Source organism: Oncorhynchus keta, chromosome 7 (assembly GCF_023373465.1).
Source record: "Oncorhynchus keta strain PuntledgeMale-10-30-2019 chromosome 7, Oket_V2, whole genome shotgun sequence".
Classification (NCBI taxonomy): domain Eukaryota; kingdom Metazoa; phylum Chordata; class Actinopteri; order Salmoniformes; family Salmonidae; genus Oncorhynchus; species Oncorhynchus keta.
Genome location: NC_068427.1, coordinates 22506916 through 22566101, shown reverse-complemented (window position 1 = coordinate 22566101; position 59186 = coordinate 22506916). Strand labels below are relative to the sequence as shown.

Here is a 59186-nt window from a genome sequence, read left to right as displayed (position 1 = left end):
AGCCACTCAGGTTGCAGCTAGTTAGCTGTGATGATCCGGTGTACTGGTTCAGAGCTTGCAGTAGGAATCCGGTGATGTGGTAGAGAAAAAGCAGTCCGATATGCTCTGGGTTGATATCGCGCTGTGCAGACTGGCAGGTATTGACCAAGCAGAAGCTGGCTGGTGTCCGTGTTCATGGTGAAGACCGCTAGCAGTGGCTAACTGCCTACTAGCTAGTATCTAGTTAGCTGGCTAGCGTCTGATGGGGATCCCGGTTCTAAAGTATAAAAATAGTAGATCCATACCACATTGGGTGAGGCGGATTGCAGGAAAGTATATTCAGTCCGTAGATGGAAAGAGTGACTGAAATATATATGAAATATATACGGATAAAACGAGGAAGAATACTTTTTACACGGGACAAGACAAAACACACGTGTGACTGCTGCGCCATCTTGGAATAAGCCGCTTTATTGGCAAGGGAAACATATGTTTACATTGCCAAAGCAAGTGAAATAAATAATAAACAAAAGTGAAATAAATAATAAAAAATGAACATCTCTCTAGCTCTCTATTTCCTCTCACACGCAAAAGAGATAAGAAACAAAACAAAAAATGCACTCAAAAAGGTTTCAAAAGTATAAAGATGTTTCAAATGTTCTATTATCAGCTATGCACATTGTATTTATCAATGTGCAAATAGTTGTAATACGAATAGTAGGGGAAGATAAGTAAACAGATTTTGGTTGTATTTACAGTGTTGTTTGTGCTCCACTGGCAACAGGTCACATTGCAGTATTTCGCCTAGCAGATATGGGAGTTTATCAATGTTTGATTTGTCTTCAAATTCTTTGTGAGTCTGTATGATCTGCGGGAAATATGTGTATAATATATGACGAATACGGTCATATGTTTGCAGGAGGTAAGAAAGTGCAGCTCAGTTTCCATCTAATTTTGTGAGCACATAGCCAGTCTTCTGTTGAGAGCCAGGTCTGCCTATGGCGGCCTCTCTCAATAGCAAGGCTATGCTCATTGAGTCTGTACATAGTCAAGGATTTCCTTAATTTTGGGTCAGTCACAGTGGTCATGCATTCTGCTACCGCATATTCTCTGTTTAGGGCCAGACAGCATTCCAGTTTGCTGTGTTTTTGGTTGATTCTTTTCAGTGTGTCAAATTGTTCGTTTTTTATTTTCTCATAATTTGGTTGAGTCTAATTGTGTTGCTGTCCTGGGGCTCTGTGGGGTCTGTTTGTATTAGTAAACAGAGCCCCAGGACCAGCTGGTTGAGGGGACTCTTCTCTAGGTCAATCTCTCCGTAGGTGAAGGCTTTGTGGTAGAATGTGTGTACATCGCTTCTTTTTAGATGGTTGTAGAATTTAACAGCTCTTTTGTGGATTTTGATCATTAGTATAGTCCTAATTCTGCTCTGCATGCCTTGTTTGGGGTTTTCTGTTGTACATTAAGGTTATTTTTTGCAGAATTCTGCATACAGTCTGAAATGGGTGTTTGTTCCATTTTGTGAATTGTATAGAAATCCCTTTTTCTTGCCTTGTCTCTTAGATCGTTAACAGCCTTGTGGAAGTGATGTTGATTTTTAGGCAGAGGTAGTCATAATTCTTTGTGTTCTTTAGGGTAGCGCTGTCTTTCTATCATTTGTTGCCCTGGCAACTGGACCTTTTAAAGAACAACCTTATTTGTGTCTTACTGAGACACAGCTCCATGTCTGGTGAGTATGCAGACCATGGAATAATTGGGACATGTTCAGCTTCCAGGAATTGTTTACAGATCCTTGTGACATGGGGCCATGCATTATCATGTTGAAACATGAGGTGATAGTGGCGGATGACTGGCACGACAATGGGCCTCAGGATCTCGTTACGGTATCTCTGGGCATTCATATTGCCATCGATAAAATGCAATTATGTTTGTTATTCGTAGCTTATGCCTGTCCATACCATAACTCCACCGATACCATGGGGCACTCTGTTCACAATTTTGACATCAGCAAACCGCTCACCCACACAACGCCATACAAGCTGTCTGCCATCTGCCTGGTACAGTTGAAACCTGGATTCATCCGTAAAGAGCACATTTCTCCAGAGTGCCAGTGGCCATCGAAGGTGAGCATTTGCCCACTGAAATCGGTTACGATGCCGAATTGCAGTCAAGTCAATACCCTAGTGAGAACGACGAGCATGCAGATGAGCTTCCCTGAGACGGTTTTTGACAGTTTGTGCAGAAATTATTTCGTTGTGCAAACCCATAGTTTCATCAGCTATCAGGGTGGCTGGTCTCAGATGATCCCGCAGGTGAAGAAGCTGGATGTGGATGTCCTGGGATGGTGTGGTTACACGTGGTCTGCGGTTGTGCAGCCGGATGGACGTACTCCAACGACGTTGGAGGCGGCAAAATATGAGATAAATAAGCTTTTTGAGCATATGGAACATTTCTGAGATCTTTTATTTCAGCTCATGAAACATGGGACCAATACTTTACATGTTGTGTTTATATTTTTGTTTAGTATATATATATATATATATATGTGTGTGTGTGTGTGTGTATGTATGTTTGTATGTATGTTGAAGAGTTTGAGGCTCATGTTGCATCCCTGACTCACCCCACGGCTCCGAGGAAAGAAATATGTGTTTATTGTTCATTTTAACTGCAAACCTGTTGCTTGTATACATTCATTTTATAATATAATATATTTCCTCCCCAACAATTTGAATAGCAGTCCCTCATGCCAAATTGAGTTAAACGTTTTTGGGAAATCAACAAAGCATGAGAAGACTTTGATTATGTTTTGGTTTGCAGGGTGTATGCAGTGAGGGGAAAACGTATTTGATCCCCTGCTGATTTCATTAAAATGCAAATCAATTTATAACATTTTTTCACATGCATTTTTCTGAATTTTTGTTGTTGTTATTCTGTCTCTCACTCTTCAAATAAACCTACCATTAAAATTATAGACTGATCATTTCTTTGTTAGTGGGCAAAATCAGCAGGGGATCAAATACTTTTTTCCCTCACTGTATGTGGTTTGTTTTCTGATATTTTAGTAAGAAGCCAATTTGACATTATTTTCACTGAGAAAATGTTGGAGTCTGCTGTTGAAGATACTGCATAAGATTTTTCAGAGGTTACCTTTGACACAGATAACACAGTAATTATTGAGGTCAAATTTGTCTCCACTTCTGTGGATTTGGATGATCAGACCTTGGTTCCAAATATTGGGGAAGATGCCAGAGCTGAGGTTAAAGTTGAAGAGTTTAAGAATAGCCAATTGGAATTTGTGGTCTGTATATTTTATTATTTTGTTTTGTATACGATCAACACCGTAGGCCTTTTTGGGGAGGAGTGTTTGTACTGTATTTCATCCTGTAGCTCATCCAATGTAATCAGAGAATCCAGTGGGTTCTGGTAGTCTTTAATAGCTGATTCTATGTTTTGCAAATTATAATGTATTTGCTCTTGGTTCATTGTAATATGGCCAAAAATGTTGGATAAGTAGTTTGTCCATACATCTCCATTTTGGTTAGATAGCTCTTTGCGTTGTTTGTTTAGTGGGTTCCAATTTTCCCAGCAGGGATTTGATTATGTGGATTCTTTAATCACATTGAGATGTTTTCTGACATGCTGTTCCTTCTTTTTTCTTAGTTTATTTCTGTACTGTTTTAGTGTTTAGAAACGTTTATGGTCATATGCACATCCGATTTGAGTGTTTTCCCATAGTGAAGGCATAGGTTCTAGTAGTATGGGTCTCTGTGATTTTGGTTGGATAGGTTTCATTCTTAGGTTTTCTGCTAGAATCCCCCCTCCTCTCTCTCAGGCAGGTGGTGGAAAATGTCAATGTCAAACACATTATATTAAAAAAAAAACATTTCTGAGATGATGGACTCACAGCAAACTGACCAAAGCCATTGTTGGTGCCAAAAATGCTCTCTGGTTCTGATCTACAGTAAACAGTGTGAGTGGTGGCCTGCCTGCCTGTCTGTCAGCCTGCCTGTAAGTCATAGCCGGACTCTCTGTGTTGACCTAAACGTGTTTGAAATCTCCAAGACAACAGACTTCTCTACCTCCCCTCAGCAGGTGAGTTCTATCTGGTGTAAAGGGTCTGTCTGTCAGCAAATTAATCAATTTAGGAAAACTCCCAAAGAGGACAGCCTCACAGGAGTGGAGTCATCATGGGCAAACAGTCTAGCCTGCATCCGAGTGACACTGGGACACTTTGTGTATCTGCTGCCGTGCCTGTCTGTGACGTATGGGATGGCTACCGGGAGTGCTCCAGCCATAACACTAAGCACACCGCACCAGAGGGTTTTTCAAGTCCACACAGTAGCACTGTAAGAGGAACCATAATCCTTACTCAAAGAATGGCTTAGCTAGCCAAGGTAAATGTCTGTGTGTGAAACTATAGTTGCTATGGAGCATGTCTGTAAACCTCAGGTCTCAGAGAGGTGCCTGTGGCTTGTCACATCCATGACTCCACTAGAACCGTGTGGGACTAATACACATTCTCAACGGACCGTAGCCTTCCGTATTTCCGGCACCTGCACTTGTTTGTATGGATGAGGGGTGGAGTTTTAGCTATAGGAACTGTTTGTGTCTTGTTTTGCTTCTTGGCTGAATTAGTTGGTTCTACTTAGTTTTCTCTGGGGAAGTGGAAGGCATAGATGCACCTTTGAGAACAAGCCGATGCATGGCAGACTAGTAGAAGGAGTAGGTTCCCTATACTGAAGGCACAGAAAGAGCCTTCTTCAATCCAAACTGGTCACCCAGTTTATGAGAGGGATACGTAGTGTTGTTGTTTTTAGGTCAAACTGATATTGAACTAATTTTGATCGAAAGGTAACAACTTTTAGTGGTGATGCCTATTATATTTAAGATGTTTAAAAAAAACTGATCGTTAAAAACACATTTTTAAACAGCTAATTTCACTACATTCTAAACATGGCACAGACAGTTCCACTCTAGTTTCTCATTCTCCTGTCTCCATATAGATTTATTTGAAAGGAAATACTTTTTTTCTGCTGCTGAATTCACTGAAAGAAACCTCTGGCTAACAGGTGTGACAACTTTCATACGTGAGTGTTAAGACTGGGGGGGAAGAGTTCGCTTGATAGACACTGTATCCTAAACGTAAATTCATACTGTTGTAACTTTGGAGCAAGGATGATATTTTGAAGATAAATGCTTGTTATGTTGCCTTGGAAAGTGTGAAATACTGACCTGTGCCACAACTGACAACTGTGCGTGTGTGTCTTTGTGTACTTCGTGGGAGACCTAGTAATAAAACCACACACACACACCCACACTCACACACCGTACATTCACTTGGCCCCCATGAAGGCATCTTCTGCCTGTAACGATCCCGTAGAAGTTGAACTCTGACTCCAGTACAGTTAGTGCTTATTTGTTCTTCCTTTGAGTTCAATCGTCCCTAGAATGGTCTTCTCTTTCCACCGTTAAATACTACTACGCTAACAAACTCTTACATCTCAGCTATACCATAAACTGCCAGAGCACCAGTTTCAATGAATTAAAGCAAAACGTTGCTTCTGAGTGAAAAAGCCTGACATTGCAGTAGTTTAGTATAGTATGATTTATGCAGTCTCTAATGTCTCTCTATGGGTTAACGCCATGCCTATCAATATGACTATGGGGAGATTTTGAGTATGACAGCATATTTGTGGGTTTGCCAGTTTATACAGTAGGATAATGCTTTCTCTATGCCACATCTACTCCCGCCTCTACCCTCCTGCATTCGACATCACCGGTTTACTAACCACCGGTCCTGGCAACCATCATCACGCGTACCTGGAATCAATCATTACGCGCACCTGTGCTTCATCATGAGCCACACCTGGGCTCCATTACCTCACTCATTACCTCCCCTTTATCTGGCACTCCCTTAGGTTCATTCCCCAGGCAGTATTGTTTCTGTGGTTCATGTCACAAAGCTACTCCTATGTTGTAGTGTTCCATTCTTTGTTCTATTAAACTTACCACCTGCTTCTCGACTCCCAGCGTTGACAAACAGGGATACCTACTTTGTCAACACCACGACGAGTTGGCGCAACTGGGGACGGCTATGGAAGAGGTTCTTCGGAGCGTTCAACATCTCGAACATACACGAGAGGCGTTGACTTCAACTAGCGGGGGATACTACCAGTCGACCCAGCGAGCCAGCACACCAGTCCATTCAAGAACCCGCGCAGGTCAGCGATGCCCATTTGTCCCTCCTGGATAAATATGACGACACTCCACCTAAATGCCTTGGCTTCCTACTACAGTGCTCCCTCTACTTTGCACACCAGATGGGAGCCCCAACCACTGAGAGGTCCATGGTTGCCATGGTTATTTCTCTGCTGACTGGACGGGCATTGGAATGGGCACTAGCCATCTGGGAGAGAGGAGAGGAGGAGCTGGATTCGTATGAGGGGTTCATGGCTCTGTTCAGAGGTATCTTCGATCAACCACCGGATGGCAGAGAGGAGGGTGAGCACCTACTCCAACTATGGCAGGAGGACCAGACTGCTTCCGAGTACCCGCTCACCTTCCGGACAGTAGCAGCATCCAGCGGACGGAATAAGCCGGTGCTTCGTATGCTATTCAGAAGAGGACTGCTCAAGGAGGTCCAGACGGAACTGGGCTGTCGAAAGGACAACCTCTCCTTGGGCGCATTCATCGTGATGGCCATCCGTCTGGATGACCTACTTCATCGCTACTCTCCCTCCCTCGGTGAACATTTTGGATCGGAGCCTGAACCCATGGAGGTAGGGGTTACGTCTCCCAGCGGTGGAGCGACTCAGATGATGACATCTGGGGCTCTGTCTCTATTGTGGTCAAGGAGGGCACCAGCTCCAGCAGTGTCCGGTATGTCCCAACTCGGTATCCACGAGAGCAGATGGACTTTCACATGATCTTCCACCTCCTGGGCCAGATCCCACGATACCCTTTGTGGTGGAGGTGGACGCTTCAGTGGTGGGCGTGGGGGCAGTTATGTTTCAACAACAAGGTAATCCACAAAAAATAATCTGTGTGCGTATTACTCTAAGGAACTGTGGAGACACTGGCTGGAGGGCGCCAAGTGGAGACACTGGCTGGAGGACGCCAGGACACATTCGTCATCCTCACTGACCATCGGAACATACGGACAGCGAGGAGGCTGAATCCGGGGCAAGCAAGGTGGGCCCTTTGACTTCACACTGACGTATCGCCAAGTTTCAAAGAACACTAAAGCCTGTCCTGTCTCCTCAATTTGGGAGAGATTTCTGAATGCACCCATAATCCCTTCCTCTCGAGTCGTAGACCCTGTGGTCTGGGAAGTAGATGTGGTCATTCGCCAGGCTCTGGAGACGGAGCCCGCACCCACTACCTGTCTTCCTGAGCGCATCAACGCTCCCACGGGGATAGGGGATCGGCTGCTAACCTGGGCACACACAGCTGTCATCGCTGGACATCAAGGTATTTCTCATACTACGCAATCTGTCTCCGAGGAGTATTGGTAGCCTACCTTGGTGGAGAGGATTTAACAGGAGCAGGGGCGGTTCCTGAGGAGTCACTGCCAGGACAGGGAGGGAGAGTGGGCCCGATTCCTTCCATGGACGGAGTACGCCCAGAATTTGTTACATCACTCCTCCACCGGGCTGACTCCTTTCCAGCCGTCCACTCTCAGAAGGAGCAGGCGGACCACCACTGCATTGAGGCTCCCGTGTTCCATCCTGGGGATCGTGTCTGGCTCCCTACCAGGAACCTCCCACTGAGCATCCGGTTAGTGGGGCCATTCAAGGTTCTCCAGAGGGTCACCGAGGTGACGTATAGGTTACAGCTTCCCAGTGACTACCGTATATCACCTTTTTTTTCTCCCTGCTCAGGCCGGTGTTTCCTAGTCCCCAGGCTGAAGCTGTCCCCCAGGACATCGAGGGAGGTCCCGCCTATGCCGTCAAATCCCTACTCGACTCCCGACGTCGTGGGGGTTGGCTCCAGTACCTGGTGGACTGGGAGGGGTACAGCCCAGAGGAGTGGCGTTGGGTTCCAGTGCAGGACATTCTGGATCCCAACATCATCTGTGATTTTCATCTGCACCACTCGGATCAGCCCGCTCCTTGTCCTCGGGACCTTCCCTCTGGCCGTTGTTGTACTGTGTACCCCAGTTCGGGAGTACCTGGCTCAGTCCATTAAGAGAGTCCTGGCTCGCAAGTGGTCTCTAGAAGAAATTCTGTTAACTCCATCTTATTCTGCACATTTTCTGTCTGTGGTAGGCATACAATTTAGACAACTTATTTTTCAACAAGAGACAGAATAGGTAAAATACTCCCACGTTTTATACCCTGTCCTTCTGCGACAAAATCCCAAATCTCAATTTTACACTTTAAATCAGGGATGGGCAACTCCAGTCCTCGAGGGCCTGATTGGTGTCACACTTCTTCTCCATCCCTAGCAAACACAGCTGATTAATCACATGTCATTCTAAACTGAAGATCATGATTAGGTCATTATTGGGTTGGGGATAAACTGTGACAGCAATCAGGCCCTCGAGGACTGGATTTGCCCACCCCTGCTTTAAATGCTTCTGCTGTTGATGGTAGAAATGAAACCTTTTACGAAGTATTTAGGTAATGTATGCATTCAGCTTGTGGGGTTTACATGGGAATTCATGCAGGATGGAAAGGAAAATACACAGCACCTGGAGCAGGAATGTGAGAGAGGATCCTAGACAGACAGTTACACACCCAGCATCAGGGTTCAGAGGGTACACAGTTATACAACTACATACTACACAACTTCATTACAACTAAATAACTGCATCACAACCACACAACTTCCTCATAACTACACATCTACACCACAACTGATACATACCTGCATCAAGCTCTACAGTTCAGAGTACACAGTTACACAATTACATATTACTCACTACACAATTACATCACCACTATACCAATACACAACTACACAACTTCATCACAATTACAAGTGCACCACCAGATATGCAACCAGCCCCAGGGTTCAGAAGCTAAACAGTTAAACATCTACATCAAAATTACACAGCTACATAACGACATAACAACTGATACAGAGACTTAGCCCCAGGGTTCAGAGGGTTCAGAGGGTACACACATAACTGACAAGCAGGAACACATACACTTCATAAGTTGAGTGACATATACAAAAATGATTGGCAGGTGGGCACACATACAGTGGATATGTGAAAGGGACATGTGTCAGCGCTGACACAGATGGAGCAAACAGAACAGAGTTACATTCCTCCTCAACCAGCCCGGGGCAAACATGCCACCCAGGGGAGGGGTCAGAGGTCACACAAGAAGTACCCGACCAGAGCCTTGCGGTTGGCTGACATTTACAAGACAAACGCTTCATACTGTAATGAGAGACAGAGAGGGTGAGAGAAAGGGGGAAAGAGAGAGTGTTGGGGGGATCCATCTTTGATACTGTAGATGGATCTTTGCTCTTCCTACTGTTACAAACCAATGGCATGTCAAAGTATCTCAGGGACTCAGTATGTCCCACATCCATAATACTGCTTTATTACACACAGAAGGTCTGGAGTACACACACAGACTGTTAGATTACACACCAAATGTCTGGGTTATACTGTATTACTACTGTTGGATTACACACATAATGTCTGAAGCTCACCATTACTGACAGGGACCAATGTGTGTGTGTAAGTCACAATGTGTGTGTAAGACTGCTGAGATCAAACACCGTGTCTGGAGAGACAGAAACACCACAGCGTCCACCCACCAGAGAATAAATATCACCACAAATCAGAGAGAGAGAGAGAGAGAGAGAGAGAGAGAGAGAATCAGCAAACACAGACATCTGACAGTAGCATCTGTCCATCCATACTGTCACCTATGATGTCATTCTGTCTTTGATCTTTTAGAGGGAAAGTTCATCAACAACAAACTCCACCATAATAGGAGCTTCCATCAAATTAAGAACATTTGTGATACCAAAAATAATGAACCATAACGTGTGTGTGTGTGTGTGTGTGTGTGTGTGTGTGTGTGTGTGTGTGTGTGTGTGTGTGTGTGTGTGTGTGTGTGTGTGTGTGTGTGTGTGTGTGTGTGTGTGTGTGTGTGCGCGAGTGCGTGGGCGTGCGCATCTGTCTGCGTGTGTGGCCTAGACAAGTTTGGGAAGATGGTCTCATCTGTTGTCACCTTTCCTTACCACCTCTCCTCTATTTGTTGGTGTCTCACTAAGGTATTTATAAAACCTTCTAGGTAACAAGCATACACTCTTTCCTCCAAAATAAATATATCCTCCATATATATTAGCCAAAGCACATATAAACATACATACACAAACATATGGATTTCTTAACCACGGCGTAAAATGTTACACTGGAGCCTGTGTGTACATACGTGGGTGTGTTCTTCATATTACACACGTCACAATATGCTATATGAGTAGAGATCAGATTTTATACAGACCTGGTGAGAAAATAAAGCTTCCTCCTGAACAGGTCTGACCAAAACAGAAAATGAATATTGTGGGCTAATTTCATAGCTATGGACAGCAGTTTTTCTGATCATGTGACTCGGACCAGACCATGAGTTATAACTAGGGCATTTATTTTTATGACACGCTCTTTGCGAGAGGGACGGAATCTAATTAGATTAGTCCTCAATTCACAGCTCCAACACTTAATTCAGTATAAGTGGAGTTTGCCGTGAGTTAGCCTGCCCCGGAGTAGGTTAGTTCTGAAGGATTTGTTGCCATAGAAATTGACCTGGCTAAAAGGTGAACCACTTTCGTGTTACCGGTTATCCCGAGGTGAACTCCGGGTTGACCGGAGTTAGCTGTCTAACTCCTCTATGTAGATCGGTAGTACACCATTCTGGGCATTGCACTGGGATTATCTTTTCTGCCTCCTCACTACTTTACCACAACAGTCTCTCTAACAATTCAAAATCACATATCAATTGAGGTGGAATTGAGTCCATCTCTAACTAACTTAAATGAATAAATGGTATGCCATATCCGCACTCACATACCAAAAATGGTGCCGAGGGATATGGCTGCCGTGTTTCAAGCTCTTAGGAAACTTTGCAGTATTTCTTTTTTTTTCTGTGTTATTTCTTACATTATTAGCCCAAGATTGTTTTGGTGTGATTACATACAGGGAGAACTTTTGGATAACAGAGCGGTGGTAACTCACCAGCATTATCAGCATTACGACCAGGAATACAAATTTCCCGAACCAGATATTCTGTTCGTAACTCCAGGGCAATTGAACTGATCCCAGAGGCTGTTCCAAAGCTCCGCCGGCGGAAAAGAGGTACTCGGAGCGGACTTTTAGTCCGACTTAGGAGGCACGCAGACCACCCACCACTTCCGAGTATATTACTCGCTAATGTTCAGTCTCTGGATAATAAAGTTGACGATCTCAGGGCAAGGATTTCCTTCCAGAGAGACATCAGGGATTGTAACGTACTCTGTTTCACGGAAACATGGCCCTCTCAGGATATACTGTCTGAGTCCGCTCAGCCAGTTGGGTTCTCAGTTTATCGCGCAGACAGGAATAAATATCTCTCTGGGAAGAAGAAGTGCAGGTGTATGTTTCATGATTAACTACTCATGGTGTGATTGTGATAACATACAAGAACTCAAGTCCTTTTGTTCACCTGACCTAGAATACCTCACAATCAAATGCCGACTGTATTACCTCCCAAGAGAATTCTCTTCGGTTATAGTCACAGACGTGTATATTCAGCCTCAAGCCGATACCACAACGGCCCTCAAAGAACTTCACTGGACTTTATGCAAACTGGAAACCACATATCCTGAGGCCGCATTTATTGTAGCTGGGGATTTTAACAAAGCAAATTTGAGGAAAACGTTACCGAAGTTCTATCAACACAATGACTGCAGTACTCGTGCTGCTAAAACACTCAACCTCTAATTTCCAGGATGCCTACAAGGCCCTCCCCCGCCCTCCCTTTGGAAAATCTGATCACGACTCCATTTTGCTCCTATCTTCCTATAGGCAGAAACTAAAACAAGAAGTACCCGTCCTAAGGACTATTCAACACTGGTCTGACCAATCAGAATTCACACTTCAAGAATATTTTGATCAAGTGGACTGGGATATGTTCCAGGTAGCCTCTAAGAACAACATAGACGAATACACTGATACGGTGACTGAGTTTATCAGGAAGTGTATAGGAGATGTTGTACACACTGTGACTATTAAAACCGACCCTAACCAGAAACTGTGGATAGATGGCAACATTCACGCAAAACTGAAGGCGCGAACCATCGTAATTCACTAAGGCAAGGTGACAGGGAATATGTCCAAATACAAACAGTGTAGTTATTCCCTACGTTTAGCAATCAAATAGGCAAAACGTCACTATAGAGACAAAGTTGTGTCGCAATTCAACAGCTCACACACGAGACGTATGTGGCAGGCTCTACAGACAATCACGGACTACAAAGAGAAAACCAGCCATGTCAGGGACACGGACGTCTTGCTTCCGGACAAGCTAAACACCTTCTTTGCCCGCTTTGAGGTTAACACAGTGCCACCGATGCGGCCGGCTACCAAGGACTGTGAGCTCTCCTTCTCGGTGGCTGACGTGAGTAAGCCATTTAAGCGTGTTAACCCTCGCAAGGCTGATGGCCCAGATGGCATCCCGTAGAGCATGCGCAGACCAGCTGGCTGGAGTGTTTATGGACATATTCAATCTCTCCCTATCCCAGTCTGTTGTCTCGACATGCTTCAAGATGTCCACCATTGTTCCTGTACCCAAGAAAGCAAAGGTAACTGAACTATATGACTATCGCCCCGTAGGACTCACTTCTGCCATCATGAAGTGCTTTGAGAAATGAGTCAAGGATCATATCACCTCTATCTTACCTGACACCCTAGACCCACTTCAATTTGCGTACCGCCCCAATTGATCCACAGACGATGCAATCGCCATCTCATTGCCCTATCCCATCTGGACAAGAGAAATACACATGTACCCATGTCAGAGAAGCAAACTCGGTCTCAACCTTTAAGTCTTTACTGAAGACTCATCTCTTCAGTGGGTCATATGATTGAGTGTAGTCTGGCCCAGGAGTGGGAGGGTGGACGGAAAGGCTCTGGAGCAACGAACCGCCCTTGCTGTCTCTGCCTGGCCGGTTCCCCTCTTTCCACTGGGATTTTCTGCCTCTAACCCTATTACAGGGGCTGAGTCACTGGCTTACTGGGGCTCGCTCATGCCGTCCCTGCAGGGGGTGCGTCACCTGAGTGGGTTGATTCACTGTTGTGGTCATCCTGTCTGGGTTGGCGCCCCCCTCCCCCCCACTTGGGCTGTGCCGTGGCGGAGATCTTTGTGGGCTATACTCAGCCTTGTCTCAGGATGGTAAGTTGGTGGTTGAAGATATCCCTCTAGTGGTGTGGGGGCTGTGCTTTGGCAAAGTGGGTGGGGTTATATCCTTCCTGTTTGGCCCTGTCCGGGGGTGTCCTCGGATGGGGCCACAGTGTCTCCTGTCCCCTCCTGTCTCAGCCTCCAGTATTTATGCTGCAGTAGTTTGTTGTCGGGGGGCTAGGGTCAGTTTGTTATATCTGGAGTACTTCTCCTGTCCTAATTCGGTGTCCTGTGTGAATCTAAGTGTGCGTTCTCTAATTCTCTCCTTCTTTCTTTCTCTCTCTCGGAGGACCTGAGCCCTAGGACCATGCCCCAGGACTACCTGACATGATGACTCCTTGCTGTCCCCAGTCCACCTGGCCATGCTGCTGCTCCAGTTTCAACTGTTCTGCCTTACTATTATTCAACCATGCTGGTCATTTATGAACATTTGAACATCTTGTCCATGTTCTGTTATAATCTCCACCCGGCACAGCCAGAAGAGGACGGGCCACCCCACATATGCTCTCTCTAATTCTCTCTTTCTTTCTTTCTCTCTCTCGGAGGACCTGAGCCCTAGGACTGTGCCCCAGGACTACCTGACATGATGACTCCTTGCTGTCTCCGGTCCACTTGACTGTGCTGCTGCTCCAGTTTCAACTGTTCTGCCTTGTTATTATTCGACCATGCTGGTCATTTATGAACATTTGAACATCTTGGCCATGTTCTGTTATAATCTCCACCCGGCACAGCCAGAAGAGGACTGGCCCCCCCACATAGCCTGGTTCCTCTCTAGGTTTCTTCCTAGGTTTTGGCCTTTCTCGGGAGTTTTTCCTAGCCACCGTGCTTCTACACCTGCATTGCTTGCTGTTTGGGGTGTTAGGCTGGATTTCTGTACAGCACTTTGAGATATCAGCTGATGTACGAAGGGCTATATAAATACATTTGATTTGATTTGATTTGATGTGAGAAGGCTGTTCTATGACTAAAGCTCAGCATTTAACACCATAGTACCCTCCAAGCTCATGATTAAGCTCGAGGCCTTGGTCTGAACCACGCCCTGTGCAACTGGGTCCGGGACTTACTGACGGGCCACCCCCAAGTGGTGAGGGTAGGAACCAACACCTCCACTTTGCTGAACCTCAACACGGAGGCCCCACCAGGATGTGTGCTCAGCCCCCTACTGTACTCCCTGTTCACCCATGATGCCAACAATGATGAGACAGCATACAGGGAGGAGGTGAGGGCCCTGGGAGTGTTATGCCAGGACAATAACCTCTCACCCAACGTCAACAAAACAAAGGAGCTGATCTTGGAAACAGCAGAGGGAGCACACCCCTATCCACATCGACAAGTCCGGAGTGGAGAAGGTGGAAAGCTTCAAGTTCCCCGGCGTACACATCACAGACAAACAGAAATGGTCCACCCACACAGACATTGGGGTGAAGAAGGTGCAACAGCACCTATTCAAGCTCAGGAGGCTGATGAAATTTGGATTGTCATCTAAAACCCTCACAAACTTTTACAGGTGCACAATTGAGAGCATCTTGTCAGGCAGTATCACCGCCTGGTGCGTCAACTGCACCGCCCGCAACCACAGGGCTCTCCAGAGGGTGGTGTGGTCTGCCCAACACATCACCGGGGGCAAACTACCTGCCCTCCAGGACACCTACAGCACCCGATGTCACAGGAAGGCCAAAAATAACATCAAGGAGAACAACCACCCGAGCCACTGCCTGTTCACCCTGCTTTCATCCAGAGGGCGAGGTCAGTACAGGTGCATCAAAGCTAGGACCGAGAGACTGAAAAACAGCTTCTGTGTCAAGGCCATCAGACCGTTAAATAGCCATTACTAGCACATTAGCTGCTGCCCTATATACATAGAGTTGAAATCACTGGCCACTTCAATAATTGGAACACAAGTCACTTTATTAATGCTACATATTTTGCATTACCCATTTCAGATGTACACTACTGTTCAAAAGTTTGGGATCACTTAGAAATGTCCTTGTTTTTGAAAGAAAAGCACATTTTGAGCCTGTAATCGAACCCAAAAATGCTGATGCTCCAGATACTCAACTAGTCTAGAGAAGGCCAGTTTTATTGCTTCTTTAATCAGATAAACAGTTTTCAGCTGTGCTAACATAATTGCAAAGGGGTTATCTAATGATCAATTAGACTTTTAAAATTATAAAATTGGATTAGCTAACACAACGTGCCATTGAAACACAGGAGTGATGGTTGCTGATAATGGGCTTCTGTACGCCTATGTAGATATTCCATAAAAATCTGCCATTTCCAGCTACAATAGTTATGTACAACATTAACAATGTCTACGCTGTATTTCTGATCAATTTCATGCAATTTTAATGGACAGAAAATGTGCTTTTCTTTCAAAAACAAGGACATTTCTAAGTGACCCCAAACTCTTGAACGGTAGTGTATACTGTATACTGTATTATATCCTACTCTACTGTATCTTAGTCTATGCCGCTTTGACAAATATTTATATATTCTTAATTCCATTCCTTAACTTTAGATTGTGTGTATAGTTAGATATTACTGCACAGCTAGAAACACAAGCATTTCGCTACACCTGCGATAACATCTGCTAAACACGTGTATGTGACGAATAAATTTGATTTGATTTCAGGTGATTCACACTACTGTCCACCACTTCACCTCAATTTGGACCCCTCCCATCCCATCCTGCCCATCACCTTTATACCAGCCCCCCGATGTGTTCATTTAGGCTGAAGTTGCTACAAAAAGCAGTGTCATTTAATGGAACACATATAAGGACAGATACACATGTTTAGGCGGTGTGGTATCGAGCAGAACCTGAGAAGAAGGGCGGAACCAAACCTACGTTATTTTGTTGTTGTGTTTATTTTGTTGCCTTGTAAAGTTGTGTTGTCTGACTAGAACCTCCCTGTCTCTGTGTTAATATCTGCACACTCAACCCAACACCCCACGGATACCACATATGGTGGAGAATGCGGGCATCTCAGTAGCTTTGGGTGCCGTGGGGTTGAGCCCCCAGAGCCTGTAGGAATTTCTGACCACGGTGGAAACCCACCAGAACACCCATGACCTGCTGAAAGGGGCCCGGGCAGAGGGAGTAGATATGGGGAGGGGGAAGAAAAGCACAGAAAGAGGCGAGGCGCTGCTATGAATGCGGCTAGCCGGGACACATTGCATGGAGCTTCCCCAGCCGGGAGGAGTCCATACCCTCTGCATCCCCCAGCTCTGGGTTAAATTAGATTGTGAGTTATGTCACCTCCTGTTGGGCGCACACTGAGATGGCCCCTCCAGTGATTCCTGTAGGATTCGATGGCGTCAACACCAGTGCTCTGCTGGACTCTGGCAGCATGGTGACACTGGCCCAACCGCAGTGACTCACATGAGAGGGGAAAGACGAACCGGGGGACGAGGAGATGACAGTGCCCTGTGTACACGGGGACACAATGAGGTACCCAACCGTGCCGGTGTGGATAACCACCTCAAGGGGGGAGTGCCAGATGCATGTGGGGGCTGTTCATAACCTGCCCATGCTCATTTTCCTCGGTAGAGATTGCACTCTCTTCCAGGCACTGTGGAAGGACCTGGGGAGGAGCGCATGCGAGGTAGGAAGGAGAGGAAAAAGGACAGTCGCCTGTGCAACCCTGTGGAAAGAGGTGTCTACTGGGCCCGAGTTTAACCAGGAGGAGGGAGACGACCCTGCGCCGGAAAGCGAGCCATTGTCCGAGGAGGACCTCAGGCTCTCCTTTATGGAGAAGGAGGAACCAGACGGACTTCCCGACACGGGAATACTCATGGGCCAGTTCGGGATGGTCCAGTTAGAAGACACCAACCACCACAATGCAAGGGGCCAGGTGAACGCGCTGGATGGCTTGCTATTATCTGGGATAAGTGAGTGGAGCTACCCCCACTTCGACATCAAGCATAATTTATTGTATCAGATAGTAAAGTACAATGGTGAGACGAAAGACTTGTTACTCATACCCACCCAGAATGTTAGGACTGTCTTGCAGCTCGCCGACACCCACCTGCTTGGGGCACACCCGGGGATGGAGATAACCAAGGAGCAGATCTGGAATCGTTCCACTGGTACTGAGTCAAGCCCACCGTGGAGGACTACTGCCGTACCTGCCCAGAGCTCCGAGGGTACATTATATAAACCCTTTGGTTCCCTTGCCCATTATAGGGGTGACGTTTGAGTGAGTTGCAATGGATCTGGTGGGTCCGTTGGTGAAGACCATGAGGGGACACCAATACATCCTGGTCATCGTGGATTACGCCACCCGGTATCCTGAGGCGATCCTGTTACGCACAGTGACAGGTGAAAGGTATCGCATGGGAGCTCTTCCATTTATTCAGCCGGGTGGGTATTCCAGGGGAAATCCTGATGGACCATGGCACTGCATTCATTTCTTGTGTAATGAAAGATGTCTGCAATCTGTTACGAATCAAACAAGTGAGGACCAGTGTGTACCATCCACAAACGGACGGGCTAGTCAAACACTTCAATAAGACCCTAAAGCAGATGCTGAAGAAGGTAATCGAGAAAGATGGGAGGAACTGGGACCACCTGCTGCCCCACCTGATGTTCTCGGTGCATGAGGTACCCCAAGCGTCCACTGGTTTCTCCCCGTTTGAGCTCTGGCATGGCCGTCGGCCCCGTGGACTGCTGGACCTAGCCAAGGAGGTCTGGGAGGAGCAACCAACCCCCTTTTGCAGCGTAGTGGAACATGTGGAGGAGATGAGGGACAGGATAACTGTGATTTGGCCAGTTGTGAGGGAGCACATGGCCTAGGTGCAACCGGGGGGCCCATCCACCAGAGTTCCACCAGGGTGAAAAGGTATTGGTGCTGATCCCCACAACGGAGAGCAAATTTCTGGCTACGTGGCATGGGCCCTACGACATTGTTGAGCGGGTAGGCAACGTCAATTATAAGGTCCGCCAACCGTAGCGGAGAAAACCCCTCCAGCTTTGCCATGTGAACTTACTGAAGAAGTGGCATGCACGAGAACATCTCATGGAACATCATATCCACACTCGTCTGGGAGAAAAAGTGTGTAAACGACCATACCGGATACCAGAAGCCGAACTTCTGCAATGACCTCCTGGGCTTGAACGAGGTCAGTAAATTCGATGCCCACCACATGTGGAGTAACTGATCGACCACTTGGGGAAGGCAAGATACATCAGCACCCCGAACCTGACGAAGGGGTATTGTCAGGTGCAGCTGGCAGCGGCCTCCCAGGAGAAGACAGCCTTCTCCATTAGTGTTTGACACAGGGGTAGGGGCCGTCTTGTCCCAAGAGCAGGAAGGCGAGGAGCACACCATCATGTATGTCAGCAGGAAGCTCCTCCGGAGGGAGAAGAAGTACTGGATTGTCGAGAAGGAGTGTCTCGCCGCGTCACCCGCTGGTTCCTGTCCTTACAGCAATTCTGTAAGGACAGGAAGCTGTGTTTTCTGACTAGAACTTCCCTGTCTCTGTGTTAATCTCTGCACGCTCAACCCAACACCCCATGGTTTACCACAACGGACAGACGGTGCAGTAGACCGCAGGACATGGGACCCGTAGCTTCATACGCTTCACACACAGAAAGAACAAATATTCCTAGAGTTCCTTCCATGACCATGTACATACTGTACAGAAAAACCTTGTCTGTCTAATGTTAGTGTTTCTGTCTCAACATGTATGTCTACACAAAGTCCATGTGTGAATGTGTTATGCATGCAGTGTTCCCCCTCAGTGTCTATGTATAGTGTGTGTGTGTATATGTGTGAGTGAATGGTCTCTTTGTCCTGTTGTTTAGCTGTGTGTGTTCCCCTGTGCAGGTGGGAGGCCAGCTGAGGTAGAATGGTACCCCTCATTTAAAGTCCCAGATTTGGAGATCTGCTGCTTGTTTTTCAGTCCCCAGGAAAGAAAAGGCTGCATCTCCTAAGGTTCCGGGCCACATGGGGGCTCCAAAGAAACAAACAAACATTTGTCAGTGTGTGTGTATGTGTGTCCTCCATGTGCAGTGTTTATTTGTGTGTCTCCTTCTTGTGCCGTTTGATTGTCTTTCATGTGCAATGTGTGTGTCTGTGTTTTAAGGTTCCCCATGTGGCCATATGCAGTGTGTGTGTGTGTGTGTGTGTGTGTGTGTGTGTGTGTGTGTGTGTGTGTGTGTGTGTGTGTGTGTGTGTGTGTGTGTGTGTGTGTGTGTGTGTGTGTGTGTGTGTGTGTGTGTGTGTGTGTGTGTGTGTGTGTGTGTGTGTGTGTGTGTGTGTGTGTGTGTGTGTGTGTGTGTGTGTGTGTGTGTGTCTGTGAGCCCCAAACATCCCAGCAGAGCACGGTACGTTATGGACGAGGTGGTTAACGGGCGAAGAGCATCAGACCACGGTCACGGTCCACTATTAGAAGCTGGGTGGCTTCACTAAGACTGACTCAGCATGGAGCAGACGTTTATTTATGGAACAAAAATGTTACATACATGTAGCTGGAGATGGCTCTAACCCCACCCCCAAAACCCCCACCATAACCTCTATAACCCCAATGAGTCACTGTGACGATGGTCTGGAAGACTTGCGTGAGCACGCACACCCTTCTATGGACCCATGATAAAAGCTTCACCATTCACCTGCAAACCTATCAAAGTAATGCCCCTACTGTTCCTGCCTCCACTGTGCTTTTTCCTTCTATGATTTTTTCAAGCTCTCTCTTTAAACCAAACCCTGTTAGAATTGGAGGAATCGCTGAATGTGCTGAAGGAAAAAAGTTTGTTATTCAATAGTCAATCTGGACCAGACATCTGTAGCTTTATAAAGTGCATTCTGCAAAGTATTCAGACCGCTTGATTTTTTGCATTTTTTGTTACATTACAGCCTTATTCTAAATAGTGTTTTCCACACCAATCTACAAACAATACCCCATAATGACAAAGCAAACACAGATTTTTAGAAATGTTTACAACAGTATTACAAAATGAAACATCATATTTGCATAAGAATTCAGATCCTTTAATCAGTACTTTGTTGAAGCACCTTTGGCAACGATTACGGCCTTGAGTCTTCTTGGGTATGATGCTGCAAGCTTGGCACACATGTATTTGGGGAGTTTCTCCCATTGCAGATCCTGTCAAGCTCTGTCAGGTTGGATGGGGAAATTCGCTGCACAGCTATTTTCAGGCTCTGGCTTGGTCACTCAAGGACATTCAGAGACTTGTCCCGAAGCTACTACTGCGTTGTCTTGGCTATCTGCTTAGGGTAGTTGTCCTGTTGGAAGGTGAACCTTCACCCCAGTCTGACGTCCTGAGCGCTCTGGAGCAGGTTTTCGTCAAGGATCTCTGTGTACTTTGTTCCGTTCATCTTTCCCTCGATCCTGACTAGTCTCTCAGTCCCTGTTGCTGAAAAACATCCCCACAGCATGATGCTGCCACCACCATGCTTCACTGGGATGGTGCCAGGTTTCCTCCAGATGTGACGCTTGGCATTCAGGGCAAAGAGTTAATCTTGGTTTCATCAGACCAAAAAATCTTACTTTAATGTGCCTTTTTGGCTAACTTTAAGCGGGCTGTCATGTGCCTTTTACTGAGGATAGGCTTCCGTCTGGCCACTCTACCATAAAGGACTGATTGGTGGAGTGCTGCATAGATGTTTGTCCTTCTGGAAGGTTCTCCCTTCTCCACAGAGGAACTCTATAATCGGGTTCTTGGTCACCTTCCTGCCCTTCTCCCCTGGTTGATCAGTTTGGCTGGGAAGACAGCTATAGGAAGAGTCTCGGTGGTTCCAAAATTCTTCCATTTAAGAATGATGGAGGCCACTGTGTTCTTGAACCTTCAATGCTGCAGACATTTTGTGGTACCCTTCCCCAGATCTGTGCCTCGACACAATCCTGGCTTGAAGCTCTACGGACAATTCTTTTGACCTCATGGCTTGGTTTTTGCTCTGAAATGCACTGTGAACTGTGGGACCTTATATAGACAGATGTGTGCCTTTCCAAATCATGTCCAATCAATTGAATTTACCACAGGTGGACTCCAATCAAGTTGTAGAAACATCTCAAGGATGATTAATGTAAACAGGATGCAACTGAGATCCATTTCAAAGTGTCATAGCAAAGGGTCGGAATACTTATGGTATTATTTTTTTTTCATGTATACACATTTGCAAAATTTCTAAAAACCTGTTTGATTGATGAGGAAAATGTTTTATTTAATCAATTTCAGAATAAGGTTGTAACGTAACAAAATGTGAAAAAAGTCAAAGGGTCTGAATACTTTCTGAATCCACTGTACATTTTCTCTCCCAGTATGTTCTATATGTCAATCTACAGTGACCTGAGTCTGCTGGTCTGCTGTCCCTCCAAATCAAACAGAATGATATCACCAGACAGAACCTGTGGCCTCTGCCATATGCTAATGAGGCAACACTCTGACCCTCGCCCTGTCTCTCTCAACACTGGTCTAGTGACTGACCATATAAAGAGCTCTATACTGACACCAGGTGGGTGTAAACAGTACAGGAGGCTGAACTTTGAATTCCAAAGACAGTGACTAGGTATAAGCCTACTTTTAATGTAAAACCAATATGATATCTATTCAATACCATATTCCACCACATATTTAATAAACCAAAAATAGATTTATATCCAATGGAATGGTATTTGTGATTGCCTTGCGTCTTTTGAGCACAAATAGTGGATTGGAGACACATTTTCCAGATCGTCAGAGCTTGTAGCTCTGAACCTGCAACTCCTTGACCCCTGGCCTGGTCACTGTCAGGACCTTCCAGAAGGTACATTCTCTCTCTACAGGTCAGTGTGTTAGAATGTATGTGGAAGACACCAACATTCCACAATTGTCAAGTCCACTGACTTCTCTGGAACATTCTGCTCAGAACATTCTAATGTCGGAGGATTCTGGGACATTAATCTAATTGGTCAGAGATGTTTAAGTACTTTATTACCCAATTCTCATATTATTCAACTTACATGAGTAGCCTATGGCCTACAATATGAGCACTAGTGTATTTTTTCCTAGCTACAGTCATCTGCTACAGTCTACAGTCCTTGAGGGCCACAGTCCTGCTGGGTTTCCTTCCTCCCTGACACTAAACTGATTAATTAAATGTGATGTGGCCCTCAACAAATTGATCGGTGCACCCCTACGCTCACTCCCATGTAACATGTCTAATGCATATGTATGCAGTTACATGGCCTATGTTTACATCTCTCTGAGCTCTGGCTACTGCTGCTGGGTGTCTGTCTCCATCTCCCAGTAATAAGCCTGGCCTATTGTCCAGATGGGACTTCTCCTGCAAAACAAAAAGTAATCTTAACAGTGATGTCATCAAACAGGGACACTGCCAATCAAACATGAGCTCAAAACCTGTGTTGACAGATTCCATTCCATCTTCCTCCTTTCCCTCAGAATCTTTACCAAGGAGGAGCAGGGGATTGAGGTGTAAACTCTGGGGTTGTTATGGTTATCTTTTGAAGTGTGCGGCAGAGAAAGGGTGCAGTTGTGTCGTGTTGGTTCCTGTCTAGACTGACTAAAAGAGAGAGAGAGAGAGAGGGAGAGAGAGAGAGGGGGGGTGGGCAAGGGGAGGCGGGGGTTACTCATCTGAGGAGCACACGGACAGACACCGATATCCTTCAACATCTCAGAGCCCTGCAAACACTCAGAGCCCTGTAACCATGGTGTCGCTCTCCCAGCCTGCTGGCTGTATCCATCACACTGTGTGGCTGCCATGGTAACCACAGGGCGGCGCACAATTGGCCCAGCGTTGTCTGGGTTTGGCCGGGGTAGGCCGTCATTGTAAATAATAATTTGTTCTTAACTGACTTGCCAAGTTAAATAAAGGTTAAATATTAGTTTTTATAAAAAAACAGGATGAGTGTAATACTATGGAGGTACATTATACTGTATATTCAAAGGTATGTGGACATCCCTTCAAATTAGTGTATTCGGCTATTTCTGCAACACCGTTGCTGACAGGTGTATAAAATCGAGCTCACAGCCATGCAATCTCCATAGACAAACATTAGCAGTAGAACGGTCTTACTGAAGAGCTCAGTGACTTTCAGTGTGGCACTGTCATAGGATGCCACCTTTCGAACAAGTCAGTTCGTCAAATGTCTGTGCTGCTAGAGCTTCCCTGGTCAACTGTAAGTGCTGTTAGTGTAAAGTGGACAAGTCTAGGAGCAACAACGGTTCAGCCGCGAAGTGCTAGGCCACACAAGTTCACAGAATGGGAGCGCAGAGTGCTGAAGCACATAGCGCATACAAATCTTCTGTCCTCGGTTGCAACACTCACTGCCAAGTTCCAAACTGCCTCTGGAAGCAACATCAGCACAAGAACTGTTCGTCGGGAGCTTCATGAAAGTGGTTTCCATGGCCGAACAGCCTAAGATTCCCAATGCCAAGTGTCGGCTGGAGTGGTGTAAAGCTCTCCGTCATCGGACTCTGAAGCAGTCGAAACGCGTTCTCTGGAGTGATGAATCACACTTCACCATCTGATAGTCCGACGGACGAATCTGGGTTTGGCAGATACCACTAGAATGCTACTGGCCCCAATGCATAGTGCCTGTAAAGTTTGATGGAGGAAAAATAAAGGTTTGGGTCTGTTTTTCATGGTTCGGGCGAGGCCCCTTAGTTCCAGTGAAGTTCTCATGCATGTTTCAGTATTACTTGCCTCGAAGCGAGTATAGAAGTAATTTAGCTCGTCTGGTAGGCTCGTGTCACTGGGCAGCTCTCGGCTGTGCTTCCCTTTATAGTCTGTAATAGTTTGCAAGCCCTGCCACATCCGACAAGCATTGGAGCCGATTTAGTACGATTCGATTTTAGTCCTGTATTGATGCTTTGCCTGTTTGATGGTTTGTCGGAGGGCATTGCGTGATTTCTTATAAGCTTCCGGGTTAAAGTCCCACTCCTTGAAAGAGGGAACTCTACCCTTTAACTCAGTGCGGATGTTGCCTGTAATCCATGGCTTCTGGTTGAGGTATGTACGTACAGTCACAGTGGGGACGACGTCATCGATGCACTTATTGATGAAGCCAGTGACTGATGTGGTGTACTCCTCAATGCCATCCTTTATTTCTATCCAGGGGCAGAGGTCAACCTCCTAATCAGAAACATATTTCTGCTATTTAGATCATTTGAATCACATGTTGTATTACTTTTAGACAACACATTTGGTCAATGTGAGAAGTTAGCTGGTAAGAGAGGAGGATTCCAGCCACTATCCACTGCCTAGAGATTTCTGCAGGAGAACTGTTTTGCTGTCTGCAGCATAACCGGCGTAGCCCAGCCTTTTCCCAGGGCATCTACTGATAAGAACACTCCAATAACACACATTACTGGAATTCCGACAAACTTTACACACTAGAGAGATGGAGAGAGAGGACATAATATTCAATAATGAGACAATTTTCGGCCACTCCTCTACACAACAGAAATCATGTCCCTGTAGAAAACATCTGTATGCATTCTGATTCCTCAACTGTAGACCTACACACACACACACACACACACACACACCTACACTAGGCTCCTCACTGGCAAAAACACTGTTTGTTGCTACGGGTTACTAATGGATACTCAGTTAGTTGCATCAAAATCCAAAGCAAGCTATCTTGTTCTTCCCTCTCTGCCAAGTGTGCCTGAGACATAATAACCGCATGATGTGTGTGGGACATAAATGTAGAAAGAAACTAATGCACCACTGGGACTCAGGAACATCTGGACACTGGCCAAAATGTGTTCATTAATTATAGATGTTTACTGGCATACAATCTACTAATTACAACAGACAGTCAATAACTAGGCCACTCGGTGTTATTGGAGAGAAAAAGTAACCCTTCTATCTGTACACAACAACTAAGTACTGACACTGACACTGTGGTTGGGTCATTGGCCATGGCATTGGGCAGGTACAGTATATGGCTGTATGGGCAATAGGTTGTAGACCTATAACACTTTGTCCTCCAGTGAATGCTGATTATCTGGTTCATCCATATCACGTTCAACGGGGAACAGTCGTTGCTGGATGCTTAATATTTCTTAATTTCTTCCGTCATCCCACTTGGTTGATTTCGGATTCCTATTGAGTCATATTGCAGTGTGGGAGGAGCTGAAGTGGAGGAAGTCGCTCTACAGCAGTTTGGGTAATGTTCCTTCAGATTCAGTTGTGAAAACGAATCTGACCGCGACCCGCGCTGTGTTTTCAGAGAGAGAGCGTCGGACGTTTCCGAGCGCAGAAAGAAGAAGTAGCCGGTTTGACTGAGGACGGAGGTTTTGCGGAGCAGCGTTTTAAACTGCCTATAAAGACTAAACTCTGAGTTCACCGGTGTGAAAGCGAGCAGTATGCATTCGGACTGCAGGCTGCTATGGGCAGAGCGGTAATGGTGGGCAGGGGACCGACAGAGGCCGGGCTTTTCTTCCTGTCGACTCTCATCATCCTCCTCACCGCCAGAAGCAGTCGAGCGCAGAAAGGTTGGTGTCGGTCGGTGCCACTTAATGTAACCATGTGTAATACAAGTGTACACTAGATACATATATACAGTACCACATTCACTTTGACGCAGTGTTAGTATGAAGTGGGTCTGCTTTGTTTCATTCCGGATAGCCAGCGGCAGAGATTATGCTGCTGCGCCTCAGCAAGGTTGAAAAGAGCCGATCGCTAGATAGCCTACCTTACATGGCTCGACTGCTTCCTTCTCTCCCCTATCCCAAATATGTAGCCAGAATCACAGACTGCAAAAGTTGCTCTCTTCTCTGTAGTAGTTTGGTAGTCATTAGAATTGGTTACGTGTTTAGCCTAGATATAAAGGACAGACAGTGCAAAATAAACAATAGTAATTTGTGGGCAGGATTCCAGTTGATAAAAGAGAATACACCATCTGGTCAAATTCTAACGGAGGGGGAGGGGTTGAAGTGGTTGAGAGGTATAAACAGCCTCAGCGTCTCTTGGCGGTACGGGTAGGCTAGTAACGAGTTAAATAACAACAGTCTATCTAACCCCACAACCTTGGTTCAGAAACTTATATCTCTTCTCAAATTTTCACTTGGACATTTGGGACATTTTTCAAAACGTTTTTTTGGAAACATTAGTGGCGAGTACGGCATTTGGTTGGTGTAAACTAATCAAAAAGCTGCTTCTCTAGGTCAGGAGGGGTGGGGAGGTCGCTGTGTTTAGATCCACAGAAAACACGCCACTTCGATACAACTACGATTTTTTGGGGGAGGTTATGAGAATTTACGCAGAAGGTTATGATAAGTAACATAGCAGGTAGGATAATTTAGTTCGAGGTTAGGAAAAAGGGTTTAGGGTTAGCGAAAGTATTATCCCAAGCTGCTACGTAAAAACACATGTATCGAAGGGAGTCCAGTTGTTGTCAAGTTCATCTGAATAATATGTCAGTTACACGTTACATGACACCAGCCCAGCCGCGGATCCACTCAGCCCATGACGCACAACTGTCCACTGATATCTCTTTTCGAAAACTAGCCCAAGCCTATTCCACTATAGCTCTAGTCTTTACCTCTCAGTTCTCGCACATCTGTAAAGTGTACGAATATGGGGTGGACTCCACCTAGCTTGACTTTAAATGGATTAAAGGACGGACTACTTGGTCGAATGAGGCCTCTGACTGGGCCTAGTACAGTATAGGCCAGGTTCAAGACAAAAACCACGGTCAGGATCGGCTGCAATGGATTTGTTCACTAGAACTCCTTTGGAATCCTCTAAACTAAACAGTGATGGTAAAATCCTTACACTCACCCTCTCCTGTCCAAACTAATGGTGTGTCAAAGTCTGAACATTTCTATCCCACTGACTAACTCTAGATTTATCCATAATGTGTAGTTGTGTAACACAACCCTTAAGTGCATATACATCCACCCATTATGTGTGGGTAGGAAACAGTACATGTATGTCTCCCCTAAGTCACTCGGTGTGTGTGTACAGGTGATGGCTGTGGCCCTAGTGTGTTGGGCCCTAGCAGTGGGACCTTGTCCTCTCTGGGTTACCCCGGGACTTACCCCAACCACACGGTGTGTGAGTGGGAGATCAGTGTGCCGCAGGGCCGGAGGCTACACTTCCGCTTCGCTGACCTGGACATAGAGGACAACAACTGTCAGGTCAACTACCTCAGAATCTACGATGGTGTAGGACCCCAGAGGACCCAGATAGGTGAGAGAAGGATGGAGAATGGCTGAAATGTACATCATCAATCAATATAACTGTCTGTACCACTATCTGAATGTAGATAATAACCACCACAGCAGAGTATAAGACTAAGTAACTTACCCCTCTCCTCCCGACCCCCAGTGAAGTTCTGTGGTCTGGGTCTGAAGGTTCCTGAGCTCATCCAGTCCGGTGGGAACCGGGTCACCATCCAGTTCATGAGTGGAACTCACCGCAGTGGGCGGGGCTTCTCCCTGTCCTACTCCACCATAGAACACACAGGTACAATGGGTCAGGGGTTGGGGTCTGAACTGCATCCTAGCTGTGGTGTGATCGTTCAAGCTGCTGCTGGTGTCCCAATCCTCAGATATGACAATGTCACCCATTATAGACTGCTGTGTTAACTCTTAGTTGAGATTACAATAGATTGTTTTACGGTAACATTGTGCCCCCATGGCCGAGGGAGTTGCCTAGGTAGCCGTGTGTGTTTGCATGATTGGGAGTTGCAGGGTCTCGTGAGTCCTATTATAAATGCTTCTCTGCTCCCAATTTTTTGTCCCATTCCTCCTCGTCTACTCTCTCTCCCTTTAGCTCCTTTTCCTTACTGGATAAATAACTATTTTAGATGTATGAGACTGACTGTGTTGTCTGTAAGTGGTATCTCATGCTGCTCTCTCTGTCAGTGTGTGTGAGATGTATGGAGTGAATTCCGTTACAGGGAGATGTGATCTGCTATAACATGACAGACATGGAGAATGCCTGGGGAGTATTACAGCTGGCATTTATCTCCACATAACCGTATGTGTGTGTGTGTGTGTGTTTTAATACTGGAGTTCTATATCTAGACATACTGCAGCTCTGTGTGTGTGTTCATCATGCATGTGTACATGTGAGCTTGCATGTGTGGAGGTGTTTTGTGTCTTTATGTGAATGTGTGTGAGAGAGATAGAGAGAGGGTATAAGAAAAGGTGAGATGGGATGTGAGAAGGAAGTTAAAGGAGCGTTTTGGTCGAGGGCAGATGGAAGGACAGGGAGGTTCAATCTGAAACAACTGTATATAGTGCGCTTCACATTTAAAGGTAATTTCCAATTGAGGCGACATCTGCATTGTTTACCTTGAATGCGATCTCCTACGAACGGGGTAACATTGCCTTTAAGGCGTTTACAGACGCCTTAAAGACTTCAATGGGAGTAGGGCGGTGAGCGACAAAATGTCTGCAGTTTTGTAAGCTGCTCGGTCCCGTGGACGGTGCTGATGGCTCAGCGCCAAAAGATTAAATTAGCTGAAGTCTTGAGCGGCTGCCACGCATGGTTGACAAATGAGCGTAGTTTACCTTGTCAACCAATCAAACCATGTTTTAATGACAACATTGGAGTTGACAAGGGAAAGTTGTCCAACTGAATGTATTCAACTGAAATGTGTCTTCTGCAGTCATCCGAAAAACTCTGTTGTCTGTTCACACTGCTATGCTTTATCTTGGCCAGGTCGCAGTTGCAAATGAGAACTTGTTCTCAACTAGCCTACCTGGTTAAATAAAGGTGAAAAAATAAATTAATTAACCCAACCCCTCTGAATCAGAGATGTGCGGGGGGCTGCCTTAATCAACATCCATGTCTTCAGCGCCCGGGGCACAGTGGGTTAACTGCCTTGCTCGGACAGAACGACAGATTTTTACCTTGTCAGCTTTGGGATTCGATCCAGCAACCTTCTGGTTACTGATCCAATGCTCTAACCACTAGACTACTTGCCGACAACAACTGGGGTCGCAGTTCTGGCGAGGTAGGTGGGTTTTCTCACGGTTAAATTGTTGATTACTGCAGCCCGTCTCGAAGTGCCTTTAAAATCTGCATTGTCTCTAAGCGTGATCGGATTGAATCCCAGCCTTAATGATGAGGTGTGCTGTTGCAGTGAGAGTGTTGGGAACAGTGTGTACGTATCCAGAACCCTTAGATGAAGCCCAACCTGTCCCAGTGTGGCTGGGCTTCGTCACACAGCACTCCAAAGAGCTGTACATCTTTGCAGACTAGAGTGGCACAGACTGTGTGTGTGTGTGTGTGTGTGTGTGTGTGTGTGTGTGTGCGTGCGCGCTGAGAGCCATTAGCGCTGTCCACTGCAGATCCAGTGTGTGGTCACACTTCTGTTGTGTCAGGAGTCTGTTTACATCGGCAGTCTCCCTGGAGTACTGTGGGGAGGGAAGAGATGGAGGAGAAGGAGAGATAGATGGGAAAGGAAGATGGAGGAAACTAAAGGGGGATGCAGGGGGGGTGGAGAGAGAGATGAGGGAGATACAAAGAGAGAACAAAGCTTTTATCCACATCCTCTGAAAGAAGGAAATCAAATTACTGAGGAGAGAGGAAGAGATGGGGTGAAAGACAGATGGATATGTTATTACACATTCATATGTTGGAGAGCGTTATCATCCTCAGTGACTGGATGGGGATTTCTAACCTTGTGGGAATCCCTTCAGTGTTTTTTCTTTAAAAAAAAATGACCATGTCTCCCGTTACAGCACACTGTGTGTGTGTGTGTGTGTGTGTGTGTGTCGGTCCGTCTGTGCGTGTCTGTTCTGCTTGTGTCCATGTGTACCTAGACAGAGTGGAATCCAGACAGAGAGAGCTGAGTTAATGTGATCGGTCTGTGTTTGCCTTTGTACATGGATGCTATTTTTCCAAATAGCATTTTGTGACAATTCTACAGAATACATTTTGCTTTCACAAGACCTGAAAATAACAGTTTCAGGGTACGATAAGCAAGACACATATTCTACATTACGTGAGTGAGAGCTTGTTTACAATGGGAAAAAAAGTTCCACACGACTTGCGCTGTAGCGTCACAATACCTGGTACTCTTGCCTATGCCGCTTGTCCCATCTGGACAAGACGAATACATATGTAAGAATGCAGTTCATTGACTACAGCTCAGCATTCAACACCATAGTACCCTCCAAGCTCATCATTAAGCTTGCCCTGGTTCTCAACCCCACCCTGTGCAATTGGGTCCTGGACTTTCTGATGGGCTGCCCCCAGGTGGTGAAGGTAGGAAACAACATCTTCGCTGATCCTCAACACTGGGGCCCCACAAGGGTGCGTGCTCAGACCCTCCTGTACTCCCTGTTCACCAATGACTGCGTGGCCATGCACGCCTCTAACTCAATCATCTCATTTGCAGACAACACAGCAGTAGTGCGTTTGATTACCTACAACGATGAGACTGCCTACAGGAAGGAGGTGAGGGCACTCTGAGTGTGGTGACAGGAAAACAACCTCTCACTCAACGTCAACAAAACAAAGGAGATGATCATGGACTTCAAGAAACAGCAGAGGGAGCAGCCCCCTATCCACATCAATGGGACAGTAGTGGAGATGGTGGAAAGTTAAGTTCCTCGATGTACACATCACGGACGCACAAACTGAAATAGTCCACCCACACAGACAGTGTGGTGAAGAAGGCGCAACAGCGCCTCTTCAACCTCAGGAGGCTGAAATTTGGCTTGTCACCTAAAACCCTCACAAACTCTTACAGATGCACAATTGAGAGCATCCTGTTGGGCTGTTTCACTGCCTGGTACGGCAACTGCACCACCTTCAAGCGCAAGGCTCTCCAGAGGGTGGTGTGGTCTACACAACGCATCACCGGGGACAAACTACCTGCCCTCCAGGACACCTACAGCACCCGATGGCACAGTAAGGCCAAAAAGATAATCAAGGACAACAACCAACCAAGCCACTACCTGTTCACCCCGCTCCATCCAGAAGTCGAGGTCAGTACAGGTGCAACAAAGCTGGGACCGAGAGACTGAAAACAGCTGCTATCTCAAGGCCATCAGACTGCCATCACTAACACAGAGAGGCTGCTGTCTACATACAGTCTCAAATCATTGGCCACTTTAATAATTGGATCACTAGTCACTTTAAATAAACACACTTACATTTTTTAATTTAACCTATATTTAACCAGGTAGGCTAGTTAAAAACAAGTTCTCATTTGCAACTGCGACCTGGCCGAGATAAAGCAAAGCAGTTCGACACATACAGCAACACAGTTACACATGGAATAAACAAACACAATCAATAATACAGTAGGAAAATCTATACACAGCATGTGCAAATGAAATAGGATAACAGAAGGCAATACATAGGCCATAATGGCAAAATAATAAACAAAATAGCAATTCAACACTGGAATGGTAGGATGTGCAGAGGATGAATGTGCAAGTTGAGATACTGAGCAAGACAAATTAATACCGTATGGTGATGAGGTAGATTGGACGGGCTATTACAGATGAGCTACTGGAAGGAGAGGCGGCCAAAGGAAGAATTGGCCTTGGGGGTGACAAGTAAGATATACCTGCTGGAGCGTGTGCTACGGGTGGGTGCTGCTATGGTGACCAGTGAGCTGAGATAAGGCGGGGCAAAGACTTATAGATGACCTGGAGCCAGTGGGTTTGGCGATGAATATGTAGCGAGGGCCAGCCAACGAGAGCATACAGGTCGCAGTAGTGAGTAGTATATGGGGCTTTGGTGACAAAACGGATGGCACTGTGATAGACTGCATTGTTGAGTAGAGTGTTGGAGGCTGTTTTGTAAATGACATCACCGAAATCGAGGATCGGTAGGATGGTCAGTTTTACGTGGGTATGTTTGGCAGCATGAGTGAAGGATGCTTTGTTGCGAAATAGGAAGCTGATTCTAGATTTAATTTTGGATTGGAGATGTTTAATGTGAGTCTGGAAGGAGAGTTTACAGTCTAACCAGACACCTAGGTAGTTGTCCACACATTCTAAGTCAGAACCGTCCAGAGTAGTGATGCTGGAGGTGCGGGCAGTGATCGGTTGAAGAGCATGCATTTAGTTTTACTTGCATTTAAGAGCAGTTGGAGGCCACGGAAGGACAGTTGTATGGCATTGAAGTTCATCTGGAGGTTAGTTAACACAGAGTCCAACAAAGGGCCAGAGGTATACAGAATGGTGTCGTCTGCGTAGAGGTGGATCAGGGAATCACCAGCAGCGAGAGTGACATCATTAGTGTATACAGAGAAGAGAGTCGTCCCGAGAATTGAACCCTGTGGCACCCCCATAGAGACTGCCAGAGGTCTGGACAACAGGCCCTCCGATTTGACATACTGAACTCTATCGGAGAAGTAATTGGTGAACCAAGCGAGGCAATCATTTGAGAAACCAAGGCTGTTGAGTCTGCCAATAAGAATGTTGTGATTGACAGTCGAAAGCCTTGGCCAGGTCGATGAATATAGCTAAATATTACTGTCTCTTATCGATGGCGGTTATGATATCGTTTAGGACCTTGAGCATGCCTGAGGTGTACCCATGACCAGCTCTGAAACCAGATTGCATAGCGGAGAAGGTATGGTGAGATTCAAAATGGTGAGTAATATGTTTAACTTGGTTTTCAAAGACCTTAGAAAGGCAGGGTAGAATAAATATAGGTCTGTAGCAGTTTGGGTCTAGAGTGTCTCCCCCTTTGAAGAGGGGGATGACCACGGCAGCTTTCCAATCTGGGAATCTCATACAATATGAAAGAGAGGTTGAACAGGCTAGTAATAGGGGTTGCAACAATTTCTGCAGATAATTTTAGAGAGTGTCCAGATGGTCTAGCCCGGCTGATTTATAGGGGTCCAGATTTTACAGCTCTTTCAAAACATCAGCTATTTGGGTGAAGGAGAAGTGGGGGAGGTTTGGGCGAGTTGCTGTGGGGAGCGGAGGGCTGTTGGTAGGGGTAGCCAGGTGGAAAGCATGGCCAGTCATAGTAAAATGCTTATTGAAATTCTCAATTTATCAGTAGCAAGCATCAACGGTGAGAGACTTGTTTCTGGAAAGGTGAAGTAGAAGCTCAAGACATAACTCTGCAGGCTATCTCTGTAGTAGATTGCAACACCGCCCCCTTTGGCAGTTCTATCTTGGCGGAAAATGTTATAGTTGGTGATGGAAATGTAATGTCAAGGTTTTTGGTGGTTTTCCTAAGCCAGGATTCAGACACTGCTAAGACATTTGGGCTGGCAGAATGTGCTAAAGCAGTGAATAAAGTAAACTTAGGGAGTAGGCTTCTAATGTTAACATTCATGAAACCAAGGCTTTTACAGTTACAGAAGTCAACAAATGAGAGCACCTGGGGAGTAGGAGTGGAGCTAGGCCTGGATTAACCTCTACATCAACAGAGGAGAAGTAGGATAAGGGTACGGCTAAAGGCTATAAGAACTGGCCGTCTAGCACATTCGGAACAGAGAGTAAAGGGAGCAGGTTTATGGGCACGATAGCATAGATTCAAGGCATAGTGTACAGACAAAAGTAAGGTAGGATGTGAGTACATTGGAGGTAAATCTAGGCATTGAGTAATGATGAGATAGATATAATCTCTAGAGACGTTTAAACCAGGTGATGTCATCGCATATGTGGGAGGTGGAACAACATGGTTGGTTAAGGCATATTGAGTAGGGCTAGAGGCTCTACAGTGAAATAAGACAGTAATTACTAACCAAGACAGTAATGGACAAGGCATATTGATATTAGGGAGAGGAATGCATAGCCAAATGATCATGTGGGTCCAGTGGGTGGTTGGGCTGACTGGGGACACGGCGATTCAGGCAGTTAGCAGGCCGGAGCTAGCAAGCTACCATAAGGGCCTTAGATGGACGTTGCAACGGGGGAAAGTCTGTTTTTGCCTCCTTGTGCGGTGACGTTGTGTAATTAGTAGGGTTCCAAGTATCAGAGGGGTCCAAGTCCAATTGGCAAAATGTGTATAGTGGTCCAAGAAACTGGCCGATGGGTCAGCTAACAGTCCAATATGCTCTAGATAGCCGCTGTTAGCAGAATGGGCCTTCAGGGGACGTCGCGCCTGAGGGGCCAGTTGGTATCCTCGGGCAGATTATGTCGGTATTCCAGTCGTGAAATATCGGCAGGGTTCCATGCCCCGTACCGGCAGTAGAAGGGGTCCGGATGTTGTAGCCGAGGAGTTGGCTTCAGGAGTAGCCCAGGAGCCCTAGCCGGGAGATGGGTCTATCTCCAGACTAGTTGGTGCTAGCTCTGGGACGGAAACGTTAGCCAAGAGTAGTCAACCCGGGTTGCGGTTAGCTACCTGTGATGATCCAGATGAAAAGGTTCAAAGTTTGCGGTAGGAATCCAGGGATATGGAGAGAGAGAAATGGGTCCGGTATGCTCTGGTTTGAAATGTGTTGTACGAACTGGCGAGCGCTTTCCGAGCAAAAGGTTAGCTGATGACCGCTAGCAGTGGTTAGCTGACTACTGACTGATAGCTGATAGCTAGATACAGTGGGGCAAAAAAGTATTTAGTCACCACCAATTTTGCAAGTTCTCCCACTTAAAAAGATGAGAGGCCTGTAATTTTCATCATAAGTGCACTTCAACTACTACAGATAAAATGAGAGAAAAAAAATCCAGAAAATCACATTGTAGGATTTAAAAAAAAATTATTTGCAAATTATGGTGGAAAATAAGTATTTGGTCAATAACAAAAGTTTATCTCAATACTTTGTTATATACCCTTTGTTGCCAATGACAGAGGTCAAACGTTTTCTGTAAGTCTTCACAAGATTTTCACACACTGTTGCTGGTATTTTGGCCCATTCCTCCATGCAGATCTCCTCTAGAGCAGTGATGTTTTGGGGCTGTTGCTGGGCAACACAGACTTTCAACTCCCTCCAAAGATTTTCTATGGGGTTGAGATCTGGAGACTGGCTAGGCCACTCCAGGACCTTGAAATGCATCTTACGAAGCCACTTCTTCGTTGCCTGGGTGGTGTGTTTGGGATCATTGTCATGCTGAAAGACCCAGCCACGTTTCATCTTCAATGCCCATGCTGATGGAAGGAGGTTTTCACTCAAAATCTCACAATATAATGCCCCATTCATTTTTTCCTTTACACGGATCAGTCATCCTGGTCCCTTTGTAGAAAAACAGCCCCAAAGCATGTTTCCACCCCCATGCTTCACAGTAGGTATGGTGTTCTTTGGATGCAACTCAGCATTCTTTGTCCTCCAAACACGACGAGTTGAGTTTTTACCAAAAAGTTATATTTTGGTTTCATCTGACCATATGACATTCTCCCAATCTTCTTCTGGATCATCCAAATGCTCTCTAGCAAACTTCAGACGGGCCTGGACATGTACTGGCTTAAGCAGGGGGACACGTCTGGCACGGCAGGATTTGAGTCCCTGGCGGCGTAGAGTGTTACTGATGGTAGGCTTTGTTACTTTGGTCCCAGCTCTCTGCAGGTCATTCACTAGGTCCCCCCGTGTGCTTCTGGGATTTTTGCTCACCGTTCTTGTGATCATTTTGACCCCATGGGGTGAGATCTTGCGTGGAGCTCCAGATCGAGGGAGATTATCAGTGGTCTTGTATGTCTTCCATTTCCTAATAATTGCTCCCACAGTTGATTTCTTCAAACCAAGCTGCTTACCTATTGCAGATTCAGTCTTCCCAGCCTGGTGCAGGTCTACAATTTTGTTTCTGGTGTCCTTTGACAGCTCTTTGGTCTTGGCCATATTTGAGTTTGGAGTGTGACTGTTTGAGGTTGTGGACAGGTGTCTTTTATACTGATAACAAGTTCAAACAGGTGCCATTAATACAGGTAACGAGTGGAGGACAGAGGAGCCTCTTAAAGAAGAAGTTACAGGTCTGTGAGAGCCAGAAATCTTGCTTGTTTGTAGGTGACCAAATACTTATTTTCCACCATAATTTGCAAATAAATTAATAAAAAATCCTACAATGTGATTTTCTGGATTTTTTTTCTTCTCATTTTGTCTGTCATAGTTGAAGTGTACCTATGATGAACATTACAGGCCTCATCTTTTTAAGTGGGAGAACTTGCACAATTGGTGGCTGACTAAATACTTTTTAGCTTCAGTTGAGGTATTCCAGTTCGGAGATAAATAGAAATACTTTAGGAAAAAAAACGCTCCACACCACATTGGGTGAGGCAGGAGAGTATTCTGAAGTTGAGGTTTAGGAAAAAGAATGCGAAGAATAAGATACAAAAAGATAAATGTATGGGACGAGACAAAGACGGCTGACTGCTACGCCATCTTGGATTGTGTTTATATATCTTACATTACTCATCTTATATATCTCTGTAGTTTATACCATCTATTGTTGTGGAATTGTCAGATTACTTGTTAGATATTACTGCACTGTTGGAACAAGAAGCGCAAGCATTTTGCGACACTCGCATTAACATCTGTTTATGTGACGATACAATTTGTTTTACTCTTGTCCAGGATCTTGGAAAGCTACCAACTCAGGTCCAGGATTAGTTTCAACCAGGGTTTGTTTGCATTTCACAAATGCTTTATAGGGAGGATCAGGGTGCCAAACACTCCAGGATCCAGATCATATGGGGATGTACCAAAACGCCCTTAATCTATATATGTCTTTGTCACAGAAAATGGATGATTTACAGTATGGATGAGATGGAGGTCAATATATTAAGAGGGACATTTTTGGTGTGCCACAGAATTTGTTATACCATCAAGGTGTGCGACCCTTCAAAAAAGGTTGGGAACCGGGGCCTCCCGGGTGGCGCAGTGGTCTAGGGCAGTGCTAACTGTGCCACCAGAGACTCTGTCGCAGCCGGCCGCAACCGGGAGGCGACGCACAATTGGCCTAGCGTCTTCTGGGTTAGGGAGGGTTTGGCTGGTAGCGATTTCCTTGTCTCATCGCGCAGTGTGTGCTAACCAGGTCGCTGGGTGCACGGTGTTTCCTCTGACACATTGGTGCGGCTGGCTTCCGGGTTGGATGCGCGCTGTGTTAAGGAGCATTGCGGCTTGGTTGGGTTGTGTTTCGGAGGACGCATGGCTTATGACCTTCGTCTCTCCCGAGCCGTACAGGAGTTGCAGCGATGAGACAAGATAGTAACTACTAACAATTGGATTACACGAAAAGGGGGTAAAATAAAATATATATTTAAAAAAGGTTGGGAACCACTAAGATGGCCTGTTGAAAAATATTCTTCAATGGTAGGATGCGTATACCTAATCAATGTAATTCTGAGCTAATGATGAATTTAAAAAATCGATGTAATTTTCTGGCGTTCCTTAAATTCAGTTTGGTGCCTAACTTTTTGGGGCAAACCATGTGGTGTCACGATACTGCTTGGTATCGTGATACTTGGCCTGGTATCACGTTCTCTGAAAATAGGCCCACTTTCTTACAGATTTCTGTGCATGTTTTGGACCTTCACCAGTTTGCATCCCTGTTTGTAGATCTGATCACCTGTCTCGACAAAGGAATCCACTTCACTGAGGCAGAGTTCACAAGATACTGTCCTGCAGGATGTATGACCTCTGTTGGGGAGATTGCTGGGACCGTTCCCCACGGCTACAGAGACGTGAGTATATGCGGAGTACTCAGGGAATGGTGTGTGTTTTTGGATGTGCATGAGTGGTGCTGGGTAATGAGTGATAAGCAAGTCAATAAAATAGAGACAGACTGGGTGGGAACTGTGCACGTGTGTGGGTGGGTGGGAACTGTGCACGTGTGTGGGTGTGTGCATCTTTGTGTGTGTGTAAACGTGTGCATTTGGGTGGTATTTGTGTGTCAGTGTTAGTCATTGTGGAGGGCACAAAGTTCCCAGGTGATTCACACTGCCCTATACCCCCCTCCACCAACTCAGTCTGTCTTTGTCCTGCTCACCACTCAGTAGTACCCACCACCACTGCCACTACCCCACAGGAACTAACTGGCCACACACACAGTCATGACTCACTTCATGGCTATGTTCCCCTCTCTCTCATTCTATATCTCTTTTACTCTCTCTTCTAATCTCTCTTTTTCCTATCTCATTCACTCTTTCCCCTGCTGGACCTTGTCTGTCCTAACCCCCCTCACAAAGTTCTTTGTAAACAGAGCCTCTCAGCATATGCACATCCCAGGCTGATGACCTCACAATACCCCAGCTGTGTCTGAGGTCATGTGGGCTGAGTGAGTCTGCGGATGATGACCTCATGCCTGGGCGAGTCGGGGGGCCATGGGAGGGCGGGAGGGCTAGATTTGGGGTTGTGGGTGTTATCGAAAATGGGGGCCCAGGGGTGGCTCAAATCAAATCCAACTTTATTTGTCACATGCGCAGAATATAGGTGCAGACCTTACCGTGAAATGCTTATTTACAAGCCCTAACCAACAATGGAGTTCAAAAAATTGTTAAGAAAATATTGACCAAATAAACAAAAGTAAAAAAGTAACACAATAACGAGGCTATATACAATGTGCTGGGGTACAGGTTAGTCGAGGTCATTTGTACATGTAGGTAGGGATAAAGTGACCATGCATAGATAATAAACAGCGAGCGGCGGCAGTGTAAAAACAAATGGAGGGGGTCAATGTAAATAGTCCGGTGGCCATTTGATTAATTATTAATTGTTCAGCAGTCTTATGGCTTGGGGGCAGAAGCTGTTAAGGAGCCTTTTGGTCCTAGACTTGGCACTCCGAGGCACAGTGGAGGGCAAGAGTGTGTGTGTATGTATGTGTGTCAGGGGGTGTCTCTGAGTCATAGGGGAGGAGATGGGGGTTTGGGGGTGGTGAGCTAATTGTTTGGCTGAAGGAACAGCTTCTAATCCAGTCCATCTGGTGGAGAGTGCTGAGCAGACTGGTGTGTGCATGTGAGCGTGCCTATGTGGTGTGTACATGCGTACGTTTGTACCTGGTGGTGTGGTATGTGTGTATGTTTCTGAGCTTGTGTAAGCAGTGTTGCAGATTGCATAGCAGAACAGGATTCCTGGTTCTCCATGTTCAGCCAAACAGAGCTGTACGGGGTTACAACCCGAGTCAGTCTGACTTTGGTTTCTATGGCGTGTTGCCATCTGCTGCTCATTGGACCACACCAAAAGTCACATGGGGGTCAGTGCACCCCACCCATCTCTGAACCTCTACTTTTCTCTCTCACACTGTCAACTTCTCAGTAGGAATTTGTTTCTCTCTCTTGCTCTAACAGTTCTCTCTTACCTTCTCCCATACCTTTGGATTGGTGTGTGAGGTGTTGTAACGAGTGAGAAGGTTTGTGTATGTGTGCTTGCATCATGTGAGTGTGTGTGTGAAAGCGGTCAGTGCGCTGAGTTGCTGGGTGTGGTGGTTTGGAGCAGTGCAGTGTGTTTGTGTTAGTGGTTTGGTGGGGTGCTGCTTCGGATGTGGTGTGTTACTGGGATGTTGTAGAGCTGTGAGGGCAAGTGTTCAGTGCCTGTGGGTACCTCGACTATGTGGTTAAAGTCTATGCGTGTGTGAATGTGTAGAATGTGTAGAACGTGTCTATGATTGCATAGTGTGTGTGTGTGTCACAACATGGTGCCTTTGGTGTTACCCACTGTCCTGTCAGCTGTGAAACCCCATGCGGGGCCTTACCAGGAAAACCATCCCACTTCACTCACGCAGCTGCCCACTGCTGGGAACTGTGGTCTCATTAAATGTGTGTTCAGTAGTGTGTGTACGTGTTTTGCCAATACATGAATGAATAGATACATTTTATGACATCAGCAAATGACTGCGTTAGTTACTTGAAAGCTAAGGGAATGCTTGAAGAAGAGAGTAATGTTTAAACAATCCATCTTTTTCAGTGATCTTTATATGGTATTAACTCACGGAAGGAGGGAAGGAGTTAAGGAAGGATCTATATCAAAGTCAAATAAAACATTTTTATGAAGCCCTTCTTACATCAACTGATGTCACAAAGTGCTGTACAGAAACCCAGCCTCAAACCCCAAACAGCAAGCAGTGCAGGTGTAGAAGCACAGAGGCTAGGAAAAACTCCCTAGAAAGGAAGAAACCTAGAGAGGAACCAGACTCTGAGGGGTGGCCAGCCCTCTTCTGAATGTGCCGGGTGGAGATTATAAGCATAAAGTAAGTAAGGCCAGATTGTTCTTCAAGATGTTCAAATGTTCATAGATGACCAGAGTGGTTGTGGAGAGTGCAACAGGTCAGTAACGCAGAAGTAAATCATAGCTGAGCATTCAGAGGACAAGACGGCAGGTACGGTAGAGAGAGTTTGCCAAAGCACAGCTTTCACACCACTAGAAGGATATCAACAGACCACCAACCACTACCCTGAGGCAAAGCTGAGTATAGCCCACACATTTATCCTCCACCACACAAACCCAAGGGGGCGCAAAACCGGACAGGAAGATCACGTCAGTGACGCATCTCTCCTAGCGACGGCATGGAAGAGCACTAGTAAGCCAGTGATCAGAGGCAGAGAATCCCAGTGGAGAGAGGGGAGCCGGCCAGGCAGATATAGCAATGGCGCTTCTTCTCCCCAGTGCCTTAACTTTCAGCTTTGCACCCCTGGGCCAGACTACACTCAATCATAGGACCTACTGAAGAGATGAGTCTTCAGTAAAGACTTAAAGGTCTAGACCAGGGGTGTCAAACTCATTTCGCATCGTGGGCCACATACGGCCTAGGGAGATGTCAAGTGGGCCGGACCATTACAATTATACCATACTCTGCTATAAATAACCAAAATATCATGTCTTTCCTTTGTTTTGGTGTAAAGAAGCACAAGAACATTAGGAAAATATTGAAATTGAATGAACTATCCTTTTACAAAACATTTCATGAAACACCTCATATTTCCTTAGACAAATGTGCAATTTACTTTTATCATTCACAAATATGCATTGCAACTGATCCCACTGATTGTACAAAGGCACAAAACTTTAATTGGTACTGAAAAATATAGTAATGCACTTTAAGATTAAATGAGACTTTTAAAGAAAGGAATTTTTAAACCACTTACACATACGCATATAAAATCTAAATGTAATCCCTGCGTACACCTTACAAACTAAGGAGAGTGATTTTAAATGTGTAATGAAGAAAGTGTTCGCCTGTCCTGTAAATCTGTAAACTTCATACATGAAACATACATACACATACAATACATACTGAAAATTTATGGAGTTGTATGAACAGTAGAATTCCATCACACAACTTTTGTTTTGAAGCTGCTGACTAACATTAAAGTGCACATTTTTTAAATCACCACAGTAAGGATTCATCTTCACAGAGCTGTATTCTTTCAATGCAAACAGTATCTAAGGCAGCATTTTAAAGGTGTTAGTCTAGTTTTCGCTGTGATGAGTCTCGTAGTGGCGTCGAATATTATATTCCTTCAATACCGAAACTTGTTGCAAACACACCAAGCACAAAGGTTTTCCGTGCATCTCTGTAAATAAATAGGACGTGGTCCATTTTTCTTTGAAAATTCTACACTCCTTATCTACTTTTCTCCGTTTGGATAACGACATTTTGGCTAATGAGGGTGTAGCGGAGAGGTAGAGACCAAGGTATTAACAACGTCGTAACAAGCAGCAGATGGCGCATTGATACCGTCTGCTGTTTTCAGTCTGTCTCAGTGATGCGGCTTGTCTTCTACTCTGATGGAAAGAGTGCGCCCCTTAGCGGATAATCCACTTAATTGCAGCGAATTAAAAATATTAATTCCATGTCTTTTATGCATTTTTTCCACTTTCAAATTATCCTGCGGGCCTGAGAACCTCCTTGGGGGCCGGTTCCGGCCCGCGGGCCGTATGTTTGACACCCCTGGTCTAGACCGAGTCTGCGTCTCTCACACATTACCTCTATAGGAGAAATCCCGGCCTCCAGCTGTTTGCTTAAAAATTCTAGGGACAATAAGGAGGCATGTTTTTTGTGTAGGTATGTACGGCATGACCAAATCGGAGACATAGGTAGGAGCAAGCCCATGTAATGCTTTGTAGGTTACCAGTAAAACCTTGAAAGCTGCTTAATTTTTCGCCAAAAAGTTTTGGATTTTTGCATTACGAAGATGGAAAAAAGCTGTCCTTGAAATAGTCTTGATATGTCAGGGTACAGAGTAACGCAGAGGTCCTACACAGTTTTATTTGAGACGACTATACAACCATCAAGAAGGTCAGATCCAACAGCAGATCTCTTTGTTTCTTGGGACATAGAACTAGCGTCTCTGTTTTTTCTCAGTTTAAAAGTTTAAAAATTGCCACCATCCTCTTCCTTATATCTGAAACACAGGCTTCCAGGGTAGGCAATTTTGGATCTTCACCATGTTTCATCGAAATGTACAGCTGTGTATCGTCCGCATAGCAGTGAAAGTTGACATTGATTTAATCGGCGTGGTCGATTTAGTTAGGGCTGATTTGGAAGTTTTCATAACCATTGGTAATCTGCCTTTTTGGATGCCGATTATGGACGATTACATTGCAATCTACGAGGAAACTGCATGGCAGGCTGACCACCTGTTACGCGAGTGCAGCGTCAAAAGGACCTTGAGGCTTGCAAGGAGCCAAGGTAAGTTGCTAGCTAGCATTAAACTTATCTTATAAAAACCAATCAATCTTCACATAATCACTAGTTAACTACACATGGTTGATGCTATTACTAGGTTAACTAGCATGTCCTGCGTTGCATATAATCAATGCGGTGCCTGTTAATTTATCAACGAATCACAGTCTACTTCAACTTCGCCAAACGGGTAATGATTTAACAAAAGCGCATTTGCGAAAAAAAGCACAATCGTTGTACATATTTACCTAACCATAAACATCAATGCCTTTCTTAAAATCAGTACATAGAAGTATACATTTTTAAACCTGCATATTTAGTTAAAATAAATGAATGTTAGCAGGCAATATTGACTAGGGAAATTCTCACTTCTCCTGCGTTCAGTGCAAGCAGAGTCCGGGTATATGCAACAGTTTGGGCCGCCGGGCTTGTTGCGGACTGTGAACTAATTTACCAGAATTTTACATAATTATGACATATTGAAGGATGTGCAATGTAACAGAAATATTTAGACTTTTGATAAAATACGTAATGCTTACGTATTTCACTAATAAACATTTTGTTTTCGAAATGATAGTTTCTGTATTTGACCATGTTAATGACCAAAGGTTCGTATTTCTGTGTTTATTATAATTAAGTCTATGACTTGATATTTGATAGAGCAGTCTGGCTGAGCGGTGGTAGGCAGCATTCATTCAAACAGCACTACTCCAGCAGCAATTAGCAATGCTTGAATGCACATCGCTGTTTATGACTTCAACCCTATCAACTCCCGAGATTAGGCTGGCAATACTAAAGTGCCTATAAGAATATCCAATAGTCAAAGGTATATGAAATACAAATGGTATAGAGAGAAATAGTCGTTGTGTCATAATTCCTTTAATAACTACAACATATAACTTCTTAACTGGGAATATTAAAGACCTGGGAATATTGAACCACCAGCTTTCATATGTTCTTAGCAAGGAACTTAAACGTTAGCTTTTTTACATGGCACATATTGCTCTTTTACTTTCTTCTCCAACAACTGTGTGTTTGCATTATTTAAACCAAATTGAACATGTTTCATTATTTATTTGAGACTAAATAGATTCTATTTATGTATTATAAAAATCATAATCGGTCGACCTCTAGTGTCGACCAATTAGGGTTTCCAATCTCTCCAAAAGAATGTGGTGTCGGAAGCAGCACTAAGGTCTAGGAGCATGAGGACAGATGCAGAGCCTTTGATGCCATTAAAAGGTAATTTACCACCTTCACTTCATAGCTGGAGCTATTAAAACAGGCCTTGGATCAGAGTTAAAAAACAACAACATTTATGTGACATCGTGCCGACTCATCCTGTTATCCGTGGAGCTGAGGTCTGGGAACTGAGAGCTGTTCTTTGTGATCTATCTCACTGTAAAATCTTATACAAGCCATTACTGTCACTCACTGGGATATATGGTCTCTCAGTTAACAGTGGAACAATCCTAACCACCGACTGACCGCTCCCTCTCTCTCTCCATCTGTCTCTCTCCTCTCTCGATGTCACGCTCTTATCTCCCCCTCTCATCATCCCTCTTTCTCCCTCCAGTGTTTGAACCCTTTTCTTACAGCAGTGAGGATTCAATTGACATAGAAGTCATTTGATGATGTTCATGCATAACAATTCACATTTCTAAACACTTGGATAGATCATAATGAATATCTCATTCTCCCTCCTCTAGTCATCTCCAGTGTGTCTAGCAGCCATCCATGCAGGTGTAGTGTCTAACTCTGTGGGCGGTCAGATCAGTGTGGTCAGCAGTAAGGGCATCCCTCACTACGATGGCTCACTGGCTAACAACGTCTCCTCCACTGTGTAAGTACTCCTGTCTGTCTGGGAGAATACATCTGCATTCTCTTCCCTTTCCATCTCTCTCCATCATTATGTCTATCTTTCTCCAGTGGTCCCTTGTCCAACAGCCTCTTCACTTTCAAGACCAGTGGTGAGTTAAGCTACAATACAACAGACCATGATGCCACACATGCTTCTGTAACCTTTTCAACTATACTTGCCACCACAATCACCAAGACAGCCATGTGTCCTCCCACTTAAAATACACTCCGTTTCTCTCGCTGGCTCTCGCTCTCTCAGGTTGCTATGGGACACTGGGTCTAGAGTCGGGCGTTGTTAGGGACTCCCAGCTTTCTGCTTCCTCTGTGTGGGAATGGAGTGATGTGATTGGCCAGCCCAGCGAGTGGGCCCCATCTGGGGCCCGCCTTAAAAGGGTGGGGCTTCCCTGGGCGTCGGCTCACAGCGACCAGCAGCAGTGGCTACAGGTGGACCTGAAGAAGGAGAAGAGAATTACAGGCATCACCACAACAGGTTCCACCCTCCTGGAGTATCAGTTCTACGTGTCAGCCTATCGGGTCCTCTATAGCAACGATGGACAGTACTGGAGCACCTATCGGGAGGCAGATGCTACCCAGGACAAGGTGAACTAAACACTGCTCTCATCAATAACATTCAAGGAAACCCCACTCAAAAATGATATTTTTGGCATGATGATGTGGCAGGTGATACATCGCTTCTTGAAAGTTCAATATCTTGAAAACTTGACTGCTGACATGCCAAACATTTTGGGACTGTATCAACAGTGGACTAATAAAAGAAATACCAAAATCTAGTTTTGAGTGAATTTTCCCTTCAAGGAGAGAGGAAGCCACTTTAGACGAGTGGGGGGGGGGGGTGTTTCTATGGCAACAGTGATTGATTGCGGTTGTTTATAGCAGGAAACATGAGAGCTGACTGTGGTTGTTAAGTCCTGTGGTCACGCAGGACAGCATCTCATTAAAGATGGATGGAGATTGATTGAGTGGCTGTGTTAGTCAGGATCTGCTTTTTATCCTATATTTATACAGGAGATGATCTCACTAAGGTTAAAAATCTATTTTACGAGAGAAACCTGCACCAAGAAGGTAGCAATCAAACATTTTGTTACAAACCATATATAATATTAACAATACAGTAGGCAAAGGCAAGATAACATGATATCATTTGGAAACATACTGTTGCTTCAGTGTCCGTGTGTACTGAAGACTGTCTCTCTTTCCTAACAGAGTTTTCAAGGAAACACCAACTATCTCCAGGAAGTGCGCAATAACTTCATCCCACCAATCGAGGCGCGATATGTGAGGATGAGCCCCACCCAGTGGCACCAGCGAATTGCCCTTAAGTTTGAGCTGCTCGGATGCCAGTTCCATCAAGGTAACCAAACCAGCCAATCAGATGCAAGTCAGGTGTTTCGATTTTTTTTTTTTTAACCCATTGGTAAATTAGATTTTCTTGTGGGCAGTCAAAGGTTTTCTTTTGTCATAGAGTGATTATAACTGTTCTGCCAATTCTCCCATTGGACAGCTAGGCCACGGATAAACCACCCCCCTCGTCCTCCCCCAGTGGCCACAGACACCCCCTCACTGTACGGCTTGACCACCCACACCCCTGAAATCAGAAACACCACCATGCCCCCACGCACCAGTAACGGTGAGGGAGGAAGGGAACAGATAGAGGGAAAATAGTTACAGTATCTAGTTGTGTTGATGATCGTGATTGGTTCACACTGGTTGTGTTGTGGTCATAGATGTGGCATTGGCAGCAGTGTTGGTGCCAGTGTTGGTCATGGTTCTGACCGCCCTCATCTTGACCATGGTCTGTGCCTGGCACTGGAGAAACAGGTGATGATTAACTAGTAACAACTGAATACCCTTGCACTCAGTAGCTCTGAACAAAGCACATTTACATTTGAGTCATTTAGCAGACACTCTTATCTAGAGCGACGTACAGTTAGTGCATTCATCTTCAGATAGCTTGGTGAGACAACTACATATCACAGCTGTAGGAAGTACATTTTTCCAGAGTGAAGGACTTTTCAGCAAAGTCAGTGCGTGTAGGAAAGCGCAATTTATTTGGGGGGTGGGGGGGTGGTGTGACAGTTGTCTTATTTAAGATAGTCTTTGAAGACGTTTTGATGTTTTCAGAAAATGGGCAGGGACTCTGCTGTCCTAGCATCAGGACAGAGTATCACACTCTTTGATTTCCTCCTCTGTTCTCTTTTTCTCTCTCCTCAGGAAGAAGAGTTCAGAGGGGGCTTATGATTTACCTCATTGGGACCGTACAGGTAAACACAACACTCTCTGTGTGTGTGTGTGTGTGTGTGTGTGTGTGTGTGTGTGTGTGTGTTTAATGTGTGTGTGTCTGTCCAGACTGGTGGAAGAGTATGAAGCAGTTCCTGCCGTCCAAGATGGCGGAGGGGGAGCAGTCAGTCCGCTACTGCAGCAGTGAAGTGGGCCGGCTCAGAGGAAGAGGGATCGCCCCCAGACTACAGGCCAAACCCGCAGGTATACACACACACACACACACACACCGAACTGAGTGTTTATATGTGTAACACACCCTCTTCATCTCCTCCATTAGAATATGCCCAGCCCCTGGTGAGCGGTGTGGTGACATCACTAGGTCAGAGATCAACCTTCAAGCCAGAGGAAGGTGCTGACCACTGCTACACTGACCCTGACCTCTACGGTGCTCCTATGGCAACAGACATCTACCACGCCTATGCTGAACCCCTGCCCGCCTCCGGTGCTGAGTACGCCACACCCATCGTGATTGACATTGCAAGCCACCTATCAGGGAGCTCCTTGCTGAGCCAGCCACCCACAGTCTCCAGCTTCATGGGCCGTGGCCCTGCCTCCCTACTCACGCGGACAGACAGTGGGCAATCGGGTAGGTCAATGTACGACACGCCCAAGAGTACAGGACAGGCCACGCCCACTGAGGATCTAGCCTATCAGGTGCCTCAGAGCAGCTCTCAGAAGCCAGCGGGGCAGAGCTGAAGGGGTAGAGTGAGGACTGTGATTGGCTGTTACCATAAACCACATCCTCCATGGACAGAGAGAGGGGGATGTAAAACCTGGGTCTGAGTCTGTATAAACACACTGCCTTCAAGTTAGTTCACTTGGTATGTGAGTGTGTCTACACAGGAGTCTATGTACAGTATGTGTGTGTTTACATATACATGCGTGGCCAGAGAGTGCTAGCATAGTGCCATACCAGTCTTATCACTGAAACCACAAAGATGAATGTCTACATGAAAGTGGAGAGATGGAGAGCTCACTACTGTTTCAGACAGGCTTAATCCACTCTGTCAGTGTGTCTTCATTTTATGTTTAGTCAAACTGTGAGTTTATATTCCTTTCATGTGTCATTTTAAAAAGTTAGATAATTCTCCGAAGATAGATTTTCTGAAATGGTTACCTTCGATAGAAAGGCAATGTTTCTACCACTAATATGTTCTAATAGGTGACCTTTGGCCTTTATGCAAACACTATGTCATTGTTACTACGGTACGCTTTGATTGGAGGCTTTCAGATCTCTTAACTTTTGAATTTAACCAATCACCTTTGTACATAAATCTAGAGTGAAATCCACACCAAAAACCTGTGCTCAAGTTACTCAAAATGATTTGATTTTATTTATTTTTCTTTCATAATTCCTGCTGAAAAGGACATACTCTCACTTGAATGTTCCCAACCGTTATGGACAGCTTCCTTCCCTGCTTCCACGCGGAAGGCATCAAATAATGATGGTTGCACTGTTTTTATGGTTACACTGTTGTCATGGACACCTTGCCTCACGTGACACTGGTTGGTGACCGGTCAAAAAAAGACCCCATACACAAAGTTTAGGTGCCATTTGTGTTCGCCTGATTGGATTCACACACTGCCAGATTAGGACCAGTGATTTGAGGCAGAATCCGCTGTCATGGTGAGCCAAAAGAGGAGCTGCCCAACTGAAGGGCTGAGTTCTCTACAGTATGTCAGTGAGACTAAATGTTTCCTTGTGTTTTACTATTATGCATCATATAGCCATGCATGCAAATATGGCCACTGTCTGTAAGGTCACACAGAATCCAGAGGTTGTAGGATGTCTGTGTGTGCTAGTTAAAAGAAGCTAGAGTTCACTCCAGCCAAACCCTGTCCCGGGGCCCACCCTGGGTGCACGTTTCTTTTTTTTTTTGCACCACAGCGGGTTCAAATAATGTTTGGGACCAAGTTTGGGGAAACCCTGGTCTAGGTCACCTCGTCAGCCTTAAAGAGCTGTGTGTAGGTCATGGATCCTGTCAAAGATGGTCCGAAGAGGAAACGACACTAGTGACCGGTCAGCATACTGAATATGTATCAATATGTACTGAAACACTTCAAATTCCAATATACAGTATGCGTGTGAATGTGCATCTGTGTCTGAATTACTCTCCTGTGTGTATTTCTTGGACATTGTTTGTCTCTACTGTGATTGCTGTGTTTCGTGTGTGTGTGTGTGTACGTGATGACTTTCCTTATTGTCTTTGTGCGAGTAGCTGTGTCTGAACCTTTGTATCGGTGTGTGTGTATCTTTTGTATGGCAGGCCTAAAGAGAGCATCTGTGTGAAGCTAGCTATGTCTGTCCCTGTGAGTGTACTGTATCTGTGTTTGATTAGTCATATCTATAGTAATGGATGTGAGGAGATCATTTGTCAGCTCACTCCGTCCTGAACACCAAATCTGATCCTGGACCAGTTTAACTTGTGTGTCGTTAAAGGTTAGGACATCAGTAAGGAAGGCTGGCCCTAGGTCAGTGTGCGTGTTTCTGTGAGTTCACAGATTGTACAAAGAGAAATAAAGACATTGAAAATAAGTAATGTTTTTTACAAAAGCGTTCATTCATATGGTCAACGGTAAAAATCTCATCTTAAATGATTCCTTTATATTTCACATGAATTCATATCAATATCTTGAAGATAATTTCTTAATAGATATTCAAGCACTGGTATAAATTATACAATGCATTCAAAGTATTCAGATTCCTTGACTTTTTCCAAAATTTGTTACATTACAGCCTTATTCTAAAGCAAAAACAGTATATATTTTTTTACATTTGTGCAAAAACGCATTACATTTACATAAGTATTCAGACCCTTTACTACTTTGTTGAAGCACCTTTGGTAGCGATGACAACCTTGAGTTCTTGGGTATGATTGTTGTCCTGGAAGGTTCTCCAATGTCTACAGAGGAACTCCAGCGTTGTCCGGATTTGGCTAGAGTAGGCCGTCATTGTAAGTAATAATTGGTTCTTAACTGACTTGCCTGGTTAAATAAACTCTGGAGCTCAATCAGAGTGACCATCGGGTTCTTGGTCACCTCCCTGACCAAGGCCCTTTTCCCCACATTGCTCAATTTGGCCGGGCGACCAGCTCTAGGAAGAGTTGGTGGTTCCAAACTTCTTCCATTTAAGAATGACGGAGGCCACTGTGTTCTTGGGGGATCTTCAATGCTGCAGAAATGTTTTGGTACCCTTTCCCAGATCTGTGCCTCGACACAATCCTGCCTCTGAGCTCTACGGACAATTATTATTATTATTATTTTCACCTTTATTTAACCAGGTAGGCTAGTTAACCAGGTAGGCTAGTTAACCAGGTAGGCTAGTTAACCAGGTAGGCTAGTTAACCAGGTAGGCTAGTTAACCAGGTAGGCAAGTTCTCATTTACAACTGTTTCCAGTATACAAGATAAAGCATAGCAGTGTGAACAGACAACAGAGTTACACATGGAGTAAACAATAAACAAGTCAATAACACAGTAGAAAAAAAGAGTATATACATTGTGTGCAAAAGGCATGAGGAGGTAGGCGAATAATTACAATTTTGCAGATTAACACTGGAGTGATAAATGATCAGATGGTCATGTACAGGTAGAGATATTGGTGTGCAAAAGAGCAGAAAAGTAAATAAATAAAAACAGTATTGGGATGAGGTAGGTAAAATTGGGTGGGCTATTTACTGATAGACTATGTACAGCTGCAGCGATCGGTTAGCTGCTCAGATAGCAGATGTTTGAAGTTGGTGAGGGAGATAAAAGTCTCCAACTTCAGCGATTTTTGCAATTCGTTCCAGTCACAGGCAGCAGAGAACTGGAACGAAAGGCGGCCAAATGAGGTGTTGGCTTTAGGGATGATCAGTGAGATACACCTGCTGGAGCGCGTGCTACGGGTGGGTGTTGCCATCGTGACCAGTGAACTGAGATAAGGCGGAGCTTTACCTAGCATGGACTTGTAGATGACCTGGAACCAGTGGTCTGGCGACGAATATGTAGCGAGGGCCAGCCGACTAGAGCATACAGGTCGCAGTGGTGGGTGGTATAAGGTGCTTTAGTGACAAAACGGATGGCACTGTGATAAACTGCATCCAGTTTGCTGAGTAGAGTGTTGGAAGCTATTTTGTAGATGACGTCGCCGAAGTCGAGGATCGGTAGGATAGTCAGTTTTACTAGGGTAAGTTTGGCACCGTGAGTGAAGGAGGCTTTGTTGCGGAATAGAAAGCCGACTCTAGATTTGATTTTCGATTGGAGATGTTTGATATGAGTCTGGAAGGAGAGTTTACAGTCTAGCCAGACACCTAGGTACTTATAGATGTCCACATATTCAAGGTCGGAACCATCCACGGTGGTGATGCTCGCCATTTTCTTCGACCTTGGCTTGGTTTATACTCTGACAAGCATTGTTGACTGTGGGACCTTTTAGAAAGACCGCTGTGTGCCTTTCCAAATCATGTCCAAACTATTGAATTTACCACAGGTGGACTCCAATCAAGCTGTAGAAACATCTCAAGGATGATCAATGGAACAGGATGCACCTGAACTCAATTTCGAGTCTCATAGCAAAAGGTCTAAATGCTCATGTAAATAAGGTATGATTTTTTTATTTGTAATACATTTCAAAACGGTTTTCGCTTTGTCATTATGGGTTATTGTGTGTAGATGAGGGGGAAAACATATTTAATTCATTTTAGAATACAACTGGAAAGTATTAAAATGTCTGAATATTTCCCGAATCCACTGTAATATCTGAAAACTATTTCCGAATGTATCCCACCTCATGTCATTTTAACACCACTTCTGCCACCACATGGCGATGTAGGGAAATTAAACCAAGCACAAGCATTCATGATGATCAAACGCTAACACAAACCACATCTCAAATGTGAACTACGTGCATTTGGATCGTTGACCATTTCAGTAAATCAATTGGTCACATTCACAGTATTTAGAATGAAATATCAGACTCTTTTTCTCATGATTCACTCAATATTATTTTCTTCCTCACCCATTTTCACATTGGTACTTTTACATCACTCCTCCATATTCCGTTTGTTCTTACCAAACTTCCACCAAATGGCGGTGAGGATAACAGCGAGGTGCAGGATGAGACAGCCAGATGATCAGGTAGGCTACGGGCAGGAAGTTGTTCTGACTCCCGAACCAGCTGACTGTGGACAGTACCATATCCTTTCTGCCCTAGAAGGAATCCACTGCAGTCTAAAGGGGGGCTTCATGTGCTGTGGCCCACATTGTTTTTTATAACCAACTAACCCCAATCTGCCTCAGGGTCGGAAATAGTAATCTGCCAATTGGAAATCGTTTTAATTAAATTGATTTAAATCTCAAAATGATCAATCTGGTAGAATAAACCATTAATAAGCAGATGAATAATAATGGCTACTGTAGGAGATATGGAAGCAGTAGTTCCCAGTCGGCAGCCCTTCGGTGAAGGGTTCTCTAGCTCGGGACCCCGTAGAGCTCCTTGAAGTTGGGGAAGGCAGCCTCCCTCATCCACACTATCAAGTCTTCGTTGATGAAGCCGTTATGGTCCCAGGGGTTCAGGTCAAACACGGGCTTCTACCAATACAGAGGCCGGGCTGTGCCTGACAACACATAGACAACATTTGGAAAGTTAAGTAAGAGGGAGCAGCGATACATATGTCTATTAATATTAAATAAGAATGTGACATGACACCATGACTATTCATAATCGAGATGGCCATGAACACTGTGTGGGTGTATTGTGAGACACACCTTCAATCACGTGCTAACGTTAGTGTCTTGTTCTCATCTGGTGGGTTGCGGAACTTGACGTTCTTGTCGGGGGGACCAGGTGATGCCCTTCCTGAACAGATGAACATGGACCACTGGACCCCCCCTCTCCTGAGTAGTACGTCAGAGTGAAGGAGACTGGAACAAACAAACAAAACACATCAAGAAATCAGTCAATAAATGAATCAAAACCAGGTCTCATGTCAGATTGATTTGATCATATCACTGGATATTAAAAGGTGTTTCCCCCCAAAATCCTATAATGCTGTCACATCATTAGCAGAGACTCAGAACATAGTGTGGGTAATGGTGTAATACTGTTGAACATGCTGTTGGCCATGGCCCAGCAGGGGGCGATAGGGAGTCCATTCTTCTCCTTTATGAAGGGCTCACACTAGATAGATAGATAGATAGATAGATAGAAGTAGACCGAAACAGTAGCTACCTGCAGGTTTTTATTTTCTCCCGACCATCTGTCCATCATCCCTGGAGTCCATGTATGTTCTGGTGGAAGTTGATCAGCCCAAAGTAGAAGAACACATCTCTCAGGGACAGGAAATAGGAAACATAATCGCTGTGCTTCTCAAAGCACTTGGATTTGGTTCAACAGCTTGTGGTCTCAAAACACTTATCACATGACCCTGCATGTGTGTAGTCCACCTGTGGAGAGAGAGGAGAAGAGATGGTGAGAGAGGGAGTGACAGAAATAGATAGCAAACATTAAAACCCATTGGAACTTTAGATACATGTTCGTTCTCCACCGCCACTCCTCCTGTTATACTGTACACTCATTCTCAGAATACCTTTAAACTCTTCTCATTGTCTATTTCTATCTCTGTGTTCATGGTTAGATAAGATATGCATTGTGGAGGGTGTTTCCTGCTCCATTTCAAGTGATTATGTGTGTGTAAACGGTGGAAGTAGAGAAAAAAAGGCAAAAAGGTTTGATTCATTTGAAGGGATTGATTACGCACCTTCAGTTCATGTGTATTCTGCACGGTGACAAGTAGGCACACTCCCAGTTTCACACGTATAGTGGCCATACAATAAAAGGAAGGCAGGACGGTGTGAGCAGTGAGCATTGGGGACCAGAGAGGCAGTCTCTGATGTTTGAAAGCCGAGTTGTCAGGCCTCCGGGCCAGGAGCCCAGCATTGGCCTTCGCCTTTCCCATGACAGAGAGCTCCGGCTGTGGCAGGGAGAGGAGCACAGATAGGGTCAGACAACCAGAGAACAAAGCAAGAAATGTGAGTCTGGTCTCTCTTCTCTTCCGGTCTTTTTTAACACGGTCTTTCTTTGTTTCTCTCCCTTGTTCTCGCTCCCCTCCTTACCAAGAGATTTTTTCCCAGCAGGTGACTGGGAGAAATACTTAACCAGAATCATCGTCTCTTCTTTCTCATTCTTGTTCTACTGTTCTTCTCTCAGTTCTTCCTTAGCGCTTCAGTCCTACATACATACAGATGTTTTACAGTCTAACAGATCATCGAGCTAAAGGTTTATTTTAGACGGTAACTTACAATCAGTTCCCCTTCAAAGCAGTTGACTGTGTCTGTGCCTGCCTCGTTGTAGAACAACTTCACAAACAGGATGTTATGATAAATCAGACTTCCTACTGGGTGAAACATCTCATGACCTCAGACTCAGTGGGATGGGCTTCCTGGTGGTGTGGGTGACCAAACAAAGAGAATCTGGTTCCATTCAGAATGTCTTTATTCGGACCATCCCACAGGAGGGGTGGAGGTGTTGAACTACAACACTGTATAAACAATATCAGTCATGTTACATGGTCACTTAAAATATAACAATAACATCAAAAGTGTCACACAGAGAAGGTAAGAACAGGATAGGGAAGAGGGTTGAAGTGTCCAGCAGTCTCTGGAGATTGGATTGAGAAGCCCCACTTAAGTTTGGTGTGTGTGTGTGTGTGTGTGTGTGTGTGTGTGTGTGTGTGTGTGTGTGTGTGTGTGTGTGTGTGAAGGTTATTATAGGTTTGTGATTTAATATTTGTTTCTATTCGTTTTAAATTTTTGATTGGAAATTCAGTTTAGTTTCAGTTAGTTCAGACTTGATTTGCTCATTTTTTATTTAGTTTCAGTTTGATAAAAACATTTATATTTTGTTTCTATATTATTTAGCTTCAGTTCTAGTGTTGGGGACAATATGCGTAGGAGGCTAGGAGCCATTATGTGCCTATAGTTTTTTGTTTGTTTTGGGAAGTCACTTCTTGCCACTAGGGGGCAGTAATAGGTACAGTTCTGGGCCAGGACCATAGAACTGGATAGACACTAGAGGAATCCATACAACTCCGTAGCCAGGATAAAGGTTTGGTTAGGTTTAATTATAAAACAATCCTAATGTGACTTGAATTTGAAGGATAAGCACCTGGTGCTTGGTGCAAGAAATATGGTGGAAGGATGTGTAACCTTTATTTATCTAGGCAAGTGAGTTACAAACAAATTCTTATTTACAATGACGGTCTACCCCGACCAAACCCAGAAAACTGTGCACCACCCTATGGGACTCCCAATCACAGCCAGGAAGTGATACAGCCTGGATTAGAACCAGGGACTGTAGTGACACATCTTGCATTGAGATGCAGTAGACCGCTGCACCACTCGGGAGAAATACTCATGTTTAAACCAATCCAATCGTTTCATTTAGATGTAAGAAGAATCAAGTACCTTTCCCTTTATGTGACAGAAAGAGAGAGGAAAAAATTACAAATGAAGTCATGGCATATTTGACCTGTTATGTTTCTGTAATATTAAACAAGTACCACTGACTTCAAATAAGGTTAATAAAAACAGATGCAACAACATAAGAAACATAAGCAATACAGCACTTATTCACAGATCTATCTGTTCAACCAAACAAGATTTGATGGTTTATCTTCAATAAGACTTTGTTCCAGAGAGCTGGTTCTCAAGCCGGATGACAGAATATTCTCTCCTCGAACACTTGGGATGCAAGGGCAGAAACCAGATCCAGCACAGCTTTGGATAAAGAGTCAACCTCGTCTGCCAGAACTGGAGAGATTCAGAGGGGTTGGGTTAAATGCGGAAGACACACAATACATTTAGTTGACTGACTAGGTATCCCCCTTTTCCTTGGGGTCCTGCTGCTCCATAGCTGTACTCTCTGATTTGTTGAAGTACAAAAGACTCCGCTTCCCTCATCAGTGGCTCCATTTCTGTTGAGCAAAGTGCCAGATATATACATGGGTCTATCAGGCAAGCTGCTGCAGGGGTTGGATGGAAGTTGGCTGCCAGAGGATTCAGTATGCATGTGAAGAGCTCAAACAGTGACTTCAGGAGGACCCGTGCCAACTGTTTTGCCACAGTAGATGACTGTAAGTGTGCCTCAAGGTTGAGAAGACACGGCACCACATCAGACAGTTTGAAGTTGCTCTCGCTTGGCCCAGTCACTGGTCAGCAAGTTGGTTGTGTGGATTGCGAATGGCTCCAGCAACTTCACAAGACGTTCTAGCTTGGCCCAGTCACGCTCCTCGCTCACCCTCGGATTTCTTCCCCGTTAGCTAGTGATACATTAGCTAGTGATAGTGATGCACATGCTACCCACTAGGCAAAAAATCTATCTGATGACAGTGAATCAAGGTGAAAACTGATTGGATTTGCTAAATGGAATTAGCATAAGGGCATTTCATCTTATTTCACCAACTTTTACTGAACTCCAGTGACATGGTGACATTTGTTATTGATTTCACGTTGAAATCACTTTAGTTGACATCTCAACCAAATGTAAATCAAAACTAAACATCAACAAAAACATTTGATTTTTGCTCAAACTTCAGAATAAAAAACTTAAACAAAACAAATAATTGTTATTTATTTTATTTTATTCTGTTTTGCAATTGTTTTCCCAATTTTTGTTTCAGTTTTTGTTTACTACAATAACTGTGGTGTGTGTGTGTTTGTGTGAGAGCAGAAGAGGTCCCGTTCGAAATGGTTGGGTGTGTGTTTGTGTTTCCTTCTCTACAGCCTTTCAAGATGCCTGTATCCAGCAGCTTCAGCAAATCCGTTTGGACCTGGATGTGAAAAAGAGGGCTATATTAATAAGAAACTCCATATTGTCTGTTTCAGTGCTGTGTAAAGTGTGACTGTGTTCTTTGCCCAGCAGGGGGAAATATAGTCTCACATCAGGGATGTCCACCATCATGTGAGGCTTCTGGTCCCTCCAATTCCAGTTCAGAAGCAGGAAGCTCAGCGCTGGCAAGGCCAAACTGGAGTTAAAACCCTGAGGGGTAGTACATGAGTGCCCACCTCAGGGTGAAGTGTAGACGATCAGAACAAAGTATCATGTGAATTAAGCCACACTAAGGACAAGCCCTTACCTTTCCCTAGGAGGGCTTTCAGTCTCCCTGGTGTTCCCTCCCCAATGCATGTCACCTCAAGCTTCAGCTGCTCCTCTACCTGGGGACAGAGACAGACAGACATACAGAGGACGGTCACACTTGGCTTTACTCACTCACAGAACAACTCATCTGTATACACAAACATTCATAGGAATCTATTCTACAATAAAGTATGTTACATTGATGTGCTTTGCAAACAGCTTCAGCACTTTAGCCTCTCGCTCAAATGTTGTCAACTGTCTGGTGAAGAAATAAAAACAAGGGAGCAATTATACTGAGCTGAGAAGTACCATTAAGTACACAAAATGAGATGAAATACAAATCAGATTAATAAGTTTAAAAGAAGAAGATGTGAGTTGTTGCGCTTGATGACTCTGAGGGTGGAGTTACAGAACAAAATTACAGAACTATTCTCTGTGTGCTGCGTCTGGACCTCAGCCCATTTGTGACAAACTGAGCCAAAAGAGAAAGGGAAAACATATACTGTGATACAAGGGACAGATGTCAATAATCTAATGTGGCTTACTCTTTTAACTTCCTCCACAGGTCAGTCAGATGAAGAAGAGGAGATGAGGAGGGGAAGCCAACACCAGACTATTAAGTTATACCCAAGTACACATCTAGGAACATGACAGAAGACTTAAAGCACAAATGGGACAGAAGTTCTATTAGTTTAACATTGAGGTTAAAAATGAGTAATGGATTGATGAGGTATGTAGGTATGTAAGGAGGGATGGTTTGGTGAGGTATGTAGGTACAGTGGGGCAAAAAAATATTTAGTCAGCCACCAATTGTGCAAGTTCTCCCACTTAAAAAGATGAGAGAGGCCTGTAATTTTCATCACTTCAACTATGACAGACAAAATGAGGGAAAAAAATCAAGAAAATCACATTGTAGGATTTTTAATGAATTTATTTTCAAATTGTGGTGGAGAATAAGTATTTGGTCACCTACAAACAAGCAAGATTTCTGGCTCTCACAAACCTGTAACTTCTTCTTTAAGAGGCTCCTCTGTCCTCCACTCGTTACCTGTATTAATGGCACATTTTAACTGCAGTTCCTTTTTAGGACAGCAGGTGTCTCTTCAATCCCCTCCATCCTTAGTCTTACCTATCTCTTGCTCTTGGTCTTTTTCTCGCCCTCATCAACTTTCTTCTCCTGAGCCATAAATCACTCCTGGGATTTCTGTGTAGACAAATAAAATAATTGAGAAAGTAGTAGTACAGTCGTACACCAAATGAAACGCAATGAAGTTTAAAACAAACTTTTACATACCAGTGCAGTCTTCTTCTTAGCCGGAACGGGTTCCTGTTTCCTCTTCTTTCCTTTCTTCTCCTGTGGGCTGTTTCTCCTCTTTCTCCGGTTCTCTCTCCTCCTCTCCCCCCGAGGCATCTGAAAAAGCAGGAAAAAGTGTCTGTTATATTTTGACTTTGCGCAACCTCAACCTCTGCTCACTGGACAGACATAGTTACCATAACAACAAGGTGCATTGTCAACAAGAACACTACATTATAGTCACCATGGATATCAATGTTGTAACATAGCCAGGCATTTGGTTTGGCTCTATCTTTAACAACCCTCTCTCCCCTCTATACCACTCCCCCCCCATCTCTCTCACCCCTCACCTCTCATCCCCACGCTGTGAAATCATGTTCAGGTCCCATGGGAACAGAGGACAGAGGAGAATGCTGCTCAGAAATACCTCTGGTTTAATTTAAACAGGCTAATGCCACAGTAACCATAGATATAGACTGTAAAGACCAGACTGACACAGGTCTCTATTCCACAGGTTATCATGTCATGGACCCACCCACATGGTGATAGAATTGAACGGCTACGTTGACATATTGACATCCTGCCTGTCAGACAGTACACGTCTGCCTTTTAATGATAGTGTTCATTCTATCTATTCCATATCTGTGGTTGAACCTCACTTGTCCCAGAGAACATGATCTACCCCTGAGGCTGCCTTGTGGCACGTCCTTATTAAAGCCCATGTATGTTCCATTGCTTGTCTGTCTGTCGGTCCCAGGTGTATAATGATCGCAATGTGACCAGGGCTTTATTG

The 59186-nt window shown here is 45.0% G+C and overlaps 1 protein-coding gene, 1 long non-coding RNA gene and 1 pseudogene across 4 annotated transcripts; 1 reads left to right on the top strand and 2 right to left on the bottom strand.

The window, feature by feature from the left end:
* Positions 1-25434: 25434 nt before the first annotated feature.
* Positions 25435-49264, top strand: LOC118386160 (discoidin, CUB and LCCL domain-containing protein 2-like). Its single transcript, XM_035773636.2, has 13 exons — positions 25435-25836; positions 27311-27535; positions 27674-27811; positions 37761-37885; positions 44532-44665; positions 44752-44792; positions 44942-45282; positions 45907-46054; positions 46205-46330; positions 46428-46521; positions 46915-46964; positions 47050-47184; positions 47261-49264. The coding sequence occupies exons 1-13, from the start codon at positions 25731-25733 to the stop codon at positions 47677-47679; spliced, it is 2082 nt and encodes a 693-aa protein (XP_035629529.1). The 5' UTR covers positions 25435-25730; the 3' UTR covers positions 47680-49264.
* A 3169-nt stretch (positions 49265-52433) lies between these two features.
* LOC118386498 (cell cycle control protein 50A-like) lies at positions 52434-54310 on the bottom strand (annotated as a pseudogene).
* Positions 54311-56432: 2122 nt separating this feature from the next.
* On the bottom strand, positions 56433-58586 carry LOC118386497 (uncharacterized). Of its 3 annotated transcripts, XR_004826238.2 has the most exons (7): positions 58394-58586; positions 58229-58303; positions 58103-58147; positions 57645-57738; positions 57098-57176; positions 56902-57000; positions 56433-56791 (listed from the first exon to the last, which is right to left on the bottom strand). It is a non-coding gene; the product is annotated as an uncharacterized LOC118386497 (long non-coding RNA). The 3 variants fall into 3 exon arrangements; XR_004826239.2 differs by lacking the exon at positions 58103-58147 and having other exon boundaries at positions 56434-56791; positions 58394-58585; XR_004826237.2 differs by lacking the exons at positions 57645-57738; positions 58103-58147 and having other exon boundaries at positions 56441-56791; positions 58394-58578.
* Positions 58587-59186: the final 600 nt, after the last annotated feature.

Excerpts from the sequence above, each read along its gene's own strand:
- LOC118386160 (XM_035773636.2), top strand. The coding sequence starts at position 25,731 with ATGGGCAGAGCGGTAATGGTGGGCAGGGGACCGACAGAGGCCGGGCTT. Across the intron at positions 25,837-27,310 it reads AAGCAGTCGAGCGCAGAAAG|GTGATGGCTGTGGCCCTAGT; the intron begins GTTGGTGTCGGT and ends GTGTGTGTACAG. Across the intron at positions 45,283-45,906 it reads CAGATGCTACCCAGGACAAG|AGTTTTCAAGGAAACACCAA; the intron begins GTGAACTAAACA and ends CTTTCCTAACAG.